The sequence below is a fragment of the Aegilops tauschii genome, chromosome 7 (genome assembly GCF_002575655.3).
Source record: "Aegilops tauschii subsp. strangulata cultivar AL8/78 chromosome 7, Aet v6.0, whole genome shotgun sequence".
Taxonomy (NCBI): Eukaryota; Viridiplantae; Streptophyta; class Magnoliopsida; order Poales; family Poaceae; genus Aegilops; species Aegilops tauschii.
In genome coordinates this window covers 485,150,307-485,222,395 of record NC_053041.3, presented here as the reverse complement: position 1 = coordinate 485,222,395, position 72,089 = coordinate 485,150,307, and the positions used below count along the sequence as shown (strand labels likewise).

The window sequence follows — 72,089 nt, the reverse complement described above, 5'->3', positions numbered from 1 at the left end:
GTCGAAGATCAAGTCTCCACGGATGTCCGCAACGTAGTTCAAGCTTCTGAATCTGACCTGATGGCCAGGGGCGTAGCTGTCGATCTGCTCCAGATGGCCAAGCGAGTTGGCCCGCAGTACGAAGCCGCCGAACACGAAGATCTGTCCGGGGAGAAAGGTTTCTCCCTGGACACCGTCATCATCGACGATTGAAGGGGCCATCAAACCTTTTGACGACGACACAGTGGAACTCTCAATGAGAGCACCAATGTCGGTGTCAAAACTGGCGGATCTCGGGTAGGGGGTCCCGAACTGTGCGTCTAGGATCGATGGTAACAGGAGACGGGGGACATGATGTTTACCCAGGTTCGGGCCCTCTCTATGGAGGTAATACCCTGCTTCCTGCTTGATTGATCTTGATGAATATGAGTGTTACAAGAGTTGATCTACCACGAGATCGTAATGGCTAAACCCTAGAAGTCTAGCCTATGTGTATATGGTAATGAATGTGTCCTATCCGGACTATGCTCTCCGGTTTATATAGACACCGGAGAGATCTAGGGTTACATGGATTCGGTTACATAAAAAGGAATCTTCACAGCTGGTCGCCTAGCTTGCCTTCCACGCCAAGGAAAGTCCAATCCAGACACGAGTATGGTCTTCGGTCTTCACGTCTTCACAGCCCATCAGCCCGGCCCATGGATAGCAGGCCGGACGCCCAAGGACCCCTTAGTCCAGGACTCCCTCAGGTGGGGCCCGGGGCTGTGTGGGTCATGGGTGGGTGTGTGCCAAGTCATCAATCCGTGGGATTGATCCGTGGCATGCGTTTGTTCTTTGCCGTCTACCGGTCGTTAGATACGTTAGGTTATTTTATTTTCCGTCTGCTCTTGGGCTCTTTGCCGTCTGCTAGCAGACGGCAAAGATTCTATGTCGTCAGCTAGCTGACAGCAAAGAGAAGGCTGAAGGCAAACACCCTCTTTGTCGTCCGCTCTTTCTTTGTCGTCAGCTATCTGTAAGCTGATGGCAAAGACCTTCTTTGCCGTCAGCTAGCAGACGGCAAAGAGCTGGCTGACGGCAAAGATCCTGATTCCAGTAGTGTAAGCATGCACCCAAGGACACAGTTTTCATTTTTCAACCAATTTATATGCACTGGAGCATGTGCATGTAGTTCAAATTTGAATTATGCACATAAATGCATTGAAAACTCAGTTAATGCATGAAAATGTCCAAATGAACCCCGAAAAATCACAAAAATTGACACAACACTCCTGTTGTTCAATGTTGACACGAGAAAAAATTTGGAAGCAATAAGAGGCAATGGATATCGTTTCGTCTCCAAAGGTGGAACGTTCCCTACCGAAACCATCATGCTTGTTGTGAGAAGCTCTGGTTTGTGAGAAGCATATACCCAAACCTGCCCCAAATGGGACAAAAAATTTACCACGGGCATGTTGATGGCGCTCCATGATAGCATGCCAAGTTTCATGAATTTCAGACGAGTTTTGGATTTACTAGAATTTAAAAACCATGTATCTCAATGTTTGTGGCCGAGTGACGGTGGCATGACATTCATTCCCATTTCTTGCATGGGACTAAGCAGGCAACCAAGGACATGGATTTGAATTTTCAACTAATTTATATGCATTAGAGCATGTGCCTGTAGTTCAAATTTGAATTATGCACATGAATGCATAGAAAACTCAGTTAATGTATATAAATGTCCAAGCGAACCCTGAATAATTCCAATTTTTTTGACGACACACCTATAGTTGCATGCTCACTGCAGATAAAAGTTCTAGCAATTCAAACACCATCCTTTGCAGCTGTGACCCCATTATGTAATTCAAATCAAGACGAAAAATCAAGTAGATCGCACACAGTTTATTATCACCAACCGTGTGAGATGCAGCACAAAATATCCTGGAGCACCGTCGGTGTATAGTATGCCTATGGCTTACACGAGAAGGTGCGTCGGCTATAGTCCACAGCCGGCGTCTCAAGCACACTAGCTCGCTCCCCAAATATCATTTCACCATTCAATCGTCGCCGGTGAAAGATGGGCACGTGCACTCATGTCATGAGGGCAACTTCGGTGGCCCACTCCGGCGAGAGCGCGGCCGCAGCCGCCATGCGCGTGCTAACAAGGTACATGAGCGCGGCCGCAATCTGCGACCGGGCGGCAAAGGCAGCCCAAACGGTCGTTGTTGCTTCTCAGGTGGCGGCAGCAACATCTGCCTCGGGGATAGCGACTAGCGAGAGCGGCACAGCAGCTGTCCGTTCCGGAGCGGCGGCCTTAGCCCTGATGGAGGCCGCCCACGACCATGTCGAGGCCGCCCACGCCCAACTCCTGGTGGTCACCGCACAAATCTAACGAAGCTTCTCCGACAACGGTCGGCAACCCACGGCCAAAGAGCTGGCAATCACCGAGAGCGTTCGAGCAGCCGTTCGTTCCTCCATCGCATACCTTGCGACGACGGAGCCCGTCCAAGCCCAGATCGCATCCGCCCATGCCCAGCTCGTGGCGGCCTTTTCCAAAGAGATGGCGGACGCGGATGGCGAGATGCTTGCCGAGTATGGTGTGATGGATGCCATGGAGCCCCTTCCCCAGGAGACCGTCGGGCGCGAGCTGGACATGGAGGCGGCGGCGGAGATCGACGAGCACCAGTCGTAGTAGTACTCTTTGTTTTGTTTAATTAAGAGCGTCGGTCTTTAATTTGTTAGAGTAATGCTTAGGTCAGCTAGCTCTGTTTAATTGCTAAACTTGCTCGATTAAGAAGTGTGGGTGTGTTGTAGTCTCCATTGTGTACCCAAATTATGCAATGACGTGGATGACCACTGTAACCATGGAAATTCGAACCAAAACTTTTGACGTTCAAACTCATCACACACGGGTTAAGCTATCTGAATCGTTTGTCATGTCCACATATTGTACACAGTTCTGAGTAAGGGACCGTGTCTGATTACATTTTGCGCGCCAGTTTTTGGGCTGAGGCGATTCCATATTTTCGGCTTCCGCGGAAATATCTACCTCCCCGCCCCCTCCCCCTTACCAAAAGCCACATTTCCCCTCTTTCCACCTTCCTTTCCAAGTTGAAACCTTCACTCCTAGCTTGCAGCGCCGCCTCCTCGTCGGCGACCCTCCTTCACGCTGCTCGGCCTCGTCTATCCAGGCAGGTAATCCACACCCGACCCCCATCCTCCTCCTCCTTCCACATCCCACATGCCCCGACCGCCGATGCGAGCGCGACACCTTCCACCCAAATCACCAACCCCTCCACCAAATAAGCGCCGCCCTAAGCCATGGTGCATGTAGTATAGCCAGGATCTCAAGAAGCATTTGGCAGCGGAGAAGCAAATCGCGGCCACACGCGCGGATGAGGTCGCGATGGCTGCCATTCGTGCCGACCCCCGGATCTTGGAGGAGCACCTTGCCATTTGCTAGCTACGCCGGTTAAGTATGCTCCTGCCTTTCCTTCACAAATTCTAGTGAATTATGCTATCTAATTTTACCATCCAATCTGTTGCGCTAGTGTATATGTTCTCTATGTCATGCAGTGTGGTGCCCACTTATTAACTATTTTGTTAATTAGTTGTCATCTTCAGTTAACTGTTTGGTTCAATTCTGCAAATGTGATGTTCAATTCTTCAGGCTACAATTTTGTATTGTCTTCCATGTGAGAAATAAATCGAATTTATCTTTACAAAATACATGAGAAACGAATACAATTGCTATATTTTCAAGTTGTCAAGCATGCTTGGTTTGGTTATACATTGTGCAATATGGTGCTCAGTTAACGTTTGGTTCATTTGTGTTGTGGTGTTTAGTTAACTGTTTGGTTCAATTCTGCAATGCGATATTCAATAGTTGTGGGTGCATTCTGTTATTGTATACCATGTGAGGAATAAATTGAATTTGGCTGTAGTAAATACATGAGAAACAAATACAATTGCTACAATTGGCTGTAGTTAACTGTTTGGTTAACTGTCTGATCTTCTATTAGGAGTATGTTATATTGTGCAATGTGGTGCTCAGTTAATGTTTGGTTCATTTGTTGTGGTGTTTAGTTAACTGCTTGGTTCAATTCTGCAATGCGATGTCCAATTGTCGTGGGTAGAATTTTGTATTGTTGTGCATGTGAGGAATAAATCGAATTTGGCTGCACTTAATACATGAGAAACATCTACAAGTGCTATATTTCCTAGTTCTTAATCATGCTTGGTTTGGATAAATGGGTTTTCCGTGTGACTTGAATTAATCTGATGAAGCTGCAATGTTCTTATTTTTCATCAACATATTTTACTTATAGCATGTGAACCCGTCCTTAACCTGATGACTAACTACCTTATATGCGTTACAGGGAAACAATGGGAAGCACTGAGGTTTTGTAGGATCGAAAGTATGTCTAGAGGGGGCGTGATTAGACTACTTGACCAAATAAAAATCTAGCCTTTTCCCAATTTTAGTTCTTGGCAGATTTTAGCAACTTTGCACAAGTCAAGCAATCAACCTACACATGCAATTCTAAGAGTATAGCAGCGGAATGTAAAACAATTGCACATGAAGGTAAAGGGAGGAGTTTGAGGGAGCAAACGCAATGTTGACACGGAGATTTTTTTTATCCGTGGTTCCGATAGGTGGTGCTATCGTACATCCACGTTGATGGAGACTTCAACCCACGAAGGGTAATGGTTGCGCGAGTCCATGGAGGGCTCCACCCACGAAGGGTCCACGAAGAAGCAACCTTGTCTATGCCACCATGGTCGTCGCCCATGAAGGACTTGCCTCACTCGGGTAGATCTTCACGAAGTAGGCGATCTCCTTGCCCTTACAAACTCCTTGGTTCAACTCCACAATCTTGTCGGAGGCTCCCAAGTGACACCTAGCCAATCTAGGAGACACCACTCTCCAAGAAGTAACAAATGGTGTGTTGATGATGAACTCCTTGCTCTTGTGCTTCAAATGATAGTCTACCCAACACTCAACTCTCTCTCATAGGATTGGATTTGGTGGAAAGATGATTTGAGTGGAAAGCAACTTGGGGAAGGCTAGATATAAGATTTATGTGGTTGGAATGGAATATCTTGACCTCAACACAAGTGTAGGTGGTTCTCTCTCATAAAATGTATGTTGGAAGTGTAGGCATGTTCTGATGGCTCTCTCCACGAATGAAGAGTGGGTGTAGGGATATATATAGCCTCCACACAAAATCTAACTGTTACACACAAATCACCAAACTCGATGGGACCGAATCATGAAACTCGGTCGGACCGATTTAGTTCAAAATGTGAACGTTAGGGTTTTCGGTGGGACCGATATGTCAACTCGGTGAGACCGATTTCGTTAGGGTTAGGGCATAACGTAATCTCGGTGAGACCGATTACACAAACTCGGTGAGACCAATTTTGGTAACAGACAAACAAAGAGTTGGTCAGGCAAACTCGGTGGGACCGATTCACTCATCTCGGTTGTACCAAAACGTTACGAAAGGGAAACAGAGTGTTTGCATTGCAATCTCGGTGGGACCGATCGCTCATCTCGGTTGTACCAAAACGTTACGAAAGGGAAACAGAGATATTACAATCCCATCTCGGTGAGAATGAGATCCCTATCGGTGAGACTGAAAAGCCTAGGGTTTCTGGCAGTGGCTATGTCAATTGAACTCGGTGGCGCCGGATAGAAAGTTTCGGTGGGGCCGAGTTTGACTTTTGGTTTGGGACATATGTGGATGTGAGAAAGTAGTTGAGGGCTTTTGGAGCATATCACTAAGCACTTTGAGCAAGAAACTCATTAAGCAACACCTCACCCCCTCTTGATAGTATTGGCTTTTCCTATGGACTCAATGTGATCTTGGATCACTAAAATGAAAATGTAGAGTCCTGTGCTTTGAGCTTGAGCCAATTCTTTTGTCCTTAGCATTTTGAGGGGTCCACTTTTCTCATCCATGCCATGCCAATCATTGAGCTTTCCTGAAATATTTATCTTGAAATAGCATTAGCTCAATGAGCTATATGTTGTTAGGAATTACCAAAACCACCCAGGGATAGTTGCACTTTCAATCTCCCCCTTTTTGGTAATTGATGACAACATATAGATCAAAGCTTCGACAAATGATCATAACATTGAAAAACATCGTCGCTTTGAGAAGTATGTGATATGCAAGAGCTCCTCCTAAATTTGTGCATTATTTAGAATTTGCTTTTGAATGCAAATGCACAATCGATTAGGATCATGGGTTACTCTTCCATGTCACATACATCTTGGTGGAGTGCTCAAAATGATAGAAGTTACAAGCATGCACTCATCACCAAGCAAGTGAATGATCATATAAGGATATAAGAGATAATATCATCCAACAAGCATTAAGGGTAGCATATGATTAAACACATAATCAAACAAGTATCTCACAAGCACACAAAGTATATCACACAAGCACACAATAAAGAAGTTTCAACCAAAATAGCAAGAGAGATAAAAAGCAACACTCTCTCTCGAAGCCTATGATCTATACATTTTTCTCCCCCTTTGGCAACAAGTTACCAAAAAGTTCAAAAATGCATAGTGCTAAACGACTCTCGGGCTTGATCTTTATGAGGTGGTGTTGAGAGAACTCCAAGGACGAAGGCTTCAGATGTTGTAGCTGGAGCTAGTGGAGTGGCTGCTGGAGGTGGCACTTGAGCTGTAGCTGTTGGTGCTGATGTTATTGCTCTAGTATCTATCACGGGCACTGCAGCAGATCTTTGTCCTCTGGGCACTCTAGCAAAAGCATCTGTGGTAGACTTGTCCTTCTTCTCCTCTGCTTCCTCCTGAAGCTGCTCAACTGCAGTTTGGATCTCAGTTACCTTCAGATCAAGATCATAGAATTTGGTCTCTATAATCCTCTCCAAGCTCTCCTGGTTTTGAGTCAGGGTGGCCAAGCCCTTCTCAATCCTCAAGGTGGATTGGATCAGATATGCTAACTGATCTTGCTTGCTCTTCAGGAAGACTTGAGATGCCTCTTCAACAGTTGGCATCTTTGCAGCTTTCTCTGCCTTTGCCTTCTCTCTATTCTCATGTGCTTGAGCTGATGATGGTTCATTCTCAGTCATGACTACAGTGTTGTCTTCAAATTCAGGGTAGATGGCAAGGTGCTCCTTATCCAGTAGATATTTGCCTGTGCCCATCTTTGAGTTGATGAGCTCCTGAATTCGTGGGGCATACCCACAACTTCTCTTCTGATCAGCTGCTGTCCTTTTGATTGTTTCCACAATCAGACTCATGACCTTGAATTTTTGAGGCACATCAAACAAATGTAGCAAGTTGATAGCATGTCCTCTGATCATCTTGTGGTCACCTGACTTGGGTAGCAATGTATGCCTTAGGATCCAGTTAATGGTAGGTAGACAAGACAACAAGAAGTGGACAGATCCAAACTTGTGATTCTCCAAAGCATCATCAGGATCTCTCTGTACATGTGTGCCATAGTGTTGTGGTCTTTCTTCTTCTCAGCATAAACATCCAACTCATCTTCATTTTCTTCTGGGGCATTGATCAACTGAGCCCATTCTTCAATAGAAGATTGGTACCTAGTACCTTCTAACATCCAAATGATCTACCCATCTGGGTAGAAGTGGGCACTGGAGTAAAACTGCATGATGAGATCATCATTCCACTTGGTGAGCTTCTGAGCAACAAATGTATCAACTCCACATGCCTTGAAGCTGTCATATACACCTGGATAGTGATCTTCATTCTTCTTGATGTACTCCCAGTCAACCCATCTCATGTCACACACTATGGGCTTCTTGTCAAGCAAAATTGTCTCATAAAAATCTTGTTGTTCCTTAGTGTGAAACCTGTAGTCAACAGCAGTTCTTCTCTTGATAGCATAAGGATCAGACTGTCTCCATAACCTCAGTCCTGCATCCTTCCTGATTTTCATGCTTTCTGCAACAGGGTGTGTATCATTGTGGTCAGGGATCTTGGGCTTCAGCTTCCTTAGCACTTGGGCTTCATCATCTTCTTCTTCTTCAACTTGAGGCACTGGGGCCTTGTTCTTTTCTGCAGCTGGAATGTTTCTAGTGCTTCTCTTGGGAGCAGTTTTCTGAGCTGGAGCAGCTGCCTTGGGTGCAGCTTTGGGCTTAGATGGAGCAGCCCCTGATCTGATTGCATCTCCCATGAGCTTCTGAGTTTTGGGTGCTGGTGCAGCATCCTCTTCCTCTTCCTCTTCTCCATAATCTTTCATCAGTGAGGGCTTGCCAAGAACTCTGGCAGTAGTGGTTCTTTCCCTCTTCTTCTTACCATCACCTGCTGCTTCACCATCATCTGATTCAATGGTGAACTTCATAGTTTCACCTGTGGCAACTTTCTTTGGCTTGGAGGCTTCAGCAGTTGAGGCTCTGGCTTTTGACATTGGGACTCTTCTTGCTGGAGCCTTTGTTTTCATTCCAGGCTTTGTTGCAGCAGCAGTGCTATATTCCTTCTTCAGCACCTTCTTCCTTGAAGTGGCCTCATCCCCAACAGCCACATAATCATCATCATCAGAATCTGAGGTTTTCTTCTTCCTTGTCCTGGTAGCTACTTTTGGCAAGTTGCTAGGTGTGCTCCTGCTGCCCTCATCATAGCTGCCTGAGGGACTAGTGCCCTCACTCAACTGAACCTGTTCTTCTGACTTGTTCTGACTATCACTCTGATTAGACATCTTGCAGGCAAACTGTCAGCAGACCCTGTGAATAGATTATAGATGAGGTAGAGAAGATGAGCATCACAAAGTACAGGAGTTTTGCAAAACAGATGACTAAAAAACTTAGTTTTAGTTCTCAACAGAAAGCATTCGGAGCTACCGATTTGTAAACTCGGTGATACCGAAGCAGCTTTTGGAACCTAAACTGGTGAACTCGGTTAGACCGAGTCACAGTTCGGTGGCACCGAGACTGCTAGGGTTTCACAGAGAACCGAACTCGGTCACACCGATTTGCAATTCTCGGTCAGACCGAAAATCACATGTGCAATGGCCTAATCCAAATCGGTGAGACCGATTTCTACAATTCGGTCGGTCCGAGATGAGTTCGGCGGAAACCTAACCCTAAATTTTCAAATCAAGTCTAATCTACGGGATGTTTTCATTGGACAGGATGATCTCATACGTGGTAAGAAACATGGCAAAGCAATGTGTTAGGAATCGGAGTTAAAGAATAGCACAAAGATCAAGTTCATACCCTATCTCGGCAGTGAACTTGCTACAGTGGCAACGGCGGGGTTGCCGTTGACGGCGGTGGAGACCAGCGGCGGGAGGTCGCTGGCGGCGAGAGGATGACCCGGAGATGTCAGGACCCCAATCCTAAGTCACACCGATCTAGCATGTAACACATCATATCACTTTGCGGCCTCACGCACGGTATTCCCACGGGTGCCACCTTACCTGGCCTGGGGCCGTTTGCGCCTTTTGGCTCACGTATATGATAGTGTTGCTAGCATCCATATGACAGAGAACTCGGGCCGACATGACTAGTCGTGAACCCAAAGTGGCACTAACTTACAGGGACAGGCATACATATCCCATCAACGAACGTGTCGGTCATCAGCGAGTGAATTCGGGCTGTAGCAACTGGGCTAGCAGGACTCCGGGAATCCGGGCTGTAGCAGGCTAACAGGACTCCGAAAGACACCGCGTGACATTTCCCCGAAGGGACAGACACATGATTGAAGAAGGACACATGCCGACCAGTCTAAGTGTTCCGGAGCAGTAGCAACTGGGCTAACGGGACTCCGGTAAACCGGGCTATAGCAGACTACCATGGCTCAGTGGAAGCACTAGACTACATTTCCCCATAAGAGAGGCTACCAAGGATAGACAACTAGGTTGTCGGATCCCACACATACCAAGCATTTCAATCATACACACAATATGCTCGATATGTGTAAATACAACATGGCATCATAACAAAACTCTACGACTCAAAGTATTTATTCATTAGGCTCCGAAGAGCCAGATATTACAAACATGGGTTTGATGACCCAACATACAGAGCATACAAGCAACAAGCACATGCAGAAGCTTAACTTGTCTGAGTACAAACAACTACAAAAGGAAAAGGCTGAGAAGCCTGACTAACTACAAGACCCTCCCAAGGTACAAGCTCGTAGCTGAGGTTACAAGCTAAACGTCGAAGTCCACGCGGAACTACTAGCGAGACTGAAGCCTCTCTGCAAAAACAGAAATTAAGCAAACGTGAGTACAAATGTACCCAGCAAGACTTACATCAGAACTAGCTACATATGAATCAGTATCAACAAGGGGGTGGTGGAGTTTAACTGCAACAAGCCAGCTTTGACTCGGTGGCTATCCTAAACTACGACTGTAAGTAACTCTTTTGAGGTGGCGCACACGAGTCCACATATTCACCATATCAATACATCACTATGAATCCGCTCCCGTCTCCCTACGAGAACGCCATCCATAGCACTCAAGCTTATCTTGCGCGTTTTAGAGTATCCACTTTCACTTGTCTATGTACTGTACAGGCAACCCAGAAGTCCTTTACCGCGGACACGGCTATTCGAATAGATGATGTTAACCCTGCAGGGGTGTACTTCTTCACACAAGCTCTCGCCACTTACCACCATGTACATGTCGTGTATCTCGGCAACCTTCAAGCGGAAGCCTGGCGAGGGAGTCGGCCACGACCTGACTAACCACACAAGTCTCTAGTCCAGGTTTATTGCCTATTCGGGTTCCATCCGCAAGGAGATCCGTCAGGGGTGTCGCTCACGGCCCCAAACGATGTGAGCAGGGTTCCCAAGCCCACCATCCGGGTGCCACTTGGTACACCGTGCCACTGTGCCTAGTCTGTCCCAAGCCCACCTGTACCGGGTGCCACTTGGTAGACTACTAACACTACCTACAAACACCAGAAACTAGTTGCAACTCCTGGACAGAGATCAGGTTGATTAATAAGTCGAGAGGGGCACTTAAGCATTCCAATGCGTGGTAGTAACTGTTCATGGATCACAAACACAGAACTCAGTTCCTGAGGACGGCTGCAATGAGACAACCCACCATGTACTCCTACATGGCCTCTCACCGCTACCTTTACCAAATCGTGTTCACACACTTAGCTCTCAACAGTAGGACATGTTCACCACATTCCAATTCATCCCCGATGAATCAGACCTAACTCAACTCTAAGCAGTAGCAGGCATGACAAACAAGCACGAATGAGTAGGCACATCAAGGCTCAAACAACTCCTACTCATGCTAGTGGGTTTCATCTATTTACTGTGGCAATGACAGGTCATGCAGAGGAAAAGGGGTTCAACTACCGCAGCATGTAACAGTTGAATCGTTGTTGTCCTAATGCAGAAAAAGGGAGTAGGAGCGAGAGAGTTGGATTGTATCGGAATGAACAAGGGGGGTTTTGCTTGCCTGGCACTTCTGAAGAGAGTATAGCTCTTCATCGGTGTCATCGATCACATCGTCGGAACCACGTCTATCGAGAGGGAACAAATACCGGCAAACAAGGAAGAATACAATCAATGCAATGCAACAATTATGATGCATGATAATGACATGGCAATATGAGTGTGTTGGGCTAATGCAACTACAACCATATGGGTTTGGGTCATTTTGAACCAAAGGTTCAACCCCAAACTCAAATTATGAACTTAAATAGTGCGTTATCATGTTCTGTACTAAACAGCAAGGTTAAGTTGTTTAAACATGCATGAAAACTAGTACAGATGGATAGATTGGATTTTTCTAATCATTTTTCATATATAATTTATTTCATTTGGAGTTATGGTTGAATTTCTATGAATTTTAGAAATTTTGGACATTTTCTGGAATTTCTGGTTATTTCGAAAATAAACTAATTCCAGAAAAGATTAACTACGTCAGCGTGACATCAGCAAGTCAACAGGGCTGGTCCAGGTCAAACCTGACCAGTGGGTCCCACTGGTCAGTCTCACAGTGCTGGCTCGTGCCACAGACAGGTGGGACCGGTCAACGGACACGTCAGCAAAGTCAATGCTGGCGTGTGGGTCCCCCGTGTTTGATTAAATCTAATCTAAACTTAGCCCGAGGTTATTTAGTCCGTGGGTCCCTACTGTCAGTGCCTGAGGTGATTAAACTAAACGTGATTAGGCCATAATTACGACGCCACATCAGCACCACCGGAGTGTAAACGCCGGTGACCAAATCCGTGGAGGAGGGCGTCGGGAAAGCGCTATGGGCGGGGTTTTGGCGTGCTGAGAGCGCCAGGGCATAGCCCGGGCTCGTCCGCATCCAAAAGAACACGCGGGAGGCTGCGGGGACGCCGGAGCTCGCGAGAAACGAGCTAGGGGCGGCGGCCGGAGCACGGCCAGGTGCGCGCGCGGTGCTGCAGTGCATGGCAGGAGCTGCGGGCGGCGGCGTTGGCCTTCTGGGAGGCTGCTGAGCGTGGGAATATGCGCGGGCGCGAGCTGCGGTGGCCCTGGCCACAGCGGCGACATGAACGGCAGCGAGGAGCTACGGCCATGGCAGGGAACGGAGCTAGAACGAGCATAAACGAGGGGGAGAAGAGGGGTTCGGAGCAGGATCTCCCAGCGGATCAAGCGGCGTGCTCAGTAGGCTCGTGGAAGGACGTACGGTGACGGGGCGTTGACGGCGATCTCGGGCAGCCAACGATGAAGAAGACGGTGGTGACGGCTCCACGGGGCGTCCGGCGTCTCATGGCTTGACGGAGAGGTAGCAAGCGACGTGGCGGAGCTTCTGGGCGCATTGGCGAGGCGTGGGGTGGCCGATGGCCACGGTGGTGCTCAGCGGCGCGCTGCGGTGCGCTCGGGCGCGAGAGAGAGGGATCCAGGGAAGGGGGTGAGAGCGAGGGAGAGTGAGAGAGAGAGGCAGGGAGGTGTGTGGCGCCATCTGGAGTCGTCCAGGCGCTGGTAGAAGCAGGAGGTGGCCGTTGGTGGCCGCACGCGTGCTAGCGCACCGTGGGCACACACCCGTGCCTACTGGCGCGAGGAGGAAGGCGACAGAGGGGGCTGCGGTGGTGGACTGGGCCAGTTGGCTGGGCCGCCAGCTGGGCCGGCCAGGTGGGCTGCACAGGTGAGGCCAGGTAAAGCTCTCTCTCTCTCTTTTAGTTCATGTTTTCTATTTCTTTTGTAGCTTCAGGGCTTTATTAAAAATACCAGAACAAACCCAAAAATCATGAAACTGCTCAAAGCCACTGTTTGGCATATATCCAACAGTAAACATTTCAGTTTATGATTATTTGGACATTTAAAATATTTTATAGCATTTAAATGCCCAAATGGAAATACTATATGATTTAATTCAGTGACCCTCTGTTGTCCTACAAAAGTGTGCACCATTTTTGTCATAGGTTCTAGACCAAGGCAAAGATGATGAACATTTTAGAAGGGCATTTTGGGTTCATTGAAAATGATTTTATTTGGTCCCTAGTTGAATTCATTTGGTGTTGGGGTTTGAACATCCCCAATTCGAATTTCATAAATTTAAACATGATGCATGGATGCTCACAGATGCAACTAAATACAAGCAATTCTAGGGTTGTGACAACTCACCCCCACTAAACAAGAATCTCATCCCAAGATTCAAGACGTGAGGTGAGAAGACAGAGGGGACATGGAACTAGCATAGTCTTCATGGTCCATTGCATCATGTTGATCTTGGCATCTTTGCCTTCAAGATCTTCATCCGGTTATGACAATGGGAGAGAGGAAAACTCTATAGGTTTTGATCTTCACAATGACCGAGCGAGTCATGACCAACTCATGGAATGAGATGTTGGAGCATCTCTTGAGCTGAGACACAACACATACATCCGAGTGATGGAGGGAAGTAGAAGATGAGGGTTTCAATTTGGTAGGCAGCAATTCCACGCTTGAGTAAGATGGTGCATAGGTTTCAAAGTAGCGAGGAGTTAATTGCCATGATTCCATAACGGGACACCTTGGGAAAGGTGACTCGTAGAATTATTCCCTTAAGTGGCAAAAAGAATTACTTTGATACATAGATCATTGAAACTCTCTATACCAGCCTGAGGCAAATACAATCAATAATTTGAAGGAGTTCCAAAGAATGGCATAGTCGGATTAGGATGGTTGATGTGGACTACCTTGTTGAAGACAACGTAATGAGTGATTTTTGCTTATCATCGGAAATGGATGGGATCCATGGTAGGATCACTTTTGAATATGATCCTGGACAGCTGCTGCTGAGAAGGTTAGCCCATGGGAAATTGGCACAACGGCGGTGCAAGCTGGGAACAAAATGCAAATGTTGGGAATGTTCCAACCATCATATCTGCCTGAGATTCAGATCTGGCTAGTAACAGAATACTTCAAACTCAACATGTCTGCAAAAGAAAGTTTGCAACAAAATTTGACGAGATGACGTTGCGAGATTCTCGGGAAATGAACTACGATGGCAAGCTCCAAAACATGAGCGGGTTCTGCTACAACATGTGAACACGCTGTCCCAGACAAGCATGACCACATAGTAGTCTTACAACGAAACACTACCGAGTTCAGGTGGGAACCATCAACGAGGATATCGAAGTGCTTGCATAAGTCATATGATTAGCTCTTATGAAGAAACTTCTTTTCCCTGAACAAATCAATCAGTGGCTTGGTGTGCTAGGGAATACATATGGAATGGAGGTAATTAATCTACCAAACCACAGAATACTTCGCACATGCATGACTGACTTGGGACAATTCCAGGGGAAGCAAAACTAACTTTCTCAAATTCACGGTGGCAACTTGCACCTAATGCACGTGAACTTGGAGAAAGTCACTTCTTACACCAAACATGTATTTCATAAACGGGACATGAAGATAATGCTTACAAAAGTTTCCAACACTAGCTTGATGTTCAACATGAATCAAGGAGGAGACAAGATGTTGCTAATGGGCTCAATAGCAACTCATCAGAATTTCCATATCACTGAACCTCCACCATCATGTGAACACGGTGATAGCATTGGTCAGACCAAAAGATGTAATGGTGTATGCTCGAGGGATCAACCACGAGTAAGACAACATTACAACCATCGTTGGTTTTGATTTGACTTGACGATAGCCCATACTCAAGTCAAAGTTTTGACAAGACAATAGATCCAACAACTGATCACGAGGACCAATTGGTGAAGATATCATCTTTCTTCACCACACACACAAACACAAAGACATCCCTTCAGAAAGAACCAAATTCGGCAAAGCTTTTTATCTTCCAACTCTCCAAGTTGTTGTTTAGCTTAACCAACTAGCTCAGGGGTATCCATCACAGATTCTTGGAGAAGGGGTGGTTTATAAGAAACCAACTTGATCACGAACTCAACATAGCGGTCAGGTGACAACCTAGTTATACTTCCGAGAAGATGTACGGAAAATCATGAACCACCGATATGTCACTAAGCTCGAGAACAATCTTGCTTTTCAGGGCAAGACGATATAATCATAAGCAAGGATTGACACTATCCTAACTCATTGATCGAAAAGTGCACCAGAAATAAGGACTAGGTAGCATGATAAACCTTAGGGTGATGATTCAATAATCAACATGCTAAGGATACGATTATTGTCCATTAACTACCAAGCAACACAGTTGCTAGGAGTATTGATTTCACACATCACGATTCACTCGTCGGCATTCCGGTTGCGACAACACGGCACCAAGGAATGAATGATGATGGTGAGAAGTATCACTACGTCAAGAATTCATAAGAGAAGGTGCAATTCTCATGACATTCCTGACATAAAGTGGGTAATACCTCAGGGTAGAACAGACTAAAATCTTGATTGCATTTAATCTGCGGAATACAACTGCTTTGACCCAATCCCAGAAATGGATGAGGTACTGGAGTTCGTTTCTCCTAGTCATTCTGAACTAGAATGGCTTGACGGACCACAAGAATGATAGGCATCGATAACACAGATGCACAACTACTCCTGACTATCAATTGATAGACGAAGGTCAGAAGACAACTAAAGAGGGACAACTCAAAGGAACATATGTTTTTTTGAGTTGTGGATGCATGGATTAGTATGCCGAACAAATTCAACATATTTCTTCCGGATAACCCATGCAGAGAGGTAGGATTGGCAGAGTCACAATATAGAATGGGGAACTCATCAAGAGCACTCCTGTTGTGATCTTTTGATCCAACAAACTTCTGCCATAAGTGGTTCATAGTATTTGGAAGAAGGAAATACCACGGACCTCGGGGACTAATGCAAAGGTTACTAATAACCTAAAGGAACGAGCAAACACTATCAACATGAAGTAAGTAGGGTGAATCTCGGGTTCAAAAGCCCAGGAATAGAATGCCTACTAACTAAGTGGCATCACGGGATGCTTTTGAGAATGATGGCCAGAATCATCACACTGGGACACAAAACATGGCTAGATTACTAGGTAATCTTCTAAGACACCTAGGGTCATAATAATAACTCCAACATATATGTCGAGGCAATAGAATACCTCAACTCAGCAATTAGTGTGATTAACCTGGCCCAAAGGGACATCGGGAACAAAAAGAAGGGATTTGCAAATGCATCAGACTATTTAGAAACCTGGGATGACTCGGACAGCATAACGGCTATAAATGCTCAAAATGATTTGGGACATCCTGCAAAATAGTGGCATGACCACTCAACATCACAATATCAAGGTTCTGAGGCCAGCTATGAACATACGGAAGTAGTAGAAACTGAACTGAGACTTGAAACTATCAATTCTATAAGTCTATGGATTAGTAACACGTCATCCTGATAGATAGATGAGAAGGCCTAGTTCTTAATCCCCGTAGAAAAGAAGAGGTTGACTCAGATTAGAAGGGCATAAGGTAAAGGAGTGAAAAGAGCCTTACGTTCCCTTCCACAGTCAATTCCCCTATATAACTAAAGCATTTCTAGACTCAACTTCGACCAGTTTGGCTTGGTAATCCTACAGGCAGTCAGGCTCTGATACCAAAGCTGTCAGGACCCCGATCCTAAGTCACATCGATCTAGCATGTAACACATCATATCACTTTGCGGCCTCATGCACGGTATTCCCACGGGTGCCACCTTACCTGGCCCGGGACCGTTTGCGCCTTTTGGCTCACGTATATGATAGTGTCGCTAGTATCCATATGACAGAGAACCCGGGCCGACATGACTAGTCATGAACCCAAAGTGGCACTAACTTACAGGGACAGGCATACATGACCCAGCAACGAACGTGTCGGTCATCAGCGAGTGAATTCGGGCTGTAGCAACTGGGCTAGCAGGACTCCGGGAATCCGGGCTGTAGCAGGCTAACAGGACTCTGGAAGACACCGCGTGACATTTCCCCGAAGGGACAGACACAGGATCGAAGAAGGACACATGCCGGCCCGTCTAAGTGTTCTGGAGCAGTAGAAACTGGGCTAACAGGACTCCGGTAAACCGGGCTGTAGCAGACTACCATGGCTCAGTGGAAGCACTAGACTACATTTCCCCATAAGAGAGGCTACCAAGGATAGACAACTAGGTTGTCGGATCCCACACATACCAAGCATTTCAATCATACACACAATATGCTCGATATGTGTAAATACAACATGGGATCACAACAAAACTCTACGACTCAAAGTATTTATTCATTAGGCTCCGAAGAGCCAGATATTACAAACATGGGTCTGATGACCCAGCATACAGAGATACAAGCAACAAGCACATGCGGAAGCTTAACTTGTCTGAGTACAGACAACTACAAAAGGAAAAGGCTGAGAAGCCTGACTAACTACAAGACCCTCCCAAGGTACAAGCTCGTAGCTGAGGTTACAAGCTAAACGTCGAAGTCCACGCGGAACTACTAGCGAGACTAAAGTCTCTCTGCAAAAACATAAAATAAGCAAACGTGAGTACAAATGTACCCAGCAAGACTTACATCAGAACTAGCTACATATGCATCAGTATCAACAAGGGGGTGGTGGAGTTTAACTGTAGCTAGCCAGCTATGACTCGGTGGCTATCCTAAACTATGACTGTAAGTAACTCTTTTGAGGTGGCGCACACGAGTCCACATATTCACCATATCAATACACCACTATGGATCCGCTCCCGTCTCCCTACGAGAACGGCATCCATAGCACTCACGCTTATCTTGCGCATTTTAGAGTATCCACTTTCACTTGTCTATGAACTGTACAGGCAACCCAGAAGTCCTTTACCGCGGACACGGCTATTCGAATAGATGATGTTAACCCTGCAGGGGTGTACTTCTTCACACACGCTCTCGCCACTTACCACCATGTACACGTCGTGTATCTCGGCAACCTTCAAGCGGAAGCCTGGTGAGGGAGTCGGCCACGACCTGACTAACCACACAAGTCTCTAGTCCAGGTTTATCGCCTATTCGGGTTCCATCTGCAAGGTGATCTGGTCGGGGTGTCGCTCACGGCCCGAAATGACGTGAGCAGGGTTCCCAAGCCCACCATCCGGGTGCCACTTGGTACACCATGCCACTGTGCCTAGTCTGTCCCAAGCCCATCTGTACCGGGTGCCACTTGGTAGACTACTAACACTACCTACAAACACCAGAAACTAGTTGCAACTCCTGCACAGAGATCAGGTTGATTAATAAGTCGAGAGGGGCACTTAAGCATTCTAATGCGTGGTAGTAACTGTTCATGGATCACAAACACATAACTCAGTTCCTGAGGACGGTTGCAATGAGACAACCCACCATGTACTCCTACATGGCCTCTCACCGCTACCTTTACCAAATCGTGTTCACACACTTAGCTCTCAATAGTAGGACATGTTCACCACATTCCAATTCATCCCCGATGAATCAGACCTGACTCAACTCTAAGCAGTAGCAGGCATGACTTACAAGCATGAATGAGAAGGCACATCAAGGCTCCAACAAGTCCTACTCATGCTAGTGGATTTCATCTATTTACTGTGGCAATGACAGGTCATGCAGAGGAAAAGGGGTTCAACTACCGCAGCATGTAACAGTTGAATCGTTGTTGTCCTAATGCAGTAAAAAAGAGCAGGAGTGAGAGAGTGGGATTGTATCGGAAAGAACAAGGGGGTTTTGCTTGCCTGGAACTTCTGAAGATAGTATAGCTCTTCATCGGTGTCATCGATCACATCGTCGGAACCACATCTATCGAGAGGGAACAAATACCGGCAAACAAGGAAGAATACAATCAATGCAATGCAACAATTATGATGCATGATAATGACATGGCAATATGAATGTGTTGGGCTAATGAAACTACAACCAGATGGGTCTGGGTCATTTTGAACCAAAGGTTCAACCCCAGACTCAAATTATGAACTTAAATAGTGCTTTATCATGTTTTGTACTAAATAGAAAGTTTAAGTTGTTTAAACATGCATGAAACTAGTACAGGTGGATAGATTTGATTTTTCTGATCATTTTTCATATATAATTTATTTCATTTGGAGTTATGGTTGAATTTCTATGAATTTTAGAAGTTTTGGACATTTTCTGGAATTTCTGGTTATTTCGAAAATAAACTAATTCCAGAAAAGATTAACTGCGTCAGTGTGACGTCAGCGAGTCAACAGGGCTGGTCCAGGTCAAACCTGACCAGTGGGTCCCACTGGTCAGTCTCACAGTGCTGGCTCGTGCCACAGATAGGTGGGACCGGTCAACGGACACGTCAGCAAAGTCAATGCTGGCGTGTGGGTCCCCCGTGTTTGATTAAATCTAATCTAAACTTAACCCGAGGTTATTTAGTCCGTGGGTCCCTATTGTCAGTGGCTGAGGTGATTAAACTAAATGTGATTAGGCCATAATTACGACGCCACATCAGCACCACCGGAGTGTAAACGCCGGCGACCAAATCCGCGGCGGAGGGCGTCGGGAAAGCGCTATGGGTGGGGTTTTGGCGCGCTGAGTGCGCCAGGGCATAGCCTGGGCTCGGCCGCATCCAGAGGAGCAAGCGGGAGGCTGCGGGGACGCCGGAGCTCGCCGGAAACGAGCTCGGGGCAGCGGCCGGAGCACGGCCAGGTGCGCGCGCGGTGCTGCAGTGCATTGCAAGATCTGTGAGCGGCGGCGTTGGCCTTCTAGGAGGCTGCTGAGCGCGGGAACACGCGCGGGCGCGAGCTGCAGTGGCCCTGGCCACGGCGGCGACATGAACGGTGGCGAGGAGCTACGGCCATGGCGGGGAACGGAGCTAGAGCGTGCATAAAAGAGGGGGAGGAGAAGGGTTCGGAGCAGGATCTCAAAGCGGATCCAGCGACGTGCTCAGTGGGCTCGTGGAAGGACGTACGGCGACGGGGCGTTGACAGCGATCTCGGGCGACCGACGATGAAGAAGACGGCGGTGACGGCTCCACGGGGCGTCCGGCATCTCGTGGCTTGACGGAGAGGTAGCAAGCGACGTGGTGGAGCTTCTGGGCGCATTGGCGAGGCGTGGGGTGGCCGCTGGCCGCGGTGGTGCTCGGCGGCGCGCTACGGTGCGCTCGGGCGCGAGAGAGAGGGATCCAGAGAAGGGGGTGAGAGCGAGGGAGAGTGAGAGAGAGAGGCAGGGAGGTGCGTGGCGCCATCTGGAGTCGTCCAGGCATCGGCAGAAGCAGGACGTGGCCGTCGTTGGCCGCGCGCATGCTAGAGCACCGCGGGCACACGCCCGTGCCTACTAGCGCAAGGAGGAAGGCGACAGAGGGGGCTGCGGTGGTGGACTGGGCCAGTTGGCTGGGCCACCAGCTGGGCCGGCCAGGTGGGCTGCACAGGTGAGGCCGGGTAAAACTCTCTCTCTCTTTTAGTTCATGTTTTCTATTTCTTCTGTAGCTTCAGGGCTTTATTAAAAATACCAGAACAAACCCAAAAATCATGAAACTGCTCAAAGCCACTGTTTGGCATATATCCAACAGTAAACATTTCAGTTTATGATTATTTGGACATTTAAAATATTTTATAGCATTTAAATGCCCAAATGAAAATACTATATGATTTAATTCAGTGACCCTCTGTTATCCTAGAAAAGTGTGCACCATTTTTGTCATAGGTTCTAGACCAAGGCAAAGATGCTGAACATTTTAGAAGGGAATTTTGGGTTCACTGAAAATGATTTTATTTGGACCCTAGTTGAATTCATTTGGTGCTAGGGTTTGAACATCCCCGATTCAAATTTCATAAATTTAAACATGATGCATGGATGCTCAGAGATGCAACTAAATACAAGCAATTCTAGGGTTGTGACAGGAGACCCGAGAAGGCAGAGAAGGTTACGCGCGGGCGAAAGGTTTCGGAAAATTTTCCAAAATTTGACCCGTCGGTATATATAACCTGACACTGTCGGTGTGACCGAGTGGAACAACTCGGTGGCACCGAGATGCAAAACTGCAAGCAGTTGCTGCAACTCAGTTTGACCGAAATGTTCTAATCAGTTGCACCGAGATTGAAAAACTTAGATCAACTTAGTGATCTCGGTAGGACCAAAAAGGATGAATCGGTCAGACCGAAATGCACAAAGAGGTTTTGGAAGTTTAAGTCTATGACGAATCGGGGACTCCGAGTGCTCCTCACACAGAGTGGTTCAAATCTGACTTGATCAAACTTTGTGATGTAGCATGAATAGAGTTTGAGACGGGGAAAGCATAGGTAGCTAGAGGGAGTTCTTAGGCATTCTTGTCCATCCATTTGGCAAAAGAGAAAAAGCCAAACAATCAAAGCAACAAATGGATGTCCTCGAATGAGAAAAATATGCATTCAACATGCTCACACAATTAAAATGGCAAATAAAATATGTGACAAAGCATGCACAAACACTCTAGCATTTATCAAGCAATTGGCGATGACTAGGTCATCTATATATGAGTATATTGACTTAGGAGTCAAATGAGAACATTTGATCATAGGTCATACTCATCGTTTAAGCACAAGTGGGGTTACCACTTTTACATAAAGCATTGTTGTGTTCACATCATTAGAGTTGCTTTAGCTCAATTGATTAGAGTAAAGCTCCCCCTAGATGTGATATCCCCCCTAGGAGGGATGAACTAACCTTGGGTTTTGTCGATGATGACTTCATGTAGGTGTTGAAGATGTGGATGCTCAATGTTGATGTAGATCATTCGGAGCAATCCTTTGGAGTGAGTTGCACTTTCAATACCTACACGGGTTAGTCCCACAAGGAACACGCAAGGATATCCATAGACATAGAGTGATGTATACACAAGATGTTGTCCATGAAAGCATTAGGTTACCTTGTCCCTTGTCTTACCAACAAGAGGGTTTGTGACTCCTTGGACTAGTGCAAGATGTGGAAGTTGTTTGCACTTGTCATTGCCAAAATGATAAGAGTGAAGTATGTTGGCTGAGTCACCCTCAAGAACTCTCTAGTTCTTCTTCTTCGGGATCCACACCATCTTGATGGGAATCCTTGGAGTTGTTGTCGTACTTGATGAAGTAGAACTTGATGTAGTCTTGGGAACCCACTTGACTAAGGCCTTAGGTGCTTCTTCAAATGCATCAATTTCCTCTTGAAGCTTGTCCTTGCCTTTTTGCTTGTGGTCTTGTGGTGGAAGATCATCTTGAGCTTGTGTTCCTTGGAAAGAAGTAGGATCATACTTCTCTTGTTGAGGAACAAACTTCGTCTTGGGATATTGATCTTCTTCCCACTCAACTCCACTGGCATTGAAATTTCGTTCAAAACCAACACCTTGATTCTTCCGGTGCCTTCCTTGCTTGCGTACTATTTCTTCAAATTGCTTACTTCCGGCAAGGCTCTTGTAAACACCTTTCTCTATAATTCCCTTCAATAAGCTATTTTCTTGCTCAAGTGTAACTTGGCTAAGAGAATCATTAGTGGAATCAAGAGAACTACTAGAAGCAACAATGTTGGATTTAGTATGATTGTTGTTACTACTAGATGAAGAATCTTTCTTGTTCTTGTTGTTAGATTTAACTTGTGGCATGTAAGTAGACAAGAGTAAATGCTTGGCAATGTAAGAAGAACTTTTCTTGCGAAGACCATCATTGATTGCCTTTAAAAACGCATGCTCTTGCTCAAGGTTGAGCTTTTCAAAGCGTACCTTCTCATGAGTCTTTAAAAGTTCTCGATGATCTTCCAAGGTAGTTTCATGAGCTAACTTAAGAGTGTTTAGTTCTTTAGTTAGATGCTCAATCTCCTTCTTATCATCATCATTCGTTTTATCTTGATTATCATGATTAATAGAAAGCTCATCATAGTTTTCATAACTAGAGTTGTCAACAAGTAAATCATCATCTCCTAGCAAATCATCTTCATCACTATTGAAATCAACATACTCGGGGTGTGTTACCTTTGGACCTTTGGCCATGAAGCATCTTCCAATTCCTTCATTTGGTGAGTCAAATATGTCGTAGGAGTTGGTTGACACAGGTGCTAGACCGGCAACACCTTCATCTTGAGTATATTCGGAGTCGGAGTGATAACTTCTTTCGGAGTGATTGTCGGAGTCGGAGCCGGATACCCATTCACCAACATGAGCTTGATGTCTTCTTTTTGTGTAGCTCCTTGATGACTTATATTGATGGTCTTCTCCAAGAGGGTCTTCGTTCATAACGATCATCTCTACTCCTTCTTTATCTTGATGGTCTTCTACTCCTTCTTTTGGGAGAATCTTCTCTTCTTTTGTAGGGAGCCGTACACTCATTGGAATAGTGTCCGGGTCTTCCACAATTGTAGCAATTACGCTCACGACTAGAAGATCTTTTGTCATTGTAGGACCTTGACTTGGAACTTCTTTCCTTGCTTCTACTTTTGTAGAACTTGTTGAAGTTCTTCACCATTAGGCTCAATTCTTCATTGAAGGTTTGTTTCTCACTTGATGATGTAGGAGCTTCACATGAGGGTTTGTAAGCACCACTTGACTTGTTATGGAGCTCTTCCTTATCCTTGAGTGACATCTCACGAGCAACAATTCTTCCAATGACTTTCGTTGGCTTGAGATCTTTGTAATTGGGCATCATTTGGATCAATGTGCACACGGTATCATATTTTCCATCCAAGGCTCTTAGGATCTTCTTGATGATGAATTTGTCGGTCATCTCTTCACTTCCTAAGCCGACAATCTCATTTGTGATGAGAGCAAGCCTAGAGTACATTTCAACGACGCCTTCACCATCCTTCATTTTGAACTTGTCAAGTTGGCTTTGAAGCACATCCAATTTGGATTCCTTGACGGAGTCGTTACCTTTGTGCATATCAATCAAAGTATCCCAAATTTCCTTTGCATTCTCAAGATGGCTGATTTTGTTGAATTCTTCGGGGCACAATCCGTTGAAGAGAATATCACAAGCTTGAGCATTGTATTGCAGCATCTTCAACTCTTCCGCGGTAGCTTCACGGTTTGGTTCTCTCCCATCGAAGAATTCACCTTGCAAGCCAATACACACAATAGCCCAAACGGCGGGGTTATGTCCAAGAATATGCATTTTCATCTTATGCTTCCAACTAGCAAAATTTGTACCATCAAAGTAAGGGCCTCTACGGTGGTAATTTTCCTCGCTAGACGCCATACTCTCCTAGGTTGTGAAACCAAGGCTATGACCACCAAAAGCTATGGAAATCAAAGCAAATGGAGACCAAAGCTCTGATACCACTTGTAGGATCGAAAGTATGTCTAGAGGGGGGTGATTAGACTACTTGACCAAATAAAAATCTAGCCTTTTCCCAATTTTAGTTCTTGGCAGATTTTAGCAACTTTGCACAAGTCAAGCAATCAACCTACACATGCAATTCTAAGAATATAGCAGGGGAATGTAAAACAATTGCACATGAAGGTAAAGGGAGGAGTTTGAGGGAGCAAACGCAATTTTGACACGGAGATTTTTTTTATCCGTGGTTCTGATAGGTGGTGCTATCATACATCCACGTTGATGGAGACTTCAACCCACGAAGGGTAACGGTTGCGTGAGTCCACGGAGGGCTCCACCCATGAAGGGTCCACGAAGAAGCAACCTTGTCTATCCCACCATGGCTGTCGCCCACGAAGGACTTGCCTCACTCGGGTAGATCTTCACGAAGTAGGCGATCTCCTTGCCCTTACAAACTCCTTGGTTCAACTCCACAATCTTGTCGGAGGCTCCCAAGTGACACCTAGCCAATCTAGGAGACACCACTCTCCAAGAAGTAACAAATGGTGTGTTGATGATGAACTCCTTGCTCTTGTGCTTCAAATGATAGTCTTCCCAACACTCAACTCTCTCTCTCATAGGATTGGATTTGGTGGAAAGATGATTTGAGTGGAAAGCAACTTGGGGAAGGCTAGAGATCAAGATTTATGTGGTTGGAATGGAATATCTTGACCTCAACACAAGTGTAGGTGGTTCTCTCTCAAAAAATGTATGTTGGAAGTGTAGGCATGTTCTGATGGCTCTCTCCACGAATGAGGAGTTGGTGGAGGGATATATATAGCCTCCACACAAAATATAACCGTTACACACAAGTCACCAACTCGGTGGACCGAATCATGAAACTCAGTCGGACCGATTTAGTTCAAAATGTGAACGTTAGGGTTTTCGGTGGGACCGACATGTCAACTCGGTGAGACCTATTTCGTTAGGGTTAGGGCATAACGTAATCTCGGTGAGACCGATTACACAAACTTGGTGAGACCGATTTTGGTAACAGTCAAACAGAGATTTGGTCAGGCAAACTCGGTGGGACCGATTCGCTCATCTTGGTTGTACCGAAACGTTACGAAAGGGAAACAGAAAGTTTGCATTGCAATCTCGGTGGGACCGATCGCTCATCTCGGTTGTACCGAAACGTTACGAAAGGGAAACAGAGAGATTACAATCCCATCTCAGTGAGACCGAGATCCCTATCGGTGAGACCGAAAAGACTAGGGTTTCTGGCAGTGGCTATGTCAATTGAACTCGGTGGCGCCGGATAGAAAGTTTCGGTGGGGCCGAGTTTGACTTTTGGTTTGGGACATATGTGGATGTGAGAAAGTAGTTAAGGGTTTTTGGAGCATATCACTAAACACTTTGAGCAAGAAACTCATTAAGCAACACCTCACCCCCTCTTGATAGTATTGGCTTTTCATATGGACTCAATGTGATCTTGGATCACTAAAATTAAAATGTAGAGTCTTGTGCTCTGAGCTTGAGCCAATTCTTTTGTCCTTAGCATTTTGAGGGGTCCACTTTCCTCATCCATGCCATGCCAATCATTCAGCTTTCCTGAAATATTTATCTTGAAATAGCATTAGCTCAATGAGCTATATGTTGTTAGGAATTACCAAAACCACCCAGGGATAGTTGCACTTTCAGGTTTACAATCGAGGTTAGCACATGCATGGTTCGTTCTCTAATAGTACATTATTGTGCAATTGCAGGAACCATTCTAATATTTTGGTTTTTAACAATTTGTTCTTGCACATGTAGGTCCTGCTGTCAGAGGTTTTGACCCACTGTTCGACCCTTTTTGCATATGGGGAAATGAGTTGTCCATGAATATCAATCAAATCAAGAAACTCAGAAAGATTGTTAGGATAAAGAAATTAGCAACAAAAAACAACAAGATCTTTGTCTGCACAATGAAGAAGACATCAGTTCACTACAAGATGGTACTAACTATTATACCTTGCCTTTTTTTATTCCTTTGCCCCATTTCTAATATAAAGAAGATATTTATGCACATCCTTGTTTCAGGCCTTTCCAAAGCAGTTCACTGATGATTACCTCTCAAACCACCTCTATGGTCAGGAGGCGAGGAAGGTTTTCATACAACACCCATGGTTCAATATTGAAGTGTTCCTGAAGAGGACGAAGGACGGACTGTCAATCATCCACAGGCACTGGCCTAAATTTGCAAAGACCTTCAACATGAATGAAGGCTCAATATTCGCCTTCCGCTTCATCAATTTTCCAGATGAGATGCATCTGTCTATATACCGTCTATGATGCTAATTTTGAAAGGTTCTACATGTTGCATGTGGAACTTGGTGCTGGTGCGGTTGTGTAATGGGGTAGCTGAGTGCGGAAGCTATATCATGTTGTACTCTGATGTATTTCAATTATGAAATTCTGCTTCCTTAATAAGGAAATGGAATATATTGTGTGCTTAATATGAATGTCAATTAGATTAATAAATGGATTATTAATAATAGGGCAATTAGCCTGCTAATTGGGTTTTGATATTGCAAACGGTTATTGAAAAAATACCGTGGGCGATGACCTCAGGCAACGCACACAGTTTCTAGGAATAAACCGTGTTGGATCAATGAACAATCACACACGACTTTCTCTTGAAAACTGTTTGCGTTAGGCCACCTTGCGCAAACGTTTACCACATAAAAACTGTGTGTGATGGACAGCCTTTGCCACACAGTTTCTTCTACGTACCGTGTGTGATACATTCAATAACGCAAACGATTTAACGGGAAAAATTGTATGTGATGTACCTGTGAACGGATACGTTTTCCTTGGAGCGACTGTGTGGGATGTACATACGAACGGAAACGTTTAGCGGGGACTGACTGTGTGGGATGTACTTGCGACCGGAAACAATTTTGCCTGTATAATTGTATTTTTTAGCTCTATTGTACGTATTTCTGTATTTGAGCGCTCACCGGTCGCACACGACCTCATTTTGCCGAGCGTGTGTGCCAGGAGGGCATATCCCCGACGGTTTCTGGGTCGTGCGGGAAGGACCCCCTATCACCCACACTCACTTGGCGACGATTCCAAATGCCATCGCAGAAAGGGGTTAAAACCCATTTGTTTAGGACCGACGCGCACCAGTGGGATTACAAGAGTTGATCTACCTCAAGATCGTATTGGTTAAACCCTAGAAGTCTAACCTGTGATTGTTCTGTTAGCCTCTACGGACTAAACCCTCCGGCTTATATACACGTCGGAGGGGACCTAGGGTTTGTACAGACATGACTTGAGGAGGAAGGAATCATTACATCCGGACATCCAACTTGCCTTTCTACATATATGGGAGCCCAACCGGACACGGGGGATGACCTTCTGCTTTAATCTTCACGGCCCATCAGTCCGGCCCACCTTCAGTAGACCGGACCCCCGAGGACCCCAAAATCCAGGACTCCCTCACTTCACTTGGTACAAAAACTAATTAACAAAAAAACACAATCATAACAGTAGCATAATTTTGTAGACACTCAAGAACATAAAGAAAAAGGCAAAAAAAATTATTCATTGGGTTGCCTCCCAACAAGCGCTATCGTTTTATGCCCCTAGCTAGGCATGAGATAATAATGATGCTCACATAAAAGACAATAATTGAAGCACAAGGAGAGCATCATAAATCATGTGAACAACCGATCTAAGTCTAACATACTTCCTATGCATAGGCATTTTATAAGAAAACAAATTATCATGGCAAGCAAAAACTAGCATATGCAAGGAAGAAGAAAGAAACAATAGCAATCTCAACATAACGAGAAGTAAATTAGTAACATGAAAATTCCAACAACAATGTTTTCCTCTCTCAAAATAATTACATGTAGGATCATAATAAAATTCAATAATATAACTACCACATAAAATATTTTCTACATGATCCACATGCATGCAAAGTTGACACTGTTCCAAAATAGTGATATTATCATCAAATAAAGTCATGACCTCTCCAAGCCCATTTTTATCAAAAATTTCATAAGATTGAACACTCTCCAAATATGTGGGATTATTTTTAGCTAAAGTTGACACTCTTCCAAACCCACTTCTAATATTATCGCAAGCATGTTCATCACGAGGTTTAAATAAATTTTCAAGATCATAAGAATCATTATCACCCCAATCATGATCATTGCAATAAGTAGTGGACATAACAAAACAAGCATCCCCAAGCTTGGGGTTTTGCATATCACGAACACAATTGACATTAATAAAATTTATAATAACATCATTGCAATCATGCTTTTTGTTTAAGGAGCTACCATGAATCACTTTATAAATTTCTTCGTTTAACACTTCATCACAATTTTCAGATTCATGAATCTCAAGCAAAACTTCATAAAGAAAATCTAGTGAACTTAATTCACTAGCAATTGGTTCATCATAATTGGATCTTTTAAAAAGATTAGCAAGTGGATGAGGATCCATATCAATAGATTTTTAGCAAGCGAAGATGCAAGCAAATAGAAGACACATGGAAACTCAAGCAAACAAAAGATCAAACGAGAAAAAGGCAAACAAAAAAGAAGGCGAATAAAAAGGCAAATTTTGTGAAGTGGTGGAGATGAAAATGAGAAGCAAATGGCAAATAATGTGAATTGTAAGGAGATGAGATTCGTGATTAGGGACCTAATAGATGTTGATGATGTCTCCCCGACAACGGTGCCAGAAATTCATTTTGATGTCGCTTGAACTACGTCAGTATTTCCCCAAAGAGGAAGGGATGATGCAGCACAACTATGGTAGGTATTTCCCTTAGTTACGAAACCAAGGTATCAATCCAGTAGGAGAACCAAGCAACACTATCTAAACGGTACCTGCACACAAAGAACAAATACTTTCAACCCGACGCTTATGAGGGGTTGTCAATCCCTCTTACGGGTAACGGCATAGAAAATTGTCAAGTCGGCGGGATAAAATTGTGATAGATTGGATAAATAGATCTGATAAAATTGTCAAGTAGGCTATTTATGTCGATCGCCCGCACCGAAACCCTACCATCCACATTTTCCTCTGTCTGTCCGCCGCCGCTGCCACTTTCCACTCCTCGTCCGCCTAGTAGGAGCTACCCATTTCTAACGCCTGAGCGCCGGCTGGAGCTCCTTCAGCAGATCCGGGCAAGGTGCGAAGGCCAGATCACCGTGGGGATACCTTCAGATGCAATGGACCCGGAGGAGTTGGAGGACGAGGAGGAGGAGGATGATGAGCCGGAGGAGGAGGCAGATGTGGGGGACGCTGACGACGCGGATCTGCAGGCGGAGCAGCATGCCATCTTTGATTCCCTCAGCTCGGAGTCGGTTGCGGAGGCCCGACGCCGCTGTTGGCAGGAGATGGAGGCGCAGCAAGCCGCTGAGGAGGCAAAGATGCTCGCCTACATGGATGAGGTCGAGGAGGAGGAGGATGAGTCGGAGCCCTCCTATGCGCCCGTCCAGCCGATGCGCGGCACCAACGTCGTGAACATCTCCGATCACAAAGATAAGCTAGGGTAGTAAGTAGGATTTCTTTTGCATACTTTGTATGGATCTGAGAGTTGAAATATGATAGACTCAAATGCAGAGTGGCTAATTTGAGGCATGACCGATCATTGTCCGCGGACGCCGGATCGCGTCTGCGGGTGTTTGATGGGCCGGATTTGTAGATGCTCTTATGTCAAGTTTTAGATGGTTAAAAGTAGGACAGAGCATTTTTTTGATAAAATACATTTCATTGAATTGATTTATCAAGGTGATACAACTGCATCTAAAGAATGTCTGGCATCTGCATAACATGATGCACACAGCCAACAAGTCCAAACGACCAAAAAATAAACATAGTTTCGCAGCAAAAATATAGCAATCCAGCCTAGGGTGTGGCAGGTCTATACAGAGATTACACCGCCATCCATGGAGGGGCCTCCCTGGCCGTACGCTCCAGTCGCGTAGACGACATCATAAAAAGGTCTCTGTCCTCCGACTTCTGCAGGATAAACCAAGTACGGAGCCATCGCGTACATGTATGAATAACCTGCACAGGAGAAGAACCACATTTATTATTAAAAACCACATCATTCCTGGTAAGCCACAATGCCCAGCATAAGGCAGCCGCCCCACAAGAATATGTAGAAAATTGTTTATCAGTCCCCCGCAACCAATTGCCGAACATGTTATGTGCACTACGTGGGGGTATAGATTTGAAGCTACTTGAACTATGGCTCATACTGCACGATCAAATTTACACTCAAAAAATAAGTGTTTAGTAGACTCGTCATGTTGGCAAAAGACACATGTCTTGCTACCTTGCCAGTTACGTCGTGCCAGATTATCTCTAGTTAAGATGACCCCTCTGCTTAAAAAACAAAGGAATATCTTCACTCTTAGAGGTATTTTTAGCTTCCACATTTTTTTGTTATCAACGGAAACATCAATATGAGTCATCGCATCGTACAAGGACTTGACTGAGAAACTGCCGTTTTAATGCAGTTTCCATTGAAACTTGTCTGGCTTGCTTGTCAGTTGAATGTCCTCCAGACGAGAGAGTAACTCATTCCATGCTGCTAGGGGAGGACCAAGAGGTCCCTACGAAAAGAAATATTGGGGTTTTCTTGTCCCAAAACTTATTTCATCGTGACAAATTTATGTTTGACAATCATGTACAAGATAGGGTACTGCACCATAAGTGGGGTGGCGCCTAGCCAGGTATCTTCCCAGAATCGAACCTGAGAACCATCCCTAACTAAGAAAGTACCAAACTGAAAAAAAGAATTCCTTGGTCTTCATGACACCATACCAAAAATGTGAATCACCGGGTTTTCAATGAACTTGAGAAATGGCTTTGGATTCCACGTATTTGTTACGAATAATTTCCTGCCATACTCCATTCTCACCGAGTAATTTATAAACCCGTTTACTCAGAAGTGTGATGTTTTTAATCTCAAGATCTTGAATTCCAAGGACCCCTTGACTTTACGTCGGCATAATGCAGTCCACCTTACCGGTCGATATTTCTTAGATTCATTATCACATTGCCAAAAAAGACTGGATCTAAAATAATCCAAACGCTGAAGAACCCTTTTCGGTAAGTGGGAGAATGACAACATGTATAGAACCATATTACTGAGGACGGAATTGATCAAAATCAATCTCCCCCCATATGACAAGAGTTTGGCTTTCCAACTGGCTAGCCGTTTCTCAAGTCTCTTTTTCACATGTTTCCACTCAACAATAGTTAAGCGCAGATAGTGAATCGGAATACCGAGATACCTAATCGGGAACTGCTCAAGCTGGTAGCCAAAAATTTCAGCATACTCAGCTGCGGACTCTGCAGCGTCACCGAAGCAGAAAAGCTCACTCTTATAAAAATTAATTTTGAAACCAGAGAGCTCATCAAATGCGCATAAAAATAGGACAGAGCATGCAGCTGTAACTTATGCTTGAAAGACAGTAAAATTCTAGAACCTTCATGTCAATCGGCGAGAGCCCTTGTCTAGGCTGGATCCCGCCGACGGGAGGTTGACGTTGGCCAGGGACCGGTTCGCCGTCTTCAAGTCGCGCCGGCTGAGCCGCACGTCCCAGTAAGGCCCGCCAAGCTACAACAGATCGCAAGAACAAGGTTGCGATAAATACATGGAACAAAGTAGCAAGCAAAGCGGTCGGCCAGCGGGTCGGCTAACGAAGTTCGGGCGGCACACACCAGAAACGATCCGTCGCGCACCGCGAGCGCGAGGATGTTGGCGCAGGAGAAGACGCCAGGCCACGGGGCCTCCACGCTATACTTGATGTTGTCGATGATGGGAAGCCACGTGGGGAGTTCATGTTCGGGTCGGCCGACTTCTCGCCTCTGGCGTACAGAAGAATCGAGCCATCACAGCCCTGTAGCGGTACATGCATCGTAGGTACATTTTCTCAGAATATCATGTGAATTGCTAGCGAACGGGGGCTTTACCGACGTCCAGACCGTTATCATGCACGCGTCCAACAACCCGGTCCCACCTGAAAAACTCTCTTACGTGAAGCGGTTGCCGTACATTCATACTGGTCAGCGCCGCTCCAAAGCAGACGTGACTCCGCGGCTAAATGCCGGTCTGAGAGACGCACCGGATGAGCGGGCACCACCGATTCAATGCACACGACGACCGAGAAACCTACTCTGGCTGCTTAGTAGCATTGAGGCCGGCTTTCGATCCCTTCGCCTGGCCATCACGCCTATTTAAGTCGTGCTCCAGTGCCATCCACATTGCAAACCTCCAAACTCCCCCTCTTCGTAGCCATATGCCTCTCGTCATCTCTGAAGCTCTCCTCCCCTTCCCATCCAGATGCCCAAGTCGTGGTTCTCCGTGCTGGCAGGAGGCGGCGGCGGCGGCTCAGGATCTACCTCCGGATCTTGGTGTTGTTGCTCTCTGGGGCCCTCGAGCACCATGGCCGCCAGTTCCTCCGACAAGAAGAGCGTTATCTCCTCCGGTGACAAGCTCTACGACGAGGAGGACCAAGCATCGCGCAGCAGCTGCTCCTTCTCTCAGACGCCGCGGCCATTGCCACGGACGAGGAGTTCTTGCGGCAAATAGAGCTATTGATGGAGCGGTCGCTCTAGAAACCTGGTGCGGGGCCTCCCTCATCGCCGCCAGCACGCATGAAGGAAGACTCGCCCTTGCCTTCGTGCTACCGCGTGAAGCAACAACTAGCGTCACCGCCTCTTCACCACTTTAAGGCAGAACCGCCCCCCTCCCACGCAACCGCGACGTCCAGATCAGGTGCCGCCAAGAGAAGGAGCTTGCCTCGCCTCCACGCGGCCCTTACGCCCGGATCGATGGGCCAACGTCACCGTTGCGCCGCGACTGGCGTGGAAAGTCCGTCAAGAAGGAGGTGTTGTCGGCGACCATGAAGGCACGCGGCCGCCTCCTCCACTACCTCGATGTCCGCAGCGGTGCCTGCTCCTTGTCGCGGGCCATCGTGTCGGCCGAGGAGAGAGCGACGAGGCAGGCAGCGCAGGAGAAGCGGCGCAACGTGGCACACCGTTCCGCGGTCGCCAAGTCCAACGAGGCGCCCTCCTTGGTCCGTGAGGACCCCGACACGGCGGAGGCCTGGGCCCACGAGTGGTCCACCACCAACACAGAGACGGCCGCGTTGCGTCGCCGCCGCCTCGACGGGGAGCTCGCTAGGATCGGTGAGGAGTGGTCGCTTAGCAACACCTTTATCGTCGTCGGGAAGGGCAAGGCCGCCGCCAAGGCACCACGGCCGGGGTCGGCATTTGCCGCGGCGGCCCTCCGCACGGCGTAGGAGGAAGAAGAGCAACTTCTCCGCAAAGCGCCAGGCGGCGGCCCGGTAGGGGTGTTGTGCCACTACGCCCTTCCGTCGTTGGAAGGACTACTCCAATAGCGACAGTGGCACGGACAACGATGGCGGTGTAGCCGGTCAGGGCGGCCATGCATACGAGGTCACCGTCCGCTACAAGTTAGCCTCTTAGTTCTTTTGTTTTTAGTTAAATAGACAAAATATCATCTGTTTTATATAAATGATGTCCAAACTTTAGTGAATTATACGTCGTGTTTGTTCAAATTCGTCTGGATTGTTGATTTCGGGGCCGGGGGGATTCGTCTGGATTGTTCTAGTTTGTTTTAAAATGGATGAAGACACGGTTGGATGGCCGCATCACTATCTCCGCGAACAATAGTGTCCGTTGGAGATGCCCTATAAGCCCCTAACATGCCCACCAACGCATGGAGTCCTGATCGTCAGCTTCTGCCAGTGAATAGCTACAGAATATCTCCGGTAACTTGTCGTCTCGGTCTGCCGGATCCTCATAGAGATCCCCGCCGTGTCGACCACCGCGTGGAGAAGCAAACATGACCGAATCTCCTCTGCCACCTTCCGTCGGATGCACCACTTGCCATTTCATATGAATCACTCTACCCACGTTTCGCGGCCTGGCTCGCCAACCCAGGGCTCACCGATCCGGCTTCAGGATAGGATGCCTGCGTCGTCGTTTTCCTCAGGCACACACACGCCGCTACGCAGTGACACGGCAGCCGGCAGGGCATGGCCGCCAACCGCCGAACGCGACGGCGCCCCGTGATCACCGACCCCGCGGAGGCACGGAGCAAGAGGGAGCGGCCAGTTTCTTGTTGCGCGGCGGCGCAAAATGGCCGGGCGCGCGCGCGGGGAAGGGCTGGGCCGATCGACTCACCCAGCCGGCGCCTCAAGGCCAACGTGCGGATCCGCGACAAACGGTTAGGTAGCCCTCCCACGTGACGAGACAGCCCGAGGCGGCGGGCATCTATCTCGTCCCCGGCAAGTGGCCCGGCCGCCTGCCATTGTCATCTCAGTATGTATGCCACCGTGCGCGCATGTTTGCTCCCAGCGGAACCTGGGGCTGTACGCCGTGCCCATGACGCATGTCGCGCTCGATCTGTGCGCGGCAACTTGCACTGCATTATTGGGGACGCAGGTAAATTAAGCGTTTTGTTTAGGCTCTAACAGATCAGATGCAGCAAGTTTGATTTTAAATTGTTACTGACAGTTTGACGTCTGTCATAGCGCCGTTGATGTGTCACTGTGTCAGTAGACTCCGTTGGAGTATACTCGCTATCGGATTGAGTGCGTGCGATCTCAAGCTAATCCATCTACCCGAGTCTCGTGGAAAGGAATCTTGATTAATTGATCATTACAATTGCCAGCAACAAAATGGAAATGGGAGCAGTTCCACATCTGCTAACAGCCCTTTTGGCTGCTCAATGTACTCTGAGTGAAGCTGTGAGCATAGATAGCCTCGCGAGTTCGTCCGGACTGGACACCACAGATTCATCCTCCGGTCCGGTTGACCTTAGTTGATCTTCTTGCAGTCCAGACGGATCTCCGTGGGCGTGTCCGCCGACGGCATGAGGCTCCCCATCTTCCCCATCGCCTTGGCGAAGTCGGCGGCGAATATGTCCGGGTTGCGCATGTACACCCTCACCATCACGTCCTGCGACCCGCCGTTGTACAGCTCCTGGTCCGAGTGGAAAAGCCCCTGCTTGTTCGCGAGGTTCTCGAAGTAGGTGGTGTCGAACCAGGTCGGCGTCGACACGTCGATGGGCGCGAGCGTGGCGTCGCCGCCGGTCTGCGGGCACGTCTGCTTCCGGAGCGCCGCGAACTTGGCGTCGACGTTGGTGTCGTTGTAGATGCGGTCGCGGAAGGTGGCGCACCGGGCCTGCCCGATGGTGTGCGCGCCGGACAGCGCCGTCATGTCCCGCGCCGACAGCCCCTTGCTGCCGAACGTGGCGATGAGGCCGGCGAGGCTGGACCCCGCGCTCGGGAGGTTGGAGTTGGCCGCGCTCTGGCTCGCGTTCCGCGCGTCGCGGCGGCCCAGCTGCACCGCCCACGTCGGCCCGCCGAGCTGCATTGCATCCCATCATCTTGCTGATGAGTAAGTTTTTCAATGGTGCATGGATCGGGGAATGGATGAACCAGAGCAACTGATTACCAGGTTGACGCTGTCCCGTGCGGCGAGGGCGACGATGTCGGCGCAGGAGACGGTGGCCTTGCAGGCCGCCTCAACCTGGGCCTTGATGGTGTCGATGACGTCGTAGCCGCGCACCGAATTGGCGTTCGGCCCCGCATTTTTCTCGCCGGTGAAGTTGGCGGTGTCGTCGAGCAAGATCGACGCGTCACAGCCCTGCGCAAGAAAACACCTCGAGATCAGCAAATCAACTACCACAGACACAAAATCAACTGAGGAAATGGCGCCAGTGTACTCCCGCTCACATTGACGAAGCAGTCGTGGAAGAAGAGGCGGAGGATGGACGCGCCCATCCGCGGCTCGGCCGCGACGGCCTGCGCCATCGCCGACCGCACGATGGTCTGCAAGCTGGGGCACCTCCGGTCGTAGAACTTCGACGACAGAAACGCGCCCTCGGAGCCGGCGAAAAGCGGGGCCAAGACAGCGGCAGCCATGAGCAGGCACCTCACCGCAGTGGCGGCCATACCTGACGACGAGCAAGTAGACGAGAAGACTCAAGACTGTACTGATGGTTTGATGAGAAGGGAAGCATGACATAGGAGCGTATATATAGTGGGTGTGGGTGCGTGTCTCCGGCTAGCTAGCTCGTGGTTGCATATGGCGGCAGATGCTCCGGGGAGGGGAGTGATTGGCCGGACGCCTGAACTCGAGCTGTATGGGCTGACTAATGTGCCTGCCGAGGACCGGCGGGGGAAGGTGACGGTGGGCTGATTAAGGTTGGACTCTAGTGCTAGCGCCGCATCAGATCGATGCGGAGCACGACGGCGTGGATCACATCTATGCAGCAATGCAACTTGGGCGCGAGGAATATGTTGGAATGATTGACGCATATGGCCTCATGGTTACTGTCGTCGGGACAGGAGTCCTGGAGGCTTTGACTCTTGTTAGGGCATCTCCGGCAACCCGTAAATTTTCTCCCGCATCCGTCCGCGGACAGAGGACTAGTCCGCGGGCATGGATGTGGGAGGACGCCATCCAACCTTAGCCATATACATTTTCATAATAACTCGAACCAACCGAACAAAATTCGTGCAAACACGACCGGATTTCATATAAACATGAAGTTCATTATAAATAAGTCAAAGCGGTGGTAGACGGGCTCTGGAGTATAATTAATACCTACTCTAAATGATCACCGGCGTCCGGTCCCCGTATCTGGCAATCAGCCCCGAGAGATGAAGCTTCACTGTCTCTTGTTCCGCCTCGACGCTCTTCAGCTCCGCCTCTGGAGCCCCGAGAACTCAAGCTTCCGCCTTCACGTCGTCGCCAAGCGACTAATTGACCAAAAATGCTCAGCCCACCAAGCTTGGCGTCGACGGGAGAGGGGAGGAGCGGTGGCCTTCCTGGGACACGAGCGACGGCGACCTACCGTGCACTACTCTTCCTCACTACTGGTGGTGCCAACGGACGTGTCGGCTTCTTTGTGGTCGTGGCGCCGAGGTGTGGCCTCCTCATCGTAGGTGCCGCCGAACAACACCTCGCCCGCCTCGTCGTCACACTCCTTGCCAACGGCCGCCACCCGCTTCTGGTACTTCCAGTGGGCGAGGCGGATCTCGTGGGCGGAGCGGTAGGACTCGAGCAGCGCCTCCTGCTCCGCCATGTCCGCGTCCGATGCGACCACCCTGCCGGCGACGACCTGCTCCTTCGTCTGCAGATGCTCCTGGAGGAGGTCGTGGTTGTAGTTGGCGTCGGTCTGCGCCTCCCGAAACTGGTCCTCCCGCTCCTCCCGCACCATGTCCATATAATGGGCACGGACCTTGCCGATGGTCATGGTGCAATGCACCCGCGAGGGTGGGGCGAAGGAGGAGGGTGGCGCTGGCTCGTCGGAGGAGGCGTCCTCCATTTGCACGTCGTCGTCGGAGGCGCCTCCGGCTGCCTGCCGGCCTACCAGTCGGTAGCAATGGCGGCCATGGCCTTCTTCTGCTTCAACGTAAGCCCGTCCGAGAGAGCTTTGGCTGCGGAGGGATCCATGGCGGGGAGTGGTGCCGAGAGGGATGATTGTGGCTATGGCCGGGGCAGCGGTTTATATAGCACCGATGGGCGACAGAGGGACGGACGGGTGGCGCCGGAGGAGACGCCTCGGTAACCGCATGCCATAAATGCGGGCGGCAGACGGACGGATTGTGGCCGTCGTGTCATTTGAACGTGCGGCAGTCGCCTGCACCGGGAAGCGGCGGAGGAGGCGCTCTCTCGGCCGGTACGCCGCTTCAATGCCGGCGCCAGTGAGCAGTCGCGTCTGCTCTAGCCGGGTATGAATACGGGCGCTGACGCTCTAGAGCGGCACTGATCGAAAACGTGCGGGAGGGGGGTTGGTGGGCCAGGGCGGTCAGAAGCGGGCTTGGGATCGGTCCAGACTCCTGCAAACCTCCCCCACTTTTGTCTCCGGTTTGCAGGAGAAATCGCGTCCGGACCGTGCTGCGGTTTGATATAGGACCGTGTTGGATGGCTTTCGCTGTCAAGACAGTTGTGACAGGTTTGAGGGTCGGCGTTGGAGATGCCCAAGCATGACTAGTAGTACAATTTTCCTCCAAATTATTATGTTTATAACTGGATGAAATTGGTTACAGTCCCAACTCATCAACTATGAGCATCTCTAACCCTTCCCCTATCCTATGGCTTTTCAAACGTCCCCCTAAAACTTAACTCCACTTTTGACGAGTTAATTTTTTTGCACCTAGCACTTCCCGCAAATTTGTAACTTCTCAAAAGCTCAAAGCACAAATAGTCATTTCAAACTCAAATTTAAACTAGGTTAGCATATAATTATTCATACCACATATAAAACATAAAAGTGCCTTAATTATACAATGCTACAACTAGATTAGTAAATAACTAAAGTTATACGAGGTCTCCTCGTCGGAGGAGAGGTCGAGGATTGGCGACTTGCCGGATCCCGATGCCTCGTGTTCTAGGGTGCCCCTCCACATCTACACCATTGGCTCGTGGTCGTTAGAGTCGGTGTCACCCAGCTCCGCAAAGATGTCGTCGTGATCCCTCTCCATAATGGTCAACGTCTGGCGGTTGCACTCAACTTCGCACTCGTCCTCCACCAAGCCCCCAATGGCATGGTGCTCCGCCACCGCACTATGATCAGAGAACCCACACCGTTCCACCTCCTCGTCGTCGACCTCTACCATCTCCTATCGTCGTCGCCCTCCGACAACGGGGTGGAGGAGGAACTCAAATATGCGCCCGCGATGGCGGCCTCGCGTGAGGCAAGGATTGCGGACACCTCCGTTGCGATTTCTACCCAACTGGCGGAAAGCATGGTCGAGACGGTGACGCACCATGGCCCAGGCTCAGGGTGCCTCAGGTGTTGTGGTCAGCCATGACTCGAATCATGCCCCGAGACTAGGGTTAGGGTTCTGGTGTGGCGAAGGAGGGATTTTATAGCCGAGCGGGGCTAATCGGGCAAGCGTTGACGGTTGCACCATGAATGCGATGAGAGGTGGAGAGAGAAGAGTAAGAATACCCGTTCTCTGCTCAAATTTGAGCAAAGGGGATAAGTTTTAAGGGATACGCTTCAAATATTTATGGAGTACAGGGTTTGAAGGAATGACTATTTGTGGTCCAACTCCTCCAACTTTTAACTTTGGGGAGGAGGGGGCAGGGGGTGCTCTTAAATTTGTGGGTGTGGCTAGATCTCAGTTGACTGAGATATGTCTCAGTCAAGTGATAGAACATTTAAAAAAAGAAAAAAAAAGAAAATTTTACATAGATCTCCACGTAAAATCTCGTGAATGTAGCATCTAATCCCGGGCAAACGTTAGGCCAGGCCGGGTTTCAGGCCGGGCTTGTAAAAGCCCGACCTTCATTTTTCAAGCCCGAGCCGGCCCAAAGCCCAAACTACTCCCTATTTTGAAGCCCAAGCCCGACCCAAAATCAAGCCCGAAGCCCAAAAGCCCGGCCCGAATGCAGTTTTTAGTATGCGCACGTGCAAGCCCATCCCGAAATACAAAAAAAAAAGGAAAGCCCGGCCTAAACTATCTTTCGGGCTACAAAATAAAGCCCGAGCCTAGCCCGAATGTTCAAGCCCGACCCGGGTTTTTCGGGCCGGGCTGTCCATGCCCGGGTTTAGTAGCATCGACGGAGACTACATTAAGTCTCAGTCGATTGAGATTTAGCAATCCCGTAAAAATTGTTTTTTCTAGACCACATAACATCCACTCATCTATATACATTAGGAATGTTTTCTTTTTCTAGAACAACTATACGCTGTTTGAATCTGAATAAAAAGTCTGTCATTTAATAAAGTCGATCGATCTAGCCACCACCTGAGATGGAGCTAGCCAGCACCGGAGATGCAGCACACTCAAACATTCTATACCATGAGAGATTGCATTGAGCCGAGTTAGGCACGAAGTGAGCACGATGGATCCACTCTGTCCAACCCTGCTCAGCATAGACAAAACTGACCGGCAGGTCTGCAAATCCAGCCTATACCAATGCTTAATCATCTTCCAGTTCCAATCACAATTATCCTCCGTTTACCTGCTCGCAATATTGTAGTACACATTTCGGTACTGCCAATACCTAATAAGCTCTGGTGTTTGGTATGCTTGTCGGTGCTAGACAGGTGTGTCTGCTGAAACTATGATTGGTGTTATTTTGTTGGAAAACCCACACAAGTGCTTGTTGCAAACCACTAACAACACGGTTTTTGCAGCTGCTAAATCTCAAGAGACCTGAAAGAAGCTGCTAATGATGGTTATTACATGCTTTTTACAAGCTAAATTACATTTCACTTCAGTGGAGTATCCTCGGATTCGTTAAGATTGCATCCACTCACACTGCAGTAGAGTATCACACAAGGGAAAGTAGAGGCTACACCCAAGTACAGATTTTCTTTCTTTTGCTATGTTTTCGATCGTGGGTGCAATGTTCCTGGGTGTAGAAAAACCACTCTCATCACACAATTATTCTCTATAAACCAAGAATGTGAGACCATTAACACGGCTAAATCTAAACTGCTTGAAGTCCAGGCAAAAAAGAGGTACTCTTTCTACAACTATTTTTGGAAGATTTTAAAATTATTGTTACTCCTCCGATCCATATTACTTGTCACAGCTTTAGTACAACTTTAGAACAAAGTTGTACTAAAGTTACAACAAGCAATATAGATACGAGGGAGTATTATTATGGGAAAGGTAGTATCACACATATAAGAAGATATTGTACTAAGCATGAACGCATCGCAGTTCCCTTGTACAGGTTATTGAATGGAAGTGGAATATATAGTTATTTCTTCCTAAACATCACAATATATTACTCCATTTCAGTGCTACTCCCTCCGTTCCGAATTACTTGTCGCAGGTATGGATGTATCTTGATGTATTTTAGTTGTAGATACATTCATTTCTGCGACGAGTAATTTGGAACGGAGGGAGTAGATACATCCGTTTGAGCGCCAACTAATTCCGGATGAAGGAAGTACTAATTCCGACTGAGTAACTAGATGTCACTTTTAATTGGTTGTTAATTTCAGATAAGATTTGCCTGAGTAATTCTTGAATCAATGTCGTGCTTCACAAGTTAAAGATCCAAAGGGTCGAATAAATGGTTGCAAATAGAGAGGGCAACTACTCCAATATCAATGCCAAGCTAAGAGCTTTGTCCTTGAATAATTCAAAAGTATGCATGTTTTTCAGTATTTGCAATACAGAAATACTGAAGGCACTCTCTTACAGAAATTGCAGAGCGGTACGAATTACTCCCTCCGTCCGGAATTACTTGTCGCAGAAATGGATAAAAGTGGACGTATCTAGAACTAAAATATGTCTAGATACATCCATTTCTTTGACAAGTATTTTCGGACGGAGGGAGTACAATGCAACTGCTTTACTTCTTTCCTAATGCTAAGGATAACAACACCAGGCATGTCTCTGAATGAAGAAAATTGCAATGAAGATAATGCATGATGTTGTTTCGCAGATTACATTTGCATTCAATGGCATCTGAAATTGTACAACTTCTGCTTCACGCCCATGGTAAATTAATCAAACAAATGTGCTTTTGGTATGTCTGAATTCTGAAACTATCAAGAATTTATTTTCTCCAGCAGTGTTACAAACACCTCACTGTACCATTCAAGCAAAATGCATTCTAAACACTGAAGCAATTCCAACCCAGACTCTTTTAACTGGAACAGACTTTTCAGTCATCCCTGATATATACCACTATGTTGTTCTGAGGTAAACCATCCACATAAGTACTGGTTTGCTATTCAGTAATACTGATACAACAGCCTACATATAACAGACACTTTTATGTTAAGAGCACCGCATCTGAGGCTAAGAAGACACTATTTCATCTTAACATTTGCACGGTGGAACACACACTTATGCAGAGAGGAACAGCAACGAACACATAGTCATCAGGACTGTGGTCAAAACTGTGCTTGGAATGTATAAACTCACCATTAACCAGATAGCGCGATAGACAATCAAGGCCACAGTGTGACCACCGATACAATATGACGATCCTTGCCCTCGTCGAACGGCAGGTAGACATATGAGCTTGCAAATTCATTGTAGATCTCTCCAGTGAGCTCCCCATGCAGCGCACGGCAGTGCATATACAATACCACGTTGATCACCATTCCATACAGCATCATTGCAGCCAACACCGCCGCTCCAACCATGGCCTTGACCACAGCCGGCGCCATGCCAGCCCAACCGGTGGCAGCATCATATGTCTCCATGGCCACCCCACTGAAACCCCAGAGTACTACCCCCATGCCTGCGGCAAAGACCAAGAACGCCGAGAGCGCCGCCAGGCGTGCGCCGGAGAGCAGCCGGCAGCTCTGGCGGAGCGCGGAGGGCCCAGCAGCGGACTCCACGATGGCTGCGGCGCCGGCGAGGGACCAGAAGGGGGCTAAGAGGGAGACGCCAAGAAGAGCAATAGCTGTGCTAAGTGCAGCGGGCAGTGGGAGCAGGGGGATAAGCAGAAGAGGGGAGGCCGGGAGGGCTGTGAGGAGGAGGCGGAGAACGGACGCGGGAACGGAGAGGAGCGAGGCGAGGAGCTTGACGGGGCGGCCGAAGAATCCGGCGTGCGCGCTGGCGGCGGCGGCGGCGAAGGCGGCGAGGTAAAGAAGCGCCGCCGCCACGAGAGCGAGAAGCAAGAGGGGGTTGCTCCAAGAATCTTGCGGGGATCGGAGGGAGACGGAAGGAGAGGCGCCGGGGAAGGGCGCGGGGAGGGAGAGGAGGAGGAGCGAGAGCGGCAGGAGGAGGAGGCAGGAGAGGGCGAGGAAGTGGCGTGAGTGGGCGGAGACGAGGCGGAGGGTGGCGCCGGCCGCACCGGCGATGAGGTCAGGCCAAGGGAGAGAGGGCAGTGACGAATCGGATGGCAAGGGCAGGAGCAGCGAGCCAAACGGCGGCAGCGACGGCGGCGGCGGCGGGAGAGAATCCATTGTAGGGGTGGGACGGTGGGTGGACGTGGGGATGGAGTGGAGAGGAGACGTGTAGAAGAAAGAGACCCAGAGAGAGTGACGGGGGCTGCTGGACTGGTCGATTGTTTTGGGCCGATAAACAGGAGGCCCTATGTACCGGCAGATTCCATTTTTGTCGGCCCAACGCCCAGCGCAGATATCCAATTTTCCTCTTTCTCTTTTTTTTTTTCTGTTCTGGGCTTTGGTGCTGTTCTGGTTTTTTGTTTGATCCGGTTTTTTGGTCTTTCTTTGTTTTCGAACTTAATCAGCTCCTCTTTATTTTACTGATAATAAGATTTACATTATCTATCAGAAGAGATATTAGAGAAGGCGGAGCATTCTCCACCAACTATTACAACCAACATGTTTTGCTAACTTTGCTAGTTCATGGGCAACAAGATCTTTTTCTCCAATATAGGGTTGAAACTTAATCACGGGAAGTTAACATGTGATATGATAGTGGTTAGCAAAGATGTCAACAACACTCAACAGCTCCAACATTTAGTATGTTAGGGCGTGTTCGGTAGTTGCCCGTGGCTGCAAAATCCTCAACTCCAGCGCCCAACTCCAGCAGCCAGCTTCCCACATAGACTTCTGGAGCGATGGATTCGTTCGGTGCGGCAGCTTCTGGCAGCTAGCGATCCGCCAGGCCAAAAGGCCAGAAAATGCATATTCGACCCGTTTGGAGTGGGCTGACAGCCCAAGTGGCTTGTAAAAGAGGTTGGGCTATAGGCCCGGTTGGGTGGGTGCGTGTGAAAGAGGCGCTCGTGGCTCTTTCCTCTGTTCGCTCGTGGTTGTTTCCAGCGTACCGGTTCGATGAGAGTCACTTGGCGGTGGCAGGCGGCCGTAAAAAGTGCCAACTCCAGCTCCTTCGTTTTCTGAGAGTAGCAAATACCCAGCTCCACGACTCCGGCAAATTTGCACGTAGCTAATAGCCAGCTTCTCACTCTCACAGCCATGATTTCAAACGTTCGGCTCAGCTCCCGTCTTGGAGTCGAGGAGTTGAGAAGCCAGAGGGCTCCCGAACACGCCCTTAATCCTCAATGTTGTCTGAATTCATCACAGTCCTGTTGCAACCAGTTGCTTGTGCAAGCGGCAGTCCAAACCGAAGAGCAGATGCTTCAGCCATTAGAGCGTTTGCACTCCCATCAATCTTCCAATTACCAACCGCAATAAAATGTCCCTTTGAGTTTCTGAGTACAGCTCCAGCTGTAGCCTGTAGTGTGTCGTTGTTGAAACCAGTGTCAACATTCAATTTAACATAACCCGCCGAGGGCTTCAGCCATCCCCAGTTTTCTTCATGGGGATTTACTCCTAATGATTTTAGGTCACTCCCACCACAAATACCTGCGGCCAATGATCACTATTTCTTGTATCCTGCCCTACCCAATAACAGCCTGGTGGTTAATGCATTGGAGGAGGAACTCCAGGGCTGATTCTCCTGCTCGATCAACATCATAGGGATTAACCACGACCTCTTCGATGCCTAAGGACGACCACACTTTCGTTGCAAAACTGCACTAAAATAAAAGGTGCTTTGTATCTTGCGAGCGCACCAAGTTCGAGAAACATGGCGGGTGCTACCTCTTGAGCTTGCGTTGGTTTTTTCCTTGAAGAGGAAAGGGTGATGCAGCAAAGTAGAGTAAGTATTTCCCTCAGTTTTGATAACCAAGGTATCAATCCAGTAGGAGACAACGCGTAAGCCACCGAATACCTGCACAAACAAACACCAACTTGCACTCAACGCGATAAAGGGGTTGTCAATCCCTTCATGATTATTTGCAACGTGAGATCTGATAGAGATGGATAAACGGTAAAGTAATATTTTTGGAATTTTTGGTTTATGGAACGGAAAGTAAAAGATTGCAAAGAAAATAAATAGGAAACCAGAATTGTAGATCGGAAACTTATAAAATGGAAAATAGACCCGGGGCCATAGGTTTCACTAAAGGCTTCTCTCAAGATAGAAATTATTACGGTGGGTGAACAAATTACTGCCGAGCAATTGATAGAAAAGCGCAAAGTTATGACGATATCTAAGGCAATGATCATGAATATAGGCATCACGTCCGTGTCAAGTAGACTGAAACGATTCTACATCTACTACTATTACTCCACACATCGACCGCTATCCAGCATGCATCGAGAGTATTAAGTTCATAAAGAATGGAGTAACGCCTTAAGGAAGATGACATGATGTAGAGGAATTAACTCAAGCATTATGACGAAAACCCCATCTTTTTATCCTCGATGGCAACAATACAATACGTGCCTTGCTGCCTTTACTGTCACTGGGAAAGGACACCACAAAATTGAACCCAAAGCTAAGCACTTCTCCCATTGCAAGAAAAACCAATCTAGTTGGCCAAACCAAATCGATAGTTCGAAGAGACTTGCAAATATATCAAATCATGCATATAAGAATTCAGAGAAGATTCAAATAATATTCATAGATAAGCTGATCATAAATCCACAATTCATCGGATCTCGGCAAACACACCGTAAAAGAGTATTACATCGAATAGATCTCCAAGAACATCGAGGAGAAACTTGTATTGAGAATCAAAGAGAGAGAAGAAGCCATCTAGCTACTAACTATGGACCCGTAGGTCTGTGGTAAACTACTCGCGCTTCATCGGAGAGGCAATGGTGTTGATGTAGAAGCCCCCCGTGATTGAATCCCCCTCCAGCGAGATGCCGGAAAAGACCCCAAGATGGGATCTCACGGGTACAGAAGATTGCGGCGGTGGAAAAGTGGTTTCGTGGCTCCCCTGGAAGTTTTTGGGGTATATGAGAATATATAGGAGGAAGATCTAGGTTAGGGGGTCACTAAGGGGCCCACAAGATCGGGGGGCGCCCTACCCCCTGGGCGCGCCCTCCACCCTTGTGGCCGCCTCGTGGCTCTTCTAACTTGCACTCCAAGTTTCCTGGGTGTCTTCTGGTCCAAGAAAAATCATCGAAAGTTCTATTCCTTTTGGACTCCGTTTGGTATTCCTTTTCTGCGAAACTCTACAACAAGGAAAAAACAGGAACTGGCACTGGGCTCTAGGTTAATAGGTTAGTCACAAAAATCATATAAAATAGCATATTAATGCATATAAAACATCCAAAACAGATAATATAATAGCATCGTACAATAAAAAATTATGGATACGTTGGAGACGTATCAAGCATCCCCAAGCTTAATTCTTGCTCGTCCTCGAGTAGGTAAATGATAAAAACAGAATTTTTGATGTGGAATGCTACTTAACATATTGTTGGGAAACATAGCATGTAATTTCAAAAAAATTCCTACGATCATGCAAGATCTATACAAGAGATGCATAGCAACGAGAGGGGGAGAGTGTGTCTAGGTACCCTCGTAGACCGAAAGCGGAAGCGTTAGGTTAACGTGGTTGATGTAGTCGAACGTCTTCACGATCCAACCGATCTAGTACCGAACGTATGGCACCTCCTAGTTCAGCACACGTGCAGCTCGATGACGTCCCTCGAACTCTTGATCCTGCAGAGGGTCGAGGGAGAGTTCCGTCAGCACGACAGCGTGGTGACGGTGATGGTGATGCTGATGTGATACGTCTCCAACGTATCTAGAATTTTTTATTGTTTCATGCTATTATATTATCTGTTTTGGATGTTTAATGGGCTTTAATATGCTATTTTATATTATTTTTGAAACTAACCTATTAACCGGAGGCCCAGTGCCAGTTGCATTTTTTTGCCTATTCAGTGTTTAGCACAAAAGGAATATCAAATGGAATCCAAACGGCATGAAACCTTCGCGAGGATCTTTTTTGGAACAAACGCAATCCAGGAGACTTGGAGTGGACGTCAAGGAAGCAACGAGGAAGCCACGAGGCAGGAGGGCGCGCCCCCCACCCTCGTGGCTCAACCGACCTACTTCTTTCGCCTATATATACTCTCATACCCTGAAAACATCCAGGAGAGCCACGAAACACTTTTTCCACCGCCGCAACCTTCTGTACCCGTGAGATCCCATCTTGGGGCCTTTTCTGGTGCTCCGCCGGAGGGGGAATCAATCACGGAGGGCTTCTACATCAACACCATAGCCTCTCTGATGATGTGTGAGTAGTTTACCATAGACCTTCGGGTCCATAGTTATTAGCTAGATGGCTTCTTCTCTCTCTTTGGATCTCAATACAAAGTTCTCCTCGATTCTCTTGGAGATCTATTCGATGTAATTCTTTTTGCGGTGTGTTTGTTGAGATCCGATGAATTATGGGTTTATGATCAAGATTATCTATGAACAATATTTGATTCTTCTCTGAATTCTTATATGCATGATTTGATATCTTTGCAAGTCTCTTCGAATTATCAGTTTGGTTTGGCCTACTAGATTGATCTTTCTTGCAATGGGAGAAGTGCTTAGCTTTGGGTTCAATCTTGCGGTGTCCTTTCCCAGTGATAGTAGGGGCAGCAAGGCACATATTGTATTGTTGCCATCGAGGATAAAAAGATGGGGTTTATATCATATTGCTTGAGTTTATCCCTCTACATCATGTCATCTTGCCTAATGCGTTACTCTGTTCTTATGAACTTAATACTCTAGATGCATGCTGGATAGCGGTCGATGTGTGGAGTAATAGTAGTAGATGCAGAATCGTTTCGGTCTACTTAACACGGACGTGATGCCTATGTTCATGATCATGCCTAGATATTCTCATAACTATGCGCTTTTCTATCAATTGCTCGACGGTAATTTGTTCACCCACCGTAATATATGCTATTTTGAGAGAAGCCACTAGTGAAACCTATGGCCCCCGGGTCTATTTTACATCATATAAGTTTCTGATCTATAATTCTTGTTTACTATTTAGTTTATTTTGCAATCTTTACTTTCCAATCTATACAACAAAAATACCAAAAATATTATCTTATTATCTTTATCAGATCTCACTTTTGCAAGTGGCCGCGAAGGGATTGACAACCCCTTTATCGTGTTGGTTGCAAGGTTCTTGATTGTTTGTGCAGGTACTAGGCGACTTGCGTGTAACCTCCTACTGGATTGATACCTTGGTTCTCAAAAACTGAGGGAAATACTTACGCTATTTTGCTGCATGACCCTTTCCTCTTCAAGGGAAAATCCATGCATGCTCAAGAGGTAGCAAGAAGGATTTTTGGCGCCGTTGCTGGGGAGGTTTACGCCAAGTCAAGTCAAGATTTGATCTCCAGCCAACGTGCGGATTTCTGGCGCTGTTGCCGGGGAGATCTACGCACAAGTCAAGACATACCAAGTACCCTTCACAAACTCTTCTCCCTCGCATTACATTATTTGCCATTTGCCTTTCGTTTTCCTCTCCCCCACTTCACCTTTGCCATTTTATTTGCCTCTTCTCCGTTTGCTTTTCTTTCGCCATGGCCGAATCAAAAAGGGCTAAGGGTTTTCTCCCGGGTTTTAATACTTTGGATAGTCCCTCTGTCCTTTCTAAGCTCACAAAAAATGATGCTATGGAAAGACCTACTGGGGTTATCAATGAGAGTTTGAGTAATTTTGATGAGGATGACCCCGGAATTTTTCGTTATTTGATTGACGAGTCTTTGAAAGATGCTTGGGATAGGCTATTAAGGATCCGAGCCAGCTATGTGCCCCAATATCAAATTGAGATATACCTAAAAAGCTTTTATGTTGGCCTACCCTCTTCTTTCAAGCAAGTTTGAGATTCTATTTTCGAAGAAGGTTTTCTTGTGGGGGATGCCATGGATACCTATGAAAAGATGAAAACTATATTTGGGCACCCCATGAGTGAGAAGGTTGAATCCACCTCTCTTTTGTGCTTCTATCAAAATGAAATTATCAAAGAGATGAAAGCTAGCTCAGATGCAAATTTCCGTAGCGTGCTTAATCTTTCTTCCACCATTAATGTCCACGTGCTCTCTCAAAATAGAAAGATAAATGCTATAGATAAGAATTTTTCTCTTTTCTTCCCCAATACCAAAGATGGCAACACCTAGATCTATTCTTGCTTTTATGCCTAGCTAGGGGCGTTAAACGATAGCGCTTGTTGGGAGGCAACCCAATTTTATTTTTGTTTCTTACTTTTTGTTCCTGTTTAGTAATAAATAATTCGTCTAGCCTCTGTTTAGATGTGGTTTTATGTTTTAAATTAGTGTTTGTGCCAAGTAGAACCTTTGGGAAGACTTGGGGGAAATCTTTGCGATCTTGATGTAAAAAAACAGAAACTTTAGCGCTCACGAGATTAGCTGCCATTTTTTACTGTAGAGTGATATTAGGTTTATTATTTTTGCAGATGATTAATAGATAAATTACTCACGTCCACCAATTTATTTCAGAATTTTTGGAGTTACAGAAGTATACGTTCGATACAGATTATTGCAGACTGTTCTGTTTTTGACAGATTCTGTTTTTCGTGTGTTGGCTTATTTTGATGAATCTATGGCTAGTATCGGGGGGTATGAACCATAGAAAAGTTGGAATACAGTAGGTTTAACACCAATATAAATAAAGAATGAGTTCATTATAGTATCTTAAGGTGGTGATTTGTTTTCTTATACTAACCGAGCTCATGAGATTTTCTGTTGAGTTTTGTGTTGTGAAGTTTTCTAGTTTTTGGGTAAAGATTTGATGGATTTTGGAACAAGGAGTGGCAAGAGCCTAAGCTTGGGGATGCCCAAGGCACCCCAAGGTAAATTCAAGGACACCAAAAGCCTAAACTTGGGGATGCCCCGGAAGGCATCCCCTCTTTTGTCTTCGTCTATCGGTAACTTTACTTGAGGCTATATTTTTATTCACCACATGATATGTGTTTTGCTTGGAGCGTCTTGTATGATTTGAGTCTTTGTTTTTTAGTTTACCACAATCATCCTTGCTGTACACACCTTTTGAGAGAGACAGACATGAATCGGAATTTATTAGAATACTCTATGTGCTTCACTTATATCTTTTGAGCTAGATAATTTTGCTCTAGTGCTTCACTTATATCTTTTTAGAGCACGGTGGTGGTTTTATTTTGTAGAAATTATTGATCTCTCATGCTTCACTTATATTATTTTGAGAGTCCCTTAGAACAGCATGGTAATTTGCTTTGGCTATAAAATTAGTCCTAATATGATAGGCATCCAAAATGGATATAATAAAAACTTTCATATAAAGTGCATTGAATACTATGAGAAGTTTGATACTTGATAATTGTTTTGAGATATGAAGATGGTAATATTAGAGTTATGCTAGTTAAGTAGTTGTGAAATTGAGAAATACTTGTGTTAAAGTTTGTGATTCCCGTAACATGCACGTATGGTGAACCGTTATGTGATGAAGTCGGAGCATGATTTATTTATTTATTGTCTTCCTTATGAGTGGCGGTCGGGGACGAGCGATGGTCTTTTCCTACCAATCTATCCCCCTAGGAGCATGCGCGTAGTACTTTGTTTCCATAACTAATAGATTTTTGCAATAAGTATGTGAGTTCTTTATGACTAATGTTGAGTCCATGGATTATACGCACTCTCACCCTTCCACCATTACTAGCCTCTCTAGTACCGCGCAACTTTCGCCGGTATCAAAAACCCATCATTTACCTTCCTCAAAACAGCCACCATACCTACCTATTATGGCACTTCCATAGCCATTCCGAGATATATTGCCATGCAACTTTCCACCATTCCATTTATTATGACACGCTCCATCATTGTCATATTGCTTTGCATGATCATGTAGTTGACATTGTATTTGTGGCAAAGCCGCCTTCATAATTCTGTCATACATGTCACTCTTGATTCATTGCACATCCCGGTACACTGCCGGAGGCATTCACATAGAGTCATATTTTGTTCTAAGCATCGAGTTGTAATTTTTGAGTTGTAAGTAAATAAAAGTGTGATTATCTTCCTTTTTAGAGCATTGTCCCAGTGAGGAAAGGATGATGGAGACTATGATTCCCCCACAAGTCGGGATGAGACTCCGGATGAAAAAAAAAGGAGGCCATAAAAAAAAGGCCCAAATAAAAAAATGAGAGAAAAAGAGAGAAGGGACAATGCTACTATCCTTTTACCACACTTGTGCTTCAAAGTAGCACCATGATCTTCATGATCGATAGAGAGTCTCCTATGTTGTCACTTTCATATACTAGTGGAAATTTTTCATTATAGAACTTGGCTTGTATATTCCAATGATGGGCTTCCTCAAAATGCCCTAGGTCTTCGTGAGCAAGCAAGTTGGATGCACACCCACTTAGTTTCTTGTTGAGCTTTCATACACTTATAGCTCTAGTGCATCCATTGCATGGCAATCCCTACTCACTCACATTGATATCTATTGATGGGCATCTCCATAGCCCATTGATACGCCTAGTTGATGTGAGACTATCTTCTCCTTTTTGTCTTCTCCACAACCACCATTCTATTCCACCTATAGTGCTATGTCCATGGCTCACGCTCATGTATTGCGTGAAGATTGAAAAAGTTTGAGAACATCAAAAGTATGAAACAATTGCTTGGCTTGTCAGTTTGGTTGTGCATGATTTAAATATTTTGTGTGGTGAAGATAGAGCATAGCCAGACTATATGATTATGTAGGGATAGCTTTCTTTGGCCATGCTATTTTGGGAAGACATGATTGCTTTATTAGTATGCTTGAAGTATTATTATTTTTATGTCAATATTAAACTTTTGTCTTGAATCTTTCGGATCTGAACATTCATGCCACAATAAAGAAAATTACATTGAAAATTATGTTAGGAAGCATTCCACATCAAAAATTATGTTTTTATCATTTACCTACTCGAGGACGAGCAGGAATTAAGCTTGGGGATGCTGATACGTCTCCAACGTATCTATAATTTTTTATTGTTCCATGCTATTATATTATCTGTTTTGGATTTTAATGGGCTTTAATATGCTATTTTATATTATTTTTGGGACTAACCTATTAACCGGAGGCCCAGTGCCAGTTGCTGTTTTTTTGCCTATTTCAGTGTTTCGCACAAAAGGAATATCAAACGGAATCCAAACGGAATGAAACCTTCGCAAGGATATTTTTTGGAACAAACGCAATCCAGGAGACTTGGAGTGGACGGCAAGGAAGCAACGAGGAAGCCACGAGGCAGGAGGGCGCGCCCAGGGGGTAAGCGTGCCCCCTACCCTCGTGGGCCCCTCGTGGCTCAACTGGCCTACTTCTTTCGCCTATATATACTCTCATACCCTGAAAACATCCAGGAGAACCATGAAACACTTTTTCCATCGCCGCAACCTTCTGTACCCGTGAGATCCCGTCTTGGGGCCTTTTCCGGTGCTCCGCCGGAGGGGAAATCGATCACGGAGGGCTTCTACATCAACACCATAGCCTCTCCGATGATGTGTGAGTAGTTTACCACAGACCTTTGGGTCCATAGTTATTAGCTAGATGGCTTCTTCTCAATCTTTGGATCTCAATACAAAGTTCTCTTCGATGTAATTCTTTTTGCGGTGTGTTTGTCGAGATTCGATGAATTGTGGGTTTATGATCAAATCAACTATTACCTTAAGCTATCCCAAAGGTCTTAGTTGGCACAAACATTAACTAAAACACAAAACCACATCTAACCAGAGGCTAGATGAAATATTTATTGCAAAACAGAACCTAAAAAGCAAAAACAAAAATAAAATTGGGTTGCCCCCCAACAAGCGCTATTGTTTAACGCCCTTAGTTAGACATATAACACGAATAGATCCAAGTGTTATCATCTTTGGCAGGCAATCCATAAGTGGCTCTCATAATAGATTCATAAGGCAATTTAATTTTCTTTCTAGGGAAGTGTTCCATGCCTTTCCTTAACGAAAATTGAAATCTAATGTTTCCTTCTTTCATATCAATAATTGCAACAATCGTTCTAAGGAAAGGTCTACCAAGAATAATAGGACATGTAGGATTACAATCTATATCAAGAACAATGAAATCTACGGGCACATAATTCCTATTTGCAACAATAATAACATCATTAATTCTTCCCATAGGTTTCTTAATAGTGGAATCCGTAACATGCAAATTTAAGGAACAATCATCAAATTCACGGAAACCTAACACATCACATAAAGTTTTCAGAATCGTGGAAACACTAGCACCCAAATCACACAAAGCATAGCATTCATAAGCTTTAATTATAATCTCAATAGTAGGTTCCCACTCATCATAAAGTTTTCTAGGGATAGAAACTTCCAATTCAAGTTTTTCTTCATAAGATTGCATCATAGCATCAACGATATGTTTACTAAAAGCTTTGTTTTCATTATAAGCATGAGGAGAATTCAACATTGATTGCAACAAGGAAATACAATATATTAAAGAACAATTATCATAATTAAATTTCTTGAGATCCAAAAGAGTGGGTTCATTGCTATCTAAAGTTTTGACCTCTCCAATCCCACTTTTATCAGTTTTTGCATCAAGATCTAAAAACTACAAATCACTTGGACACCTTCTAACTAAAGTTGACTCATCTCCAGTCCCATCTTTATCAATATTTACATTGGAAAACAAAGATTCAATAGGAGTCACATCAATCACTTTGAGATCTTCATCATTATTTTCACGGAAACTTGAAGAACACGCTTTTATAAACCAATCTTTTTTAGCATGCATCTTAGCGGTTCTTTCTTTGCACTCATCAATGGAAATTCTCATGGCTTTGAGAGACTCATTGATATCATGCTTAGGTGGAATAGATCCAAGTTTCAAAGAATCAACATCAAGAGAAATTCTATCCATGTTCCTAGCCAAATCATCAATCACTACCAGGGAAAAGCCTAGCAGTAGCGCGGGTTTTTGGCCTATCTGTAGCGCGGGTAACCGCGCTACTGATACGACGCTACAGCTAAAGGTTAGCAGTAGCGTGTGTTAACACGCGCTACTGCTATATCAACTTAGTAGTAGCGCGTAGCGCAACAGGCGCTACTAGTAATTACCAGTAGCGCATCTCACTGCCCACGCTACTACTATTATTCCGTATTCTATTTCTTTTTAATTTTATGTCGTATTCATACAACTTTATACAAGTTTTCATACAGTAGCAATTTAGAGATTGTTTTTAAATTATAATGAGTTATTAAATCACTAGGTGAAAGAACCACAGATTAGTTTCAAGCGGATGGATCCTAAGTGATCAAGTCATGGATTATCACGATAATCCATGACTTGATCACTTAGGATCCATCCGCTTGAAACTAATCCGTGGTTCTTTCACCCAATGATATAATAACTCATCATCATCATCATATTAATATAAAACTCTTGCATCATATCATCACCAACAACACTAGCTAATAATCATCATAGTCATTACCACTATTTAATCATATAGTCATAGTGTAGCTATCTAATAACTACCAACACTAGCTAATAATAATCATCAGTAATTACCACCAACACTAGCTATTTAATCATCATAGTCATAGTGTAGCACATCATCATCTTCAAACTCATTCTAGCTAGCTAATCACTCCTGCTGCTCTCTCTCAGGTAAAATATCATAGAACATGTGTAGCAGTCCTGATTCATCATATTGGAGAATGCAGATGAACATGTCTCCTAATTGTGGGATGCGCTTTTGATTGCTGCCCCTAGTACTTCTCTGCGATCCTTCACAATTCTGCTCTAGTCTTTCACTATTAAGACTTGCTCGGTTTTAGAAATCCTGAATGCACTCATGTGCGATGTAGGATGTCTTGGCCGTAAGCTAACCATTGCCATGCGACCTTTAGACTTGATCCAATGAGGCACAACTATCATCGGGAGTCCCTGTTGAAGAACATCGTAGTAACATACTTAGCAATGAAGTTTAGCTTAAAAATAATGTATGCAAAAGATGCACTGAGGACAAATAGTAAAAATCTTACCATCTTTCCTAAATAGATGTGACCGTAGTGTTGGAAATATGCCCTAGAGGCAATAATAAATTGGTTATTATTATATTTCCTTGTTCATGATAATCGTTTATTATCCATGCTAATATTGTATTGATAGGAAACTCAGATACATGTGTGGATACATAGACAACACCATGTCCCTAGTAAGCCTCTAGTTGACTAGCTCGTTGATCAATAGATGGTTACGGTTTCCTGACCATGGACATTGGATGTCGTTGATAACGGGATCACATCATTAGGAGAATGATGTGATGGACAAGACCCAATCCTAAGCATAGCATAAAAGATCGTGTAGTTCGTTTGCTAGAGCTTTTCCAATGTCAAGTATCATTTCCTTAGACCATGAGATCGTGCAACTCCCGGATACCGTAGGAGTGCTTTGGGTGTACCAAACGTCACAACGTAACTGGGTGACTATAAAGGTGCATTACGGGTATCTCTGAAAGTGTCTGTTGGGTTGGCACGGATCGAGACTGGGATTTGTCACTCCGTATGACGGAGAGGTATCTCTGGGCCCACTCGGTAATGCATCATCATAATGAGCTCAATGTGACTAAGGAGTTAGCCACGGGATCATGCATTACGGTACTAGTAAAGTGACTTGCCGGTAACGAGATTGAACAAGGTATTGGGATACCGACGATCGAATCTCGGGCAAGTAACGTACCGATTGACAAAGGGAATTGTATACGGGATTGATTGAATCCTCGACATCGTGGTTCATCCGATGAGATCATCGTGGAACATGTGGGAGCCAACATGGGTATCCAGATCCCGCTGTTGGTTATTGACCGGAGAGGCGTCTCGGTCATGTCTGCATATCTCCCGAACCCGTAGGGTCTACACACTTAAGGTTCGGTGACGCTAGGGTTGTAGAGATATTAGTATGCGGAAACCCGAAAGTTGTTCGGAGTCCCGGATGAGATCCCGGACGTCACGAGGAGTTCCGGAATGGTCCGGAGGTGAAGAATTATATATAGGAAGTCAAGTTTCGGCCACCGGGAAAGTTTCGGGGGTCACCGGTATTGTACCGGGACCACCGGAAGGGTCCCGGGGGTCCACCGGGTGGGGCCACCTATCCCGGAGGGCCCCATGGGCTGAAGTGGGAAGGGAACCAACCCCTAGTGGGCTGGGGCGCCCCCCATGGGCCTCCCTCTGCGCCTAGGGTTGGAAACCCTAGGGGTGGGGGCGCCCCACCTGACTTGGGGGGCAAGTTTCCCCCCTGGCCGCCGCCCCCCTCCCAGGGGGCCTACATATAGTGGGGGGGAGGGAGGGCAGCAGCAGGACAGCCCCTGGCGCCTCCCTCTCCCCCTGCAACACCTCTCCCTCTCGCAGAAGCTTGGCGAAGCCCTGCCGAGACCCCGCTACTTCCACCACCACGCCGTCGTGCTGCTGGATCTCCATCAACCTCTCCTTCCCCCTTGCTGGATCAAGAAGGAGGAGACGTCGCTGCTCCGTACGTGTGTTGAGCGTGGAGGAGCCGTCCGTTCGGCACTCGGTCATCGGTGATTTGGATCACGGCGAGTACGACTCCATCAACCCCGTTCATTGGAACGCTTCCGCTCGCGATCTACAAGGGTATGTAGAGGCACTCCTTTCCCCTCGTTGCTAGTATACTCCATAGATGGATCTTGGTGATGCATAGAAAATTTTTAAATTCTGCTACGATCCCCAACAGTGGCATCATGAGCCAGGTCTATGCGTAGTTACTATGCACGAGTAGAACACAAAGCAGTTGTGGGCGTAGATGTTGCCAATTCTTCTTGCCGCTACTAGTCTTATCTTGCTTCGGCGGTATTGTGGGATGAAGCGGCCCGGACCGACCTTACACGTACTCTTACGTGAGATAGGTTCCACCGACTGACATGCACTAGTTGCATAAGGTGGCTAGCGGGTGTCTGTCTCTCCCACTTTAGTCGGAACGGATTCGATGAAAAGGGTCCTTATGAAGGGTAAATAGAAATTGGCATATCACGTTGTGGTTTTACGTAGGTAAGAAACGTTCTTGCTAAAAACCTATACAAGCCACGTAAAAACTTGCAACAACAATTAGAGGACGTCTAACTTGTTTTTGCAGCATGTGCCTTGTGATGTGATATGGCCAAAAGATGTGATGAATGATATATGTGATGTATGAGATTGATCATATTCTTGTAATAGGAATCACGACTTGCATGTCGATGAGTATGACAACCGGCAGGAGCCATAGGAGTTGTCTTTATTTTTTGTATGACCTGCGTGTCATTGAAGAACGCCATGTAAATTACTTTACTTTATTGCTAAATGCGTTAGCCATAGAAGTAGAAGTAATCGTTGGCGTGACAACTTCATGAAGACACAATGATGGAGATCATGATGATGGAGATCATGGTGTCATGCCGGTGACAAAGATGATCATGACGCCCCGAAGATGGAGATCAAAGGAGCAGAATGATATTGGCCATATCATGTCACTATTTGATTGCATGTGATGTTTATCATGTTATGCATCTTATTTGCTTAGAACGACGGTAGTAAGTAAGATGATCCCTTATAATAATTTCAAGAAAGTGTTCCCCCTAACTGTGCACCGTTGCGAAGGTTCGTTGTTTCGAAGCACCACGTGATGATCGGGTGTGATAGATTCTAACGTTCGAATACAACGGGTGTTGACGATCCTAGCATGTACAGACATGGCCTCGGAACACATGCAAAACACTTAGGTTGACTTGACGAGCCTAGCATGTACAGACATGGTCTCGGAACACAAGAGACCGAAAGGTCGAACATGAGTCGTATAGTAGATACGATCAACATGGAGATGTTCACCGATGATGACTAGTCCGTCTCACGTGATGATCGGACACGGCCTAGTTTGACTCGGATCATGTATCACTTAGATGACTGGAGGGATGTCTATCTGAGTGGGAGTTCATTAATCAGATGAACTCAATTATCATGAACATAATCAAAAGGTCTTTGCAAATTATGTCATAGCTTACGCTTTAGTTCTACTGTTTAAGATATGTTCCTAGAGAAAATTTAGTTGAAAGTTAATAGTAGCAATTATGCGGACTGGGTCCGTAAACTGAGGATTGTCCTCATTGCTGCACAGAAGGCTTATGTCCTTAATGCATCGCTCGGTGTGCTGAACCTCAACGTCGTCTGTAGATGTTGCGAAACATCTGACATACACGTTTTGATGACTACGTGATAGTTCAGTGCGTAATGCTAACAGTTTAGAATTGTGGCACCAAAGACGGTTTTTGAAACGTCGCAGAACATATGAGATGTTCCGAAGACTGAAATTGGGATTTCGGACTAGTACCCACGTCAAGAGGTATGAGACCTCTGACAAGTTTCTTAAGCCTGCAAACTGAGGGAGAAAAGCTCAATCGTTGAGCATGTGCTCAGATTGTCTGAGTACCACAATCGCTTGAATCGAGTGGGAGTTAATCTTCCAGATGAGATAGTGATGGTTCTCCATAGTCACTGCCACCAAGCTATTAGAGCTTCGTGATGAACTATAACATATCAGGGATAGGTATGATGATCCTTGAGCAACTCGCGATGTTTGACACCGCGAAAGTATAAATCAAGAAGGAGCATCAATTGTTGATGGTTAGTAAAACCACTAGTTTCTAGAAGGGCAAGGGCAAGAAGGGATACTTCATGAAACAGCAAATCATTTGCTGCTCTAGCGAAGAATCCCAAAGTTAAACCCAAACCCGAGACTAAGTGCTCCTGTAATGAGGGGAACGGTCACTGAAGCAGAACTACCCTAGATACTTGGTAGATGAGAAGGCAGGCAAGGTCGACAGAAGTATATTGGATATACATTATATGAATGTGTACTTTACTAGTACTCCTAGCAGCACCAGGGTATTAGATACCGGTTTGGTTGCTAAGTGTTAGTAACTCGAAATAAAGCTGCGGAATAAACGGAGACTAGCTAAAGGTGAGATGACGATATGTGTTGGAAGTGTCTCCAAGGTTGATGTGATCAAGCATCGCATGCTCCCTCTACCATCGAGATTGGTGTTAAACCTAAATAATTGTTATTTGGCGTTTGGCGTTTGCATAAACATGATTGGATTATGTTTATCGCAATACGGTTATTCACTTAAGGAGAATAATGGTTACTCTGTTTATTTGAATAATACCTTCAATGGTCTTGCACCTAAAATGAATCTCGATCGTAGTGATACACATGTTCATGCCAAAAGATATAAGATAGTAATGATAGTACCACATACTTGTGGCACTGCCACTTGAGTCATATTGGTATAAAACGCATGAAGAAGCTCCATGTAGATGGATCTTTGGACTCACTCGTTTTTGAAAAGATTGAGACATGCGAACCATGTCTATTGCTATATATGCATGAAGAAACTCCATGCAGATGGATCGTTTGGACTCACTTGATTTTGAATCACTTGAGACATGCAAATCATACCACATGGGCAAGATGACTGAAAGGCCTCGTTTTCAGTGAGATGGAACAAGAGAGCAACTTATTGGAAGTAATACATTTTGATGTATGCAGTCCAATGAGTGTTGAGGCATGCAGTGGATATCGTTATGTTCTTACTTCACAGATGATTTGAGTAGATGCTGAGTGTATTTACTTGATGAAACACAAGTCTGAATTATTGAAAGGTTTAAGTAATTTCAGAGTGAAGTTGAAGATCGTCGTGACAAGAGGATAAAATGGCTGTGATATGATCATAGAGATGAGTATCTGAGTTACGAGTTTGGCACACAATTAAAGACATTGTGGAAAGTGTTTCACAATTAATACCGCCTGGAACACCACAGTGTGATGGTGTGTCCGAACATCATAACCGCACCCTATTGGATATGGTGCATACCATGATGTCTCTTATCGAATTACACTATCGTTTGTGGGTTAGGCATTAGAGACAACCGCATTCACTTTAAAAGGGGCACCACGCAATTCTGTTGAGACGACACCGTTTAGAGAAACCTAAGTTGTCGTTTCTTAAAAGTTTGGGGCTGCGACGCTTATGTGAAAATGTTTCAGGCTGATAAGCTCGAACCCAAAGCGGATAAATGCATCTTCATAGAATACCCAAAACAGTTGGGTATACCTCCTATTTCAGATCTGGAAGCAAGGAGATTGTTTCTAGAAACAGGTCCTTTCTCGAGGAAAAGTTTTTCTCGAAAGAATTGAGTGGGAGGATGGTGGAGACTTGATAAGGTTATTGAACCGTCACTTCAACTAGTGTGTAGCAGGGCACAGGAAGTTGTTCCTGTGGCACCTACACCAATTGAAGTGGAAGCTTATGATATTGATCGTGAAACTTCGGATCAAGTCACTACCAAACCTCGTAGGTCGACAAGGATGCGTACTACTTCAGAGTGGTGCGTAATCCTGTCTTGGAAGTCATGTTGCTAGACAACAATGAACCTACGAGCTATGGAGAAGCGATGGTGGGCCCATATTCCGACAAATGGTTAGAAGCCATGAAATCTGAGATAGGATCCATGTATCAGAACAAAGCATGGACTTTGGTGAACTTGCCCGATGATCGGCAAGCCATTGAGATAAATGGATCTTTAAGAAGAAGACGGACGTGGACGGTAATGTTACCGTCTATGAAGCTCGACTTGTGGCAAAGAGTATTTTCACAAGTTCAAGGAGTTGACTACGATGAGATTTTCTCATCCGTAGCGATGCTTAAGTCCGTCGGAATCATGTTAGCATTAGCTGCATTTATGAAATCTGGCAGATGGATGTCAAAAAAACAAGTTTCCTTACCAGTCTTCGTAAGGAAAGGTTGTATGTGATACAATCAGAAAGGTTTTGTCGATCCTAAGGATGCTAAAAGGTATGCTAGGTCCAGCGATCCTTCCATGGACTAGAGCAAGCATCTCGGAGTCAGAATATATGCTTTGATGGAGTGATCAAAGTTTTGGGTTTGTACAAAGTTTGTTAGAAACTTGTATTTACAATAAAGTGAGTGGGAGCGCTACAACATTTCTGATAAGTATATGTGAATGACATATTGTTGATCCGAAGTGATGTAGAATTTCTGGAAAGCATAAAGGGTTGTTTGAAAGGAGTTTTTTCAAAGGAAGACCTGGATAAAGCTGCTTACATATTGGGCATCGAGATCTATAGAGATAGATCAAGACGCCCGATGATACTTTCAAAGAACGCACACCTTGACATGATTTTGAAAGAGTTCAAAATAGATCAGCAAAGAAGGAGTTCTTGGCTGTGTTATTGACTCTAGTGCAAGTGGGAGACTGTTGGAAATATGCCCTGGAGGCAATAATAAATTGGTTATTATTATATTTCCTTGTTCACGATAATCGTTTATTATCCATGCTAAAATTGTATTGATAGGAAACTCAGATACATGTGTGGATACATAGACAACACCATGTCCCTAGTAAGCCTCTAGTTGACTAGCTCGTTGATCAATGGATGGTTACGGTTTCCTGACCATGGACATGGGATGTCGTTGATAACGGGATCACATCATTAGGAGAATGATGTGATGGACAAGACCCAATCCTAAGCATAGCATAAAAGATCGTGTAGTTCGTTTGCTAGAGCTTTTCCAATGTCAAGTATCATTTCCTTAGACCATGAGATCGTGCAACTCCCGGATACCGTAGGAGTGCTTTGGGTGTACCAAACGTCACAACGTAACTGGGTGACTATAAAGGTGCATTACGGGTATCTCTGAAAGTGTCTGTTGGGTTGGCACGGATCGAGACTGGGATTTGTCACTCCGTATGACGGAGAGGTATCTCTGGGCCCACTCGGTAATGCATCATCATAATGAGCTCAATGTGACTAAGGAGTTAGCCACGGGATCATGCATTACGGTACTAGTAAAGTGACTTGCCGGTAACGAGATTGAACAAGGTATTGGGATACCGACGATCGAATCTCGGGCAAGTAACGTACCGATTGACAAAGGGAATTGTATACGGGATTGATTGAATCCTCGACATCGTGGTTCATCCGATGAGATCATCGTGGAACATGTGGGAGCCAACATGGGTATCCAGATCCCGCTGTTGGTTATTGACCGGAGAGGCGTCTCGGTCATGTCTGCATATCTCCCGAACCCGTAGGGTCTACACACTTAAGGTTCGGTGACGCTAGGGTTGTAGAGATATTAGTATGCGGAAACCCGAAAGTTGTTCGGAGTCCCGGATGAGATCCCGGACGTCACGAGAAGTTCCGGAATGGTCCGGAGGTGAAGAATTATATATAGGAAGTCAAGTTTCGGCCACCGGGAAAGTTTCGGGGGTCACCGGTATTGTACCGGGACCACCGGAAGGGTCCCGGGGGTCCACCGGGTGGGGCCACCTATCCCGGAGGGCCCCATGGGCTGAAGTGGGAAGAGAACCAGCCCCTAGTGGGCTGGGGCGCCCCCCATGGGCCTCCCCCTGCGCCTAGGGTTGGAAACCCTATGGGTGGGGGGCGCCCCACCTGACTTGGGGGGCAAGTTTCCCCCCTGGCCGCCCCCCCCCCCCCTTGTAGATGGGATCCAGGGCCGGCGCCCCCCTCCCAGGGGCCTATATATAGTGGGGGGGAGGAAGGGCAGCAGCAGGACAGCCCCTGGCGCCTCCCTCTCCCCCTGCAACACCTCTTCCTCTCGCAGAAGCTTGGCGAAGCCCTGCCGAGACCCCGCTACTTCCACCACCACGCCGTCGTGCTGCTGGATCTCCATCAACCTCTCCTTCCCCCTTGCTGGATCAAGAAGGAGGAGACGTCGCTGCTCCGTACGTGTGTTGAACGCGGAGGTGCCGTCCGTTCGGCACTCGGTCATCGGTGATTTGGATCACGGCGAGTACGACTCCATCAACCCCGTTCATTGGAACGCTTCCGCTCGCGATCTACAAGGGTATGTAGATGCACTCCTTTCCCCTCGTTGCTAGTATACTCCATAGATGGATCTTGGTGATGCGTAGAAAAATTTTAAATTCTGCTACGATCCCCAACACGTAGTTCAATACGAACACTATTGGTCGCAAGTTTTGAGTACTAAGATTTTCAAGTCCAGGAAATAATTTCTCTTGACAGCATCAAGATCCTCAAGCCATGAAACATAATAACTTATCTCCTCGCAGTTTAGTTCAGCCCCCGGAAAGTGGTAGGTCATGTCTACCAAGCGCCGGACATGTTTGCTTGAATGGAAATAAGCTGTCAATAGAAATTAGTTGTCAACTATTTTTGAATAAACAATATCGAAGACATAAATATGGTTGAGAAACTCACATAATGGTAGAATTGGAGGCGTCTGAACATCGACCCAGATGTCGATATTGCCTTCAATATCATCTTCCGGACGAATATCAAAGGTGATAAGCATATCAGGCTCAAATGCATAAGCCTTCCATAGTGCTCTCCAATTTTTGCATTCAAAATAGGTGTAGGTGTCTGCATTGTATAATTTTACGTCGAAAGTATAACCATGCTCGGTCTTCAAGTTAACTCTCTTTACCACCATAGTTTTCATAGGACTGAAACCAATCTTATCGAAGACAAAAATTCTTGCATGGCAGGGGATACACTAGTAGAATTGTAAAAAATTAAAATTATAAGTTGAAGCAAAAGAAGCAGAAATCATGCTTAATTACGAAAAAAGACTTGTCGTTGTGACTTACTGTATCCACTTCGAAGTTCTCATCTAGCTTGATGCTGAAGCGCCTATCATCAACTAGGAAATGTCTGTCGCATAGGCCGCGCTCGTCTTTGCAGTATTCACACATACCGAAATCCTTTTCGTCGTCAGACATTTCCTATGTTCATAGTCGAAACATTAATTGAAAATCGATCGAAGGCAACTACCAGGAAACTCAACACATAAATCCGTGGCACTCGATATTTCCTACATATTCGAGCACAAGTCATGCTTAAATTCACGGAAAAATCCGACATGACCTTTGCTAAAATAGGACATATCGAGCGCCTGAAATTTGCCGGAACGGAAATGAATCAACACTCCGGCAAAACATAGGCCACTTGGATTTTCCCTGCGATACAAAGATGTTCATACACATACAATGATGCTTAAACTTGGAATTCCATCCGGATCAATTATCATAAGCATTCACACATGAGCTCACCGACTAAATACCCTAGTTCTACTCTATTCAACACACCAAGGAGTGGAGAAGGAGGAGGTGGACTTTTAGCTCACCAACTCAGGTATAGAGGAATTAGAGGTAGCTCAGATGACGATCACTCCAAAGAGACACGACTCTACAAAGCCTGCATATTCCACCGAGTAAAATTTTAGATCATCAAATCTCATATAGCATTCTTTGATCACAAAGTGATAATGACATAAAAATAATTAAATTTTCCATACCTAAATTTTCTTACTAAAAATAAACTAGTTCTATTAATTCAACTAGTTCAACTAAGCACTTACTATAAATAAAAATAATTAATTTTCTTACTAATTCAACTAGTTCAACTAAGCACTTACTATAAATAAAAATAATTAATTTTCTTACTAATTCAACTAATTCTATTAAGCACTTACTATAAATAAACTAGTTCTATTAACCACTTAAAGTCTATGTACATTCTACAAAATTCTACCTATCTATACTATTGAAAAAACCTACATTCTACCTGTCTATACTATCAACTAAAGCTATGGAGGGAGGAGGGGTTGTGGATGGAGGAGGGGGAGGGAGTAGGGGCTGTGGAGGGATGAGGGGCTATGGAGGGAGGAGGTGATGTTGATGGAGGGGCGGCTAGAGGAGGGAGGGGCAGGGGGAGGGATGAGGGGAGGAGGAGTGGGGCCGAGGAGGGAGGAGCAGAGGGAGGGATGAGGGGAGGAGGAGTGGGTCGGAGGAGGGAGGAGTGGCAACTAGAGGAGGGAGGAGGAAGAGGAGAAGGAGGAGGCTTACCGAGGCTGGAGGATGGCGGCGACGCCGGCGGCGGCAATGCGGCGATGGGGGCGATGGCAGGAGGAGGACAACGCCCGCGACAGTGAGACAGGAGAGTGAGGAAACGAGCGGGCGCGTGGGGGGATTAGGCTGGATTAGCAGTAGCGCGGTTTTGGAGCAAACGCTACTGCTAGCTGCGTTTCATAGGAAAGCCCTACTACTAAACCTAGCATGGCGGCAACGGTGGGGTAATTTTAGTAGTAGCGCTCTTTTCCCTTGCCGCGCTACTGCTATGTTCATAGCAGTAGCGCCTTCCTTTCCCCGCGGTACTGCTAAGTAGCAGTAGCGCCCTATTTTACCCAGCGCTACTGCTAAAGTTCTGTGTATAAGGTTTTCCCTAGTAGTGAATCTTAAGCAATTTTTCTTCAATCAAAGCACTGAAATTGTTTTGCGAACTTATAAATTCTTTAAAACTATTCTCAAATTCAGAGGGCATCTTATTATAATTTCCATAAGAATTGTTTTGGGAATTGCCATAATTATTAGAGGAATTACTAGGAAACGGCCTAGGATTAAAATTACCTCTATACGCGTTATTACCAAAATTATTCCTACCAACAAAATTCACATACATAGATTCATTATTATTTTCAATCAAAGTAGACAAAGGCATATCATTAGGAGGAGCACTCTTATTAGCAAAAAATTTCATAAGCTCATCCATCTTTCCACTCAAAACATTAATCTCTTCAATTGCATGCACTTTTTTACTACTGGAAGATCTTTCGGTATGCCATTGAGAATAATTAACCATAATATTATCTAGGAGTTTAGTAGCTTCTCCTAAAGTAATTTCCATAAAAGTGCCTCTCGCGGCCGAATCTAAAAGATTTCTAGAAGCAAAATTTAATTCGGCATAAAAAATTTGTATAATCATCCACAAATTCAAACCATGAGTAGAGCAATTTCTAATCATCAATTTCATCCTCTCCCAAGATTGTGCAACATGTTCATGATCAAGTTGCTTAAAATTCATAATATCGTTCCTAAGGGAGACGATCTTAGCAAGAGGAAAATACTTGGAAATAAAAGCATCTTTACACCTGTTCCATGAATCAATACTATTTTTAGGCAAATATGAAAACCAAGTTTTAGCACGATCTCGAAGTGAGAAAGAAAATAGCTTCAATTTAACAATATCATTATCCACGTCTTTTTTCTGTTGCATATCACACAAATCAACGAAATTATTAAGATGGGATGCGACATCTTCATTGGGAAGGCCAGAAAATTGATCTTTCATAACAAGATTCAGCAAAGCGGAATTAATTTCACAAGATTCCGCATTAGCATCGGGAGCAATCGGAGTACTAATAAAATCATTATTATTGGTGTTGGAAAAGTCACACAATTTGGTATTATCCTGAGCCATCGCGACAAAGCAAGCAATCCAACACACGAGCACACAAAAAGCAAGCGAAGAAGATGAACAGGAGAGGGGCGAAGAAAAGGCGAATCTTTCCGAAAATCGCTTTAGAAGTGGGGGAGAGAAAAATGAGAGGCGAATGGCGAATAATGTAATGCGAGGAATGAGAGTTTATGATGGGTACTTGGTATGTCTCGGCTTGGCGTAGATCTCCCCGGCAACGGCGCCAGATATTCTTCCTGCTACCTCTTGAGCTTGCGTTGGTTTTTCCCTTGAAGAGGAAAGGGTGATGCAACAAAGTAGAGTAAGTATTTCCCTCGGTTTTGAGAACCAAGGTATCAATCCAGTAGGAGACAACGCGCAAGCCACCGAATACCTGCACAAACAAACACCAACTTGCACCCAACGTGATAAAGGGGTTCTCAATCCCTTCACGGTTATATGCAACGTGGGATCTGATAGAGATGGATAAACAATAAAGCAATATTTTTGGTATTTTTGGTTTATGGAACGGAAAGTAAAAGATTGCAAAAAAAATAAATAGGAAACTAGAATTGTAGATCGGAAACTTATAAGATGGAAAATAGACCCGGGGGCCATAGGTTTCACTAGAGGTTTCTCTCAAGATAGAAATTATTACGGTGGGTGAACAAATTACTGCCGAGCAATTGATAGAAAAGATCAAAGTTATGACGATATCTAAGACAATGATCATGAATATAGGCATCACGTCCGTGTCAAGTAGACCGTAACGATTCTGCATCTACTACTATTACTCCACACATCGACCGCTATCTAGAATGCATCTAGAGTATTAAGTTCATAAAGAACGGAGTAACGCCTTAAGCAAGATGACATGATGTAGAGGAATTAACTCAAGCATTATGATGAAAACCCCATCTTTTTATGCTCGATGGCAATAATACAATACGTGCCTTGCTGCCCCTACTGTCATTAGGAAAGGACACCGCAAAATTGAACCGAAAGCTAAGCACTTCTCCCATTGCAAGAAAAACTAATCTAGTTGGCCAAACCAAATCGATAGTTCGAAGAGACTTGCAAAGATATCAAATCATGCATATAAGAATTCAGAGAAGATTCAAATAATATTCATAGATAAGCTAATCATAAATCCATAATTCATCAGATCTGGGCAAACACACCGCAAAAGAGTATTACATCGAATAGATCTCCAAGAACATCGAGGAGAAATTTGTATTGAGAATCAAAGAGAGAGAAGAAGCCATCTAGCTACTAGCTATGGACCCGTAGGTCTGTGGTAAACTACTCGCGCTTCATCGGAGAGGCAATTGTGTTGATGTAGAAGCCCTCCGTGATCGAATCCCCCTCCGGCGGGATGCCGGAAAAGGCCCCAAGATGGGATCTCACGGGTACAGAAGGTTGCAGCGGTGGAAAAGTGGTTTCGTGGCTCCCGTGGAAGTTTTTGGGGTATATGAGAATATATAGGAGGAAGCTCTAGGTCAAGGGGTCACCTAGGGGCCCACAAGGTCGGGGGGCGCGCCCTCCACCCTTGTGGCCGCCTCGTGGCTCTTCTGACTTGCACTCCAAGTCTCCTGGGTGTCTTCTGGTCCAAGAAAAATCATCGCAAAAGTTTTATTCCGTTTGGACTCCGTTTGATATTCCTTTTCTGCGAAACTCTAAAACAAGGAAAAAAACAAGAACTGGCACTGGGCTCTAGATTAATGGGTTAGTCCCAAAAATCATATAAAATAGCATATTAATGCATATAAAACACCCAAAACAGATAATATAATAGCATGGAACAATAAAAAATTATAGATACGTTGGAGACGTTTCAGCGGGTACCATGGAGGGTTCTCCTAACAACAAGAAATTACCTTAGCAGGGCATGATAACTTCGAGAATCTTTAGCACCCACACCATTAACATAATTTAGTTTAGCACCAAATTGTTTTTTCTCTCTCCCTTGCATTCCCCCCTTTTGAGTTCCTTTTTTATGTTTTTTTTTTTGCCTTATGCTCCTTTTTCCCATTTGTTTATATTATTCTTTCCTAACTTTGTTTGTCCATTTTTTGTCATTAGTTACTCAATTTTTTAGCATAAATTAAATAATTGCAACTTACTTGCGTTTTTTGAAATCAATGAATCTAACATTTTTAGAGGCAAAATCTAACATTAATACATATGAATAGTATCGTATATTGCTCGGCATGCTTAAATTTAAGATTTAGCATCAAATCTAACGTCAGATTTTTTTAAGCATGGCAATTTGACATCCGGGGTGGCAAATTATATCGTCACGAGCATGACAATTTCTTTCAACACACATTGCTAGTCGTCTTTGAGCAAGCATGACAAATCCTTGTCATGCAGAGTTTTTTTGCTAGGATTTACCATGTTTGCTGAAGAAAATTGTCTCCATAACTTTATAAAATGTCTACATACATTCGATTCAGGAAAAAATGTTAAAAAATCTTATAATAGTGAATGGAGGGAGTATATGTGAATAATTAGCTCCATGTTGACATAGCAATATGAGTAAACACTTAACAACCCTTTTTTCGACAAAGGGTGATTTTTTATTGACTCATAGTGTAGCATCGAGGGATACAATCATAATGAGTACACACCCGGCCTCTGCACAAATAGGATGCACACAGCCAACACAACACACGCACACACACGATCACTTCGGCAAAGAGCAAAGTCATAAAAGACCAAAGCTATGCCTAGGTGGAGAAAAGAAAACCCGAAGAATTGAAAGCAACGATAAACGGTATACAGCAGTGACCATCGGCGTCAACCATCTCTTCACAACACAAGGACTATGAGAAAGGCTCTTCAGAAGCGACGCCTCCAGGAAGGGAACGACGTTCAAGCGCCGCCGTCGCCGAATCCAACCACACCAAGGTTAGATCATGGGTTTTCACCCTGAAGATGTTGTTCGAGCCAATTCCGAGCAATGCCCTCATTAGGGTAACGACGAAAAAGAACGCCGCCATTGCCAGATATGACCAACTAGGGTCAAACCTATGGTTTTCACCACGGAGCTCGAGACTAGGTACTAAAGAAGTACCACCCAATCGAAGTAGTCTTGTGTCGTCTCCTCCACTTTCCTCGATCCTAGTAGTTGCATATGCGCACGGTCCTTGTGACGGGGGATGTCCACACCCGTACGAGCAAGCTGACAAGACGAGACAAGATCTTCTCTCGCCACCATCTAACAAAGACTTTGACGGGGAAGAAGGACTGTCGGCACCACCAAAATCCCGGGATGGGGACACTCTGAAGGCCTACACCATCCTCACAAGTAGCAGCTGTTGACTGATCTGTATCAGACGGCAGCTCCACGAGCTGCCACTACCTCCACCGTCCTCGCCAGTGGACGCAGATCATCCAGGTTGAAGATCTTCAGGTAACCAGTCTAGCCCACAACCACACAGCAGCCTGTGGACCAGATTCACGGCCGAACCTGAGGGAACAACCACCATGAGCACTACGCACCAACGCCAAAAATGCACCCATGGAGCAGTGGCCCTAGCATGGATGTGCTCTCAGGTTGGATGCATCGGAGGAAGTCACAGCACAAGACGCAGAAGAGCAACATATGTGCATGCTCCAGTGGTCCTGTCAACGAAGATGACTGCGTCACGAGCGTCCATGATGCCGACCTAGTTATCCCAAGCCATGCTTCCGCCAGATACGTGGAGCGCCGGAGCTGCCGCTGCAGCATCAACCTTCACAGCCGCCAGCCGCCATCTGCATCTCGTCAAACACGTTGCCCAAAGATCCACGGGAACGGAACCCCGCCGCCGCCGTCAGCCGCCCGGGCAAGGCCCGATGACGCCGACCGGCGGCGGCGAGGGGAAGGCGCACAGGGACGACGCCGGAAAAAGCGGATCGAGCGCCGCCCGAGTCGCCCAGGCGGACAACGCGGGGGCCACTTAACAACCCTTTTACACCGTTTAATAATCTTCAGCAAAGATTCGTCGTCCAGTTGACCTTCTTGCAGTCCAACCTGACCTCCCTGGGCGTGTCTGCAGACGGCATGAGGCTGCCCATCCTCCCCATCGCCTTGGCGAAGTCGGCGGCGAACATGCCAGCATTACCTCTGTACTTCTTCACCAGCGCATCCTGCGACCCGCCGTTGAACAGCTCTTGGTCGGAGTGGAAAAGGCCCTGCCTGCTCATGAGGTTTTGGTAGTAGTAGTTGTCGAACTTGTCCGGCGTCGCCGCGTCGACGGGCGCGAGCGTGCCGTCGCCGCCGCCGGATGACTGCGGGCACGTCTGCTGCCGGAGCGCCGCGAACGAGGCGTTGATGTTGGCGTCGTTGTAGATGCGGTCGCGGAAGGTGGTGCACCGGACCTGCCCGACGGTGTGCGCGCCGGACAGCGCCGTCATGTCCCGCGGCGACAGCCCCTTGTTGCCGAACATGGTTATGAGGGTGGCGAGGCTGGACCCCGGCCCCGGCAGGTTGGTGGTTGATGAGAAGGGAAGCACGTAGGAGGATATGTATAGCGGTCCGCGTTTCTCCGGCTAGCTTGCCCGTGCTTGCATAGTGGCAATGCAGGATCCAGCATGGCGCCATGGCCGACGCTGAACTCGCGCTGGATTAGTTGACTAATCTGCACCCCGGAAGCTGACTGGTGGGCGGATTAAGGTTGGACTGTAGTGGCGTTAGCGCTAGACCAGATCGATGTAGAGCGCTGTGGTTTGGTTCGGTTCGCGCGTGTTGGTGAAATCATGTTTGTAAATTGCAACTTGGGCGCTCTGCTCATCTTCCGAGACAAAACAGATCATGTTTGCCCACTCAAGCCAACCAACGTTCGTATATCTTGTAATCCTGACAAGCAAGCTATTGTGGACAAGTAATCACACTTTATGCTTCGTTACCTACTCGCAGTATAGTAGTACTCCTGCCGCTGATGCCTGCCGGTGCCTAACGACCGATGTTCGGTCGGTATGCATGTCAGTAGTAAATACGCAGATCTGTGCCAGTGAAACTTCTGCACTGGCAGTGTGCTTCACTCATTTGCAGTTTTTCTTTTCTTTTGCGGGGGTAACTCATTTGCAGCTTCACATGGACATTTTGGGATGAGAACAAATCATCCGCTCATTCGGGATCGAGATAGAAACTGCGGGCGTCAAAACCTTTCTACAGTACTTTCTGTTTTACGGGGAAAACAGTTTTACAGTACTCCTACTAATTTACCTGAAGAAAGCTACGTGCCCCTCGGAAATGTGCAAAGCTAGCTCAAGAAATGTAGTGCTGTTGCAGGTGCTGCTCATCAGCAAAGGTTGACGACAGAAAGGGCACCGATGAAAGCACCAGGCAATGCAGTGCACTACAGCACTAGTGCGAGCTCACCGACAAAGCGATAACCAGGGCAGCTACGCACGCAAATTGTTCGACCACCCAGGAGATGTACTCGTGTGATGTAGGAGTAAGT

General features: G+C 46.0%; 4 protein-coding genes across 4 annotated transcripts in view; all 4 read right to left on the bottom strand.

Annotated features, from left to right (window-relative positions):
- Nucleotides 1-35,173: 35,173 nt before the first annotated feature.
- Nucleotides 35,174-36,746, bottom strand: LOC109732182 (peroxidase P7). Its single transcript, XM_020291377.4, has 3 exons — nucleotides 36,310-36,746; nucleotides 36,029-36,220; nucleotides 35,174-35,941 (listed from the first exon to the last, which is right to left on the bottom strand). Exons 1-3 carry the CDS (start codon nucleotides 36,526-36,528, stop codon nucleotides 35,390-35,392), a joined length of 963 nt encoding a protein of 320 aa, XP_020146966.1. The 5' UTR covers nucleotides 36,529-36,746; the 3' UTR covers nucleotides 35,174-35,389.
- Nucleotides 36,747-42,087: 5,341 nt separating this feature from the next.
- On the bottom strand, nucleotides 42,088-43,535 carry LOC109732183 (uncharacterized). Its single transcript, XM_020291378.4, has one exon. The coding sequence runs from the start codon at nucleotides 43,470-43,472 to the stop codon at nucleotides 42,507-42,509; it is 966 nt and encodes a 321-aa protein (XP_020146967.1). The 5' UTR covers nucleotides 43,473-43,535; the 3' UTR covers nucleotides 42,088-42,506.
- Nucleotides 43,536-70,417: 26,882 nt separating this feature from the next.
- LOC109732175 (peroxidase-like) lies at nucleotides 70,418-71,439 on the bottom strand. Its single transcript, XM_020291372.2, has 2 exons — nucleotides 71,329-71,439; nucleotides 70,418-71,175 (listed from the first exon to the last, which is right to left on the bottom strand). The coding sequence occupies exons 1-2, from the start codon at nucleotides 71,437-71,439 to the stop codon at nucleotides 70,615-70,617; spliced, it is 672 nt and encodes a 223-aa protein (XP_020146961.1). The 3' UTR covers nucleotides 70,418-70,614.
- A 473-nt stretch (nucleotides 71,440-71,912) lies between these two features.
- The window catches only part of LOC109732185 (peroxidase P7), a 1,853-nt gene continuing 1,676 nt past the window's right edge, over nucleotides 71,913-72,089 (bottom strand). Inside the window, exon 3 of the mRNA XM_020291380.4 lies at nucleotides 71,913-72,089. This exon is cut by the window's right edge and continues 845 nt beyond it. The gene's annotated coding sequence lies outside the window, so the exon portion shown is untranslated.

Excerpts from the sequence above, each read along its gene's own strand:
- LOC109732182 (XM_020291377.4), bottom strand. The coding sequence starts at position 36,528 with ATGGCCGCCACTGCGGTGAGGTGCCTGCTCATGGCTGCCGCTGTCTTG. Across the intron at positions 36,221-36,309 it reads TCCACGACTGCTTCGTCAAT|GGCTGTGACGCGTCGATCTT; the intron begins GTGAGCGGGAGT and ends TTTCTTGCGCAG. Across the intron at positions 35,942-36,028 it reads CACGGGACAGCGTCAACCTG|CTCGGCGGGCCGACGTGGGC; the intron begins GTAATCAGTTGC and ends GATGCAATGCAG.
- LOC109732183 (XM_020291378.4), bottom strand. The coding sequence starts at position 43,472 with ATGGATTCTCTCCCGCCGCCGCCGCCGTCGCTGCCGCCGTTTGGCTCG.
- LOC109732175 (XM_020291372.2), bottom strand. The coding sequence starts at position 71,439 with ATGATCTGTTTTGTCTCGGAAGATGAGCAGAGCGCCCAAGTTGCAATT. Across the intron at positions 71,176-71,328 it reads CAGCGCTCTACATCGATCTG|CCGGAGAAACGCGGACCGCT; the intron begins GTCTAGCGCTAA and ends CGGGCAAGCTAG.